Consider the following 72,089-nt stretch of genomic DNA (forward strand, 5'->3'; position numbering starts at 1 on the left):
TGCAAAAGTAATCGAGACATCCTGGATACCCTTCCCTCAGCTTCCACCAAATGGTAACCTTTTATAGCAGCAGTACCAGACCAGGAGATGGACATTGAGTTGACTCTTTGGATTTTACATGGAAACTTTTTGCAGAAACAACTTGCTTTTCCCTTGTGTGTACTGCTAGTGATGTTAAAGTGACTTGGAGGGATAAAGCATTTTCTGATCTGGAAATCAATATGGAATCAAAGCTTCTGGTCATGTTACACTTCAATCATCCTGAAAACATAGAATCCTATGGAAAGGAATATGTTGATGTACATAGCTGGGTTATAATCAGACTTTTAAAATATTAGAGGAACGAGATGAACTCTGTCACCCACATGGCCTGTGGTTAGGTAATAAACCAAGAGATGAAACAGCAAAAGGGGACCATGAAGACAAAAGTGCTTAGAGTGCATGAAAGTCACAAGCCTGCCCAACATCCGCTAGATGCTAAAGATCTTTTGTAGCCCATCTTCCCACTTTACGTAGAGGGAAGCTGAGGCTGAGAGAAAGGAAAGGACGTGTCCTAAGTTATCCAGCCAGTGATGATTAAACCTGGACCCTGGATCCTCCCATCTCAGTTCTGAACCATTTCTATATCAGGAATGAATCAGAAACCATGATGCTTCTTTTTGGTCCTTCTCATGTTTTTCTAACTGGGATTAGGTAAGTGTGTCCATCTAAGAGGCATTTGATTGGCTTTTGTATTTTGGTATTCAAGCTGTCACAGTTAATGTCTTTGTGCCTTTTTAAATAATGTACAAGTGAGAAATGCAATGATTCTGGGTGGTTCTTTCCTGGAGGACAGGTTCTTTCCTTTTATATTAAATACAACCCTTTATGTGAAAGGGTCTTGAGAAGGTTAAAAAGTGCTTATGGACCTGAAAGGGGTTATTATGGAGAAAGCAATTATGAGGCTGGGTGGTTAGAACTGAAAAGTGAAAACAATTTCCTTTAAAAACTGCCAGCAGACATCCTGGAACACCGATCTGAGTAATCTACCTTTTGGTTTTAAATTTGTCAGAAGCGCCCTTACTCAGCCCCTCTCACCAGGAGCAGTGGCGGCTGGGCCTGATCACTTGAGGCCTCTCTCTGCCATCTCTCTCTCTTCCAACAGGCAGAGGTCTCCACCAGGTTGGCCCCCAGACCCGGGCCATTTCATCCTCCCATCCCTTCCTTCTGGGCTGCCAGTGTTATTTATTTTTAATGCCTTTGATTCATTTCCCTCTTGTTTTGACCGAGCAAACAGCACACATCTGCTGCCACCAGGAGGTGTCAATAGTTCATACTGCTCAATTTGTATGCCCCAAACCCACTGAAGGACTGCTTTCTTTGCCATGCCTGTATCTCAAGTTTCAATTTCAAAGTATTATGCTGCATTCTTGGCATTAAAGATTCATAGGTTGAATTAAAGATTTATTTTTTAAGGGGGGGGGTACATTATTATAAGGCAAATCACGTTCTTTTCATTTTAGACATATTGGCTATTACGATTTCATCTTTTTTGCTAAAAGCTCAATTACATCAATATCGCTCGAGACCCTCCAAACACTGAGCAAAAAGCCAGGCTTCTCAGCAGCCAAGTGCTTGTTGCCTTGGAAGGATTAACTTTTCTAAGAATGAATCCCATCCATCCGATGCAGAGTTAGCTCCCTAATAAAAAGCTGATGGAGTTACACCTCTGCTTAAAATCTCTGCTGGCTTCCTGTTGCTTACAGAATGAAGTTTAAGCTCCTTCTGTCTTACAAAGCCTTGCACAGACTGGGCCCAACCTGCCTTTCACAATTTCTGGGGCACACACTGCTCTTCTTCACACTGAAGAAGACCAGACCCTGCCAAAATGGCTCATCTTGACTGTAGGAGGGCCCCCTCACCCTGCAACCTTACTTCAAGACTTTGGTTCACTGATACCCAAGTATCTCTCACCCTAGGGCAGAATGCTAACACAGGAGTCCATGTGCCTCCACAGTTCAACTTCCTGGGCTATATTGTAGAATATCTATATGTCCATTCCTCCCCCCAGACTGAATTCCCAAAGATAGGAATTGAGGCTTTTTACTGCCTGTAACCCCAGGGTTCAACAGAGGGCCAAGCATACTCCATAAAGATTAGTAAGTGAATAAATAAATGAAAGAGTTAAATGTATGGATTTAGCAGCCCAAGAACTCACAGGCATCTTGATCAACAGAACATGACAACAAAATCAATGACAGCCTCAGCATTTCGGGTTTTATATTCAGTATGTATAGAGAAAACAAGTATATACAGGGAACAGTCAAATTTCCTACCTTTACTAAGGCTTCTGAGACAGGCTTTGACTACAGTAAGTGCACAGAAAATTATCCAAGTGGTCCCAGGCTTTTGTGGAGACCGGAGCTTTTGAAATGGGCGTGTTGAGTAGAGGGCAGGCGTTTGGACAAGGAGAAAAATGCCTTGAAATGGGTGACAACCACATGGACTTGTAGGTGAGCAAGAAAAGGGCCATTCTTAGCCGGAAAGTGTAGCAGACTTTCCGTTGTTAAGGATGATGTAAGTGGCAAGGACAGGGAACTCTGGGGAGGGGGTAGGCATGATAGAAGCAGGAATTTCTAGAAAAAGTCAACCATGACTTTCCTGACTTAGAAGCAAGGAGAGTGGCTCCTTTGAAGGATGAAGGCACCTTTTTTCAGGGGCTCAATTCTGATGGAAGTTTCAAAGTGCTGTTTTGAACCATGAGACGAAAGGACAAGGATTAAATGTGTGGAAAGTGGACAGCTATTCCCTAGTGCTGCTGGTCCCTTTCCCCCCTCTGCTCACTCCCCAGAGGGGAAGGAGCCACCTGCCTGGTTGGCCTGAGCGTGGCTTGGCTGCTCCTGGCTCTCTCAGGTCTGTCTGTCTGGAAGGGGCGTTTCCTCATGCTCCTGCTTCGACAGGACAAGTTGTCTGGGGCCTGGCGTCTCCTTTCTGGAGACAGGTTGGAAAACCATTTCTATTTGTCTGAACTCATGAGATTTCTCAGATGGGAGATGGTGACCCTATCTGCCATTGACCTAGGGCAGGTCAACGTTCCTTTACAAACGGGCAGTCCTAAGACCTTGTCTCGAAGGAGAGAGTGAGAGGCAAGATGTGAAAACCCAATCACTGAGCCACTGATTCCAACCACATTTTCGAATCGAGTGATGTGATGTGACGTGACATGGAAGTCACTCAGTCGTATCTGACTCTCTGAGACCCCAGTCCATGGAATTCTCCAGGCCAGAATACTGGAGTGGGTAGTGAATTGAGTGAGGCCAGCAATAAAGATGACGTTTTGATCTTCATCTATCTGATGCGTATAGATATTTCCTGATTAATTCTGAAATTTGGAGGGAAAGGATTTCATTTGCCACTTTAAAAACCCAACACCTTGCTTATATTCTTTTAGCTCTGAATTAAGTGATGGGCTCCTGGACCACTCACTGCAGGAACCCAGGGAAAGAGCTGTTTCTTCAGCTGACACTCCAATATAGGGCTTCTGCCTCGTTTGATCTGAAGTGGGATATCCATTTACCGTTTGGGGGGAGGATCCTAAGTTTCACAGTAGCTGGAGGTATCAGCCAATCCAAAGGGTGACAACAACCACCCTACCAGAATGAAACATACAACCTTTGTGAACTGCAAGCTGAACCAAATCCAACTGCTTATCATACTCAATCTGAAATAAGCAAAGTTTTACTAAAAAAGCAATAAGGCACACCTTGAAGACATTGCAGGTTTGGTTCCAAGCCACAGCAATAAATTAAATATGACAATAAAGTGAGTCACACGAATTTTTTGGTTTCCCAGTGCCTGTAAAAGTTACCTTTACATTTTACGGCCATATATTAAGTATGTGATAGTGTTATGTATAAAAACAAAGTGATTGTTGTTTAGTCACTCACTCACGTCCAACTCTTTGCAACCCCATGGACTGACTGTAGCCCACCAGGCTCCTCTGTCCATGGAATTCTCCCGGCAAGAATACTGGGGTGGGTTGCCATTTCCTTCTCCAGGAGAACGTCCCAACCCAGGGATTAAACACGTGTCTCCTGCATTGGCAGGCAGATTCTTTACCACTGAGCAAGGTAAATACCTTATTTAAAAACACTATTGCTAACCATTCTCTGAGCCTTGAGGAAGTTGTAATCTTTTTGCAGTAGTAACATCAAAGATCACTGATCACCATAACAAGTATGATAATAATGAAAAAGTTTGAAATATTGTGAGAATTAGCAAAATGTGACTCAGAGATCACAAATGAGCAAATGCTGTTGGAAAAATGGTACCAATAGTCTTGCTCGATGCAAGGTTGCCACAAACCGTCAATTTGTAAAAAACATAGTATCTGCAAATGTCAATAAAAGGAAGTGCAATAAAACAAGATGTCTGCAGAAAGATACTAAAGGATCATTCAGACAGAACTGAACTAGCTATTTCCTTAAAAAAATCAAAAGACCTCACCTACTGCATCAGAAGAAAATCAAAGCTTTAAAGCATTTTCTGAATTGAACTGATAATTCATTCTGTTCAAGTATCGAATGTCTATCCGGTAATTTTTTTTCTCAGCATAGAAAAATATTCAGCAAACTCAGCCATGGGTGTTGCTTCCCTCTCATCCTTTTAATTTCCCTCTGTTAAGTTACCTTCCCTTTTGGTTACCACTTTTCAATTGTTTCATCTTTTGTAGTATATATGCATGTGTATTTAATTGCACTGAGCAACTTTAGCTGTATGCAAGAAATTCTAGTAAATTCTGGTCTCATTTTTATTGTCTTACAAATATTTTCTAATTTTTCTTGTTATGGTTTCTTAGATACACTCACCATTTAAATGTGGACATTTAATTTCCAAATATGTGGGATTTTAAGTATCTTTAATGTCCGTCTAGTCAAGTCTATGGTTTTTCCAGTGGTCATGTATGGATGTGAGAGTTGGACTGTGAAGAAAGCTGAGTGCCGAAGAATTGATGCTTTTGAACTGTGGTGTTGGAGAAGACTCTTGAGAGTCCCTTGGACTGCAAGGAGATCCAGCCAGTCCATTCTAAAGGAGATGAGCCCCTGGGTGTTCTTTGGAAGGACTGATGCTAAAGCTGAAACTTCAGTACTTTGGCCACCTCATGTGAAGAGTTGAGTCACTGGAAAAGACTCTGATGCTGGGAGGGATTGGGGGCAGGAGGAAAAGGGGACGACCGAGGATGAGATGGCTGGATGGCATCACCGACTCAATGGACGTGAGTTTGAGTGAACTCTGGGAGTTGGTGATGGACAGGGAGGCCTGGTGTGCTGCAATTCATGGGATCGCAAAAAGTCGGACACAACTGAGCAACCGAGCTAGACTGAACTGAATGTTAATTTCTTCATCTGATACTGACTTCTTATTTAAATGCTTTCTTCTCTGCAGTCACCCTCTGTGTTTTCTTTAGTCTAGCTTTACTGAGGCTTTCTGTGGCTAAGTTGAAGTTGGTGAATGTCACATTGTACTTGAAAATATATGAGTTATTTTCAAATACCTTTTGATATTGGTTTCTAACATAATTCCACAGTGATAAGAGAACAGACTCGGTATGATTTCAGTACCTTTAGACCATAAATTTTTGCATCTTGTTTCATGTTCCTGGATGTGTTCCAGTGTCTTTTAGTTTACAGTCTATGGGAACTTTCATAGAATTAGTATCCTAGTGTTGTGTTGAGTTGGTTTATAGTGCTTTTCAGGTCCACTATATCCTTCTACTTCTCTGTATATTCGTTCTATTAATTTTTGAGAGTTTGATATTGAAACTCCAGAAAAAATCTTAATTTATCTACTTAAAAAAGAACAAATAGCATATAAGCATGAATGACCAATAAAAGTAGTCAAAAGACTTTATCTATGTTGGTACGATATTTCATGTTTTCTCAAAGAAGAAATTGTGAAATTCATGGCTGAAGCACATATAATGATGGAATTTCCTCTTCTAAGACACCTTACAGGATTTTTGAAGGGTTATCTTTTAATAGATTGTAAGTAAATGAAACCTGTTCCATTGCTCTCCAGGTAGTTCGCCGCTGGGGCTTCTAGTCTTGGCTTGTACACTTCTTAGTAGAGTGGTATTTATATAAGAGGGTTGGAGAGCTGTATGCCGGTTTGATTGTTTATTAGCTGATTCATTCATTCATTCCTTCCACGAATATCCAGTGACCCCCTCTGTGATAGTCCCACAGAATAAATAAGTCATAGCTCTCCTTTGAGTTCCCAGATTAATAGCGACAATAGGAACATCAGTGGATAAATCATAGAATAAGGGTTACGGAGAGGTAACAAGGAACTGTGAGAACTCTTTATGTTTCTGATTAATGGTGATGCTCGTTTCTTTTATCCCTAGATGAAACATCTATTTCCAGAGAATTCTAGTTCAAGGAAGTAAGCTGATCAACTCTATTCAGTGGCAGTCTGACATTTGGGAGGTACTTTGAAACCTCCCAAGGACTTCTGAACAGTGTCCAGCTACACAACTGTTGCTAGGCTGGGCTATGGTTAGAAATGACATGAAACAATAGTCTAGGCCGACTGCATAGATACACTTATTTGGGGCCAGGCACTTTTCAAAGCACTTTAATTCATTGCACCTAATCACCCTGTGAGGTTGGTTCTTTTGTAATCCCTGTTCATAAATGATGCGTCCAAGCCACGGAGAAGGTGAACAGTACCTCTGAGCACACAATGTATAGAGTGTTGAGCATATACTTTTATTTACTCAGTGGAATGTAACCTTGAGAGCTTCTCTTGAGTTAGCTTCCTGCCGTAGGTTCCCTCTCTATCTCCTTCTCTCATAAAAATCATGTGCAAGGGACTTCCCTGGCAGTCCAGTTGTTAAGACTTTACCTTCCAGTGTAGGGGGGTTGTGTGTTCAATCCCTGGTGGGGGGTGGTTAGATCCCACATGTCTCGTGGCCAAAAAAAAAAAAAAAAGGCAAAACATAAAACAGAAGCAATATTGTAATAAATTCAATAAAGACTTTAAAATGGTCCACATTAAAAAAATAATCTTTTAAAAACGTGCAAAATTTAAAAGCAACAACAACAACAAAAAAACAAAATAAATGGGCTTCTTGAGTTTCAGGGTTCTAAGTTTAATAGAAGCTTTCTGTTTTCTCAAAACTTGCACTTTTTATCTTCTATGAATACTCTCATTTGGGTCTAAAACACAGCCTATATTTTTAAAAGAGCAACAACTTGAAATCTAATAGATAAAAATTTATAACAAGTATTATATAAAAGTAATAATCAAATCTTTCTTGCAATGTGACAAACTAAATTTGAAACAAAATCAGTAAAGTTTAGGCCCCTGAATTCATTTAAGAAATACACACATAAAATAACTGGAAAATCATAGGTTATTCAAGGAAGACCTTAAGAACAAGGCCTTCCCTTGCTTATCAAAGATAAAAGAAAAAAGATTTATTGAACCCTAGTGAAATAAAGATTTGAGCATTCATTCTGCCTGAGGGACTGTTTCTTAGTTTCATGCCTAAAATTCTCTCAACAGAGACAGTCCTTTGAATTAAAATGTTATCTGCAGAAAGCCCCCAAACTCCACATGTTACCTAACAGGAGAGAAAACTTCTTATAACATATTAGCATCTTGTGATAAATTATAACAGCTTAATTTGTCAAATTAACCAACTACAACCTTAGAAAGCATTCAGCAGAGATAAAAAAGAATAGGACTCAGCAAAAGTGAATTTTAATTGATGGTGAGTCATTATGGCCTCTCATGGATTTTTGAAAATACTTTCTTATTGATTTGTGAGAACTGTTTATATATTAGTGAAAATCTGCTGTTTTTGCCCCTTAGCATTCCTTTTCCCTTCTTCTGATAGCAGAGCCACTCTGTATTAGGAAGAATGCATTCCAGGTAGTTCGTGTGGCACTGATCTACCCCTTTCTCTACCACAAGGGCAGCACATGATCCATGCCTGGCCAGAAACTTCAGTGGGTAACACACTAGAATCTCAGAACAAGAGAGAGACAGGAGCAAAAGAGAAGGAAACTTTCCTTCAGCCACAGGGGTTATTCAGTGTTGGACCTGTGACCCAAACTGGGTCAAAATCCTTCTAAAACCTTCTCTGCTGGAGCAATCGTTAGGCTGGTAGGACAGGAGGGACTGGGCTCTAGGCAGCCCAGGTGGATTCCTCATGATGGAAGCCTCAGGCTACTCCATCCCTGGGCTCTCCAGTTACGGAAACTAGCAAATCCCCTTGTGTGTTTCAGCAAGTCTGAGCAGGACTCTTCAGTTGAGAGCAACCATACAAAATCACACATTGAAGATATTAACATTTGGTCTGCCACCTATGCAGTGTTTTCCCCAATTGTTTGTTTTTTAATTTTGCTTAAGGAGAGTTCTGTCATATGGCAGTTTTTTGTTTTTAAGGGGTCATTCTTTTCCCTCTTCAGTGTCTAGCTTTGATGATATACTTCAAACAGCCTCCTTAAATTCCTTCTCTAACCAAAATTAACAAATAGTTATCTTTTTTTTTTTTCCTGGTACTTTTCTGGTTTTGTCTGTACATTTAATCTTTAATCTATCACAAATTTTTATTGTAAGATGTGTAATAGGTAATTCATTTTAACATGACAGTAGAGAGTCATTTGTCCTAACCTTATTGGGTGAACAATCCAATTTTTTTCTAGTTATTTCAATTTACCTTTACTTTGTCCCAATTCATAGTCATGCTTTGGTTTTTGTCTTGGCTCTCTATTGTCTTCCAACAAGGCACCCCTCTTCCTGTACCAGTTCTGCACCTACATAAATTAATGGATTCTTGGGGAATTCTCTAGCAGTCCAATGGTTAGGGCTCTTCATTTCCACTCTGAGGGGTCACGGGTTTGATCCCTGGTTGGGAAGTTAAGATCTTACATGCCTTGTAGCCTGGCCAAAAAAAAACCCAAACAGATTATTATACCTGCTATAAGAAAGTTCATTCTTCTACTGGCTATTCTTACACATTTTATTCCATATTAGTATTAGAATCTTTTTTCTTCCAAAGTTCATAAAAACTTTGCTGTAATTTGCTTGGGTCTGGATATGTGTATGAACTTACAGAGAAGCAATATCTGTATTATTTTGAGTCCATCCATGTGAAGATGTGCTGAGTTTGCTGTGCTTAGTCACCCAGTTGTGTCCAGCTCTTTGCGACCCCAGGACTGTAGCCCACCAGGGCTCCTCTGCAATGGGGATTCTTCAGGCAAGAATGCTGCAGTGGGTTGCCATGCCCTCCTTCAGGGGATCTTCCCAACCCAGGGATGAAACCCAAGTCTCCTGCACTGCAGGCGGATTCTTTACTGTCTGAGCCACCAGGGAAACCCTCAAATTATTAAAGTGATTTTTATCTTCATCAGTAGAGTTTAATAACTTTGCTTACATTGGTCCTGGGCATTTTGTATTTTTGTTAATCTTTAAAACAATATTGTTTGAGTGATTATGTTTTTTAAATTGTGTTTACTATTATATAGGAATACCAGACCACCTAACCTGCCTCTTGAGAAATCTGTATGCAGGTCTGGAAGCAACAGTTAGAGTGGACATGGAACAATAGACTGGTTCCAAATAGGAAAAGGAGTGCATCAAGGCTGTATATTGTCACCCTGCTTATTTAACTTCTATGCAGAGTACATCATGAGAAACCCTGGACTGGAAGAAACACAAGCTGGAATCAAGATTGCCGGGAGAAATATCAACAACCTCAGATATGCAGATGACACCACCCTTCTGGCAGAAAGTGAAGAGGAGCTAAAAAGCCTCTTGATGAAAGTGACAGAGGTGAATGAAAAAGTTGGCTTAAAGCTCAACATTCAGAAAACGAAGATCATGACATCTGGTCCCATCACTTCATGGCAAATAGATGGGGAAACAGTAGAAACAGTGTCAGACTTTATTGTTTTGGGCTCCAAAATCACTGCAGATGGTGACTGCAGCCATGAAATTAAAAGACGCTTACTCCTTGGAAGAAAAGTTATGACCAACCTAGATAGTATATTCAAAAGCAGAGACATTACTTTGCCGACTAAGGTCCGTCTAGTCGAGGCTATGGTTTTTCCAGTGATCATGTATGGATGTGAGAGTTGGACTGTGAAGAAGGCTGAGAGCCGAAGAATTGATGCTTTTGAACTGTGGTGTTGAAGAAGACTCTTGAGAGTCCCTTGGACTGCAAGGAAATCCAACCAGTCCATTCTGAAGGAGATCAGCCCTGGGATTTCTTTGGAAGGAATGATGCTAAAGCTGAAGCTCCAGTACTTTGGCCACCTCATGCGAAGAGTTGACTCATTGGAAAAGATTCTGATGCTGGGAGAGATTGGGGGCAGGAGGAGAAGGGGACGACAGAGGATGAGATGGCTGGATGGCATCACTGACTCGATGGACGTGAGTCTGAGTGAACTCTGGGAGATGGTGATGGACAGGGAGGCCTGGTGTGCTGCGATTCATGGGGTCGTGAGGAGTCGGACACGACTGAGCGACTGAACTGAACTGAACTGATTGGCTTTATAATTAGGATGGTAAACCCTCTTGATTCCAATAATTCTCTATATTTCTTAGATTTTCAGGTGCACAGTTCCAATAACTGTAAATAACAGTATTTTAGGCCACCTCCTTTCTCATACAGAAATGTTATATTTTATTTTCACTGTTTATTTTATGAGCACTTGTAGAATCTTGTTAAAATATTATCACCTATAATAGGACATGTAGATCTAGCTTCCAATTATAATGTTAGGTTCTCATGGGTTTCAGTACTAAGATATTGACTTACTGGTTTGAGATCGTATATATGATAAATTGTTATACCTAGGTTAAAAGGGTATTCTATTCCAATATTACTAATTTTTTTTTCTTTTTTGCCTTTTATTTGTTTTTCGTTGAGGTAGAAGAGATACAAGTGAGGGAGAAAAACACACAAAAACACCCAGTCATCAGAAAAAATATTAACTAAAACCATAATGGTATGGTGTACAGTGATTACTGTACATCCACAAAATTTTTAAATGCTGAGAATACCAGATGTTAATGCCAATGTGAAGTGATCAGAGTTTGACATCTGTGGTAGACATTTTAAATCATTATAGCCGTTTGAAAGACACTGAAATTTTTGGAAAGCTAAACGTACATTTACTCTATGACCTAGTAATTCGATGCCTAGTTATATACTTAAACAGAAGCACTTGTGATTTATTGTCTTTTTAATAGTAGCCATTCTAATAGGTGTGAGGTGGTATTTCATTGTGATTTTGATTTGCATTTCTTTGATGATTATTGATGCTGAACACCTGTACCCGTTGGCCATCTGTACGTTTCTTTTTTTGGGGGAAAAAAAAAATTTCAATTCAGGCCCTTTTCCCAGTTTTTAATTGTTTTTTTTTTTTTAATGCTGAGTTCTATGAATGCTTTGTATATTTTGGATATTTATCCCTTATCAGATGTATTGTTTGCAAATATATTCTCCCACTTGGTAGGCTGCCTTTGTGTTTTATTGGGTTTCCCTTCACTGTCCGGTGCTTTTCAGTTTGACACAGCACCCTTGGCTTATTTTTGCTTTTGCCTCCCTTGAGTGAGAAGACCTACCCCAAACTAGTTCTTCTAAGTGTGCACTGTCTGCTTTCCTCTAGAAGTTTTATGGTTTCAGGTCTTACAGTTAAGTCTTGAAGCCATTTTGAGTTTACGTTTGTATATGGTATGATAAAGTACACCAGTTTGACTTCATGCATGTAACCGTCCCGGTTTCACAATACTATTAATTGAAGAGGCTGTGTTTTCCCCATTGTATAGTCTTGCCTCTTTTGTTGTAAATTAGCTGGCCATATAAGTATGAATTCATTTCCGGGCTCTCTTTTCTGTTCCGTTGATCTATGTGTCTGATTTCATGCCAGTACCATACTGTTTCGACTACTGTGTCTTTGTAGTATAAGGAATAAGGAAGTATGATGCCTCCAGCTTTGTGCTTTGTTCTTCTTTCTCAAGATTGTTTTAGCTATTCAGGGTCTCTTTTGTTTCCACACAAATTTCAGAATTATTTGTGCTAGTTTTGTGAAAACTGCCATTGGTATTTTGATAGGGATTGTATTGAATCTGCGGATTGCCTTGGGTAGTATAGTCATTTTAACCACATGTCAACGTGTATTCTTTTAGTCCATAAGCACATAATATCTTTCCATTTGCTCGTGTTGTCTTTAATTTCTTTCATCAAAGTTGTAATTTCGAAGTACAAACCTTTTATCTCCTTGCTTAGATTTATTCCTAGGTATTTTATTCTTTTTGATGCAATTATTAGATTATTTTCTTAACATCTCTTTCTGATAGTTTGTTCTTAGTGTATGGAAATGCAACAGGTTTCTGTGTATCTTGTATCCTGAAAATGTACTGAGCTTATTTATTAGTTCTAATAGTTGTTTGGTGATGTCTTTAGGATTTTCTATACAGATGGCCTTTGAACAAATGTGAGTTTGAACTGCACAAGGCCACGTGGATTTTTTTTTCAATAAATGTACACAAATCTATGTGCAAGAGTTGTATTGAAGTGGATAGCCTGTTCCTACACAGGCATCGATGACATTTAATATAAAATTAATAATGTGCTAGTTTTCTTACTGTTTTATATCTTTTCTTTCAAAGGATTACCTTCCTGTACAATATGCTTCTCTCTCACAATTGGAGAAACTGCCTATCAGTCTATCATCCCAGGTAAGTGTTGTTTGTTTTTTAAAATAAGGTAACAATATTTCCAATACTGTATTATGAATATGACTGTAATACTGTGTACCATAAACCTTTTGTAACAATTCATTCATTAATATATAGATCAGGCTTATTGTTTGCTGTTTAGTTGCTAAGTCATGTTCGACTCTTTGCGAGCCTGCCAGGCTCCTTTGTCCATGGGATTTTCCAGGCAAGAACACTGGCATGGGTTGCTGTTTTCTTCACCAGGAGATCTTCCCGACCCAGGGATCAAACCCTCATCTCCTGCTTGACAGGCAGATTCTTTACCATTGAGCAACCTGGGAAACCCCATATGTTAGGCAACCATGAAGCGAGGTTACACAAGACCAGCATAAAGCAGTCATGTTGCTGCTTCCTTGTTATCAGTGCAGAAATTGTTATACCTGAAAATAAATATGCATTTGTCTTTTCCCTTTCTATGGTATTAGTAATATGTGTAATATTTACTGTGTCATATAAGCCAGTATTTATGTCATATAAGCCAGTATTGTTGTGGGCTGACAGTTCATCTTGTAAATGAATGACATAAACTTAACAGTACTGAAAAATTCAGTACTGTACTATTAGTGGGATTCTCCAGGCAAGAATACGGGGGTGGGTTGCGATGCCCTCCTCCAGGGAATTTTCCCAACCCAGGGATTACACCCAGTTCTCTCAGTTCTCTTGCATTGTCAGGCAGATTCTTTACCACTAGCGCCCCCTGGGAAACCCATATATTTTCACTTCCTTATGCTTTTCTTGGTGGCACTAATGGTAAAGAACCTGCTTGCCAATTCAAGAGATGTAAGAGACCCAGGTTTGATCTCTGAGTCACGAAGATCCCCTGAAGAAGGGAATGGCAACCCACTCCAGTATTTTTACCTGGAGAATTTCATGGACAGAGGAGCCTGGAGGGTTACAGTCCATAGGGTCGCAAAGAATCAGATACCACTGAAGCGACTTGGCATGCACTCACAAATGATTTTCATAATAGCATTTTCTCTGCTGCTGCTAAGTCACTTCAGTTGTGTCCAACTCTGTGTGACCCCATAGACTGCAGCCCACCAGGCTTCCCCGTAGCTTACTTAATTGTAAGAATATAGTGTATATACATATAAAATGCTAAATATGTGCTAATTGACTTTATGTTATTGGTAAGGCTTCTAGTCATCAGTAGGTTATTGATAGTTAAGTTTTTGGAGAGTCAAAGGTTATACACAGATTTTCAACTATGAGGAGAATTGGCTTCCCAGCCCTTGTGTTGTTCAGGGGTCAGCTATTTGTAGTATCATGTATTCTCCCAAAACTGGCAATTTTGCATCCTTCTTGCCAATTCGAATTCTTTCTATTTCTTGTCTGATTGCTGTGGCAATCCAAATTTCCTCTAATACCTCACTTTTGCAGCTTACAGAGTTCTAACTTCCCACCAGGGCAAAAACTAGCTCTACTATTATCCCTTTTGATCCTCGTCTTCCCTGACCCCTGGATTCACGTGTTCCTAAGTCTATCCCGGCCTCAGCACAACACACTTCTTAAATCAACTTGGAATTTTAGTTAAACACCTATTTTATCCTATATTTCTTGAGATTATCTACAGAGGGGGAAAAAAAAGAGAGAAAGTGATATTTAAAAAGTAGAGTGGAAGCAAAATTATTAAAGCTGGTGGTCTGATTTTTAATTTCAGGTTTAACATCCCCTGCAAAACATACACACATATAATCTTTGGTCAAAAAACCAAAACAAGTGGCATAATAATGATAAGGATTTTTGTTTGTTTGTTCAATTTTTAAAATTTTATTATTGGGTTATGATTGCTTTACAATGTTGTGTTGTACAACAAAATGAATCAGCTATACACGTCCATTTCCCCTTCTTCTTGGCCCTCCCTCCCACCTCCTCATCCCGCCCCTCTAGTTTATCACAAAGCACTGAGCTGAGCTCCTTGTGCTACACGGCAGCTTCCCACTAGCTATCTATTAGAAGAAGGTACAATTATAATTTTTTTTAATGCAAGTATGGTAAATTTAATGCTACAGACTCGAGTGGAAGCCCTCTTACAGCCTTACCAACTCAGTGTAAAGTCTTCTGAAATCAGCCTTCTTAATTTCATTTTGTCCCATTTACTTTGTTTTTCTTCCTTCTCAGAATTATTAAGTTTCTGGTCACTTTGCCCCAGATGGCCTCTTAGCTTCATGATAAATATTGTCAAGTCACGTGACACTGAATATATTGTTACAAATTTTGTAATCTGCAGGTAATCTCAGATCCTAACTGTAACAGGGTTCTGTATAGACCTAAAGTTACAATTTTTGAAACTGGAAACCTATCACTTTGAGTCACAAACATTGCTGAATACAAGGATGGTGTATGGAATTGGTGTCGAAAAAGAACTTTTCCCTTTTTTTTCAGGGAAGTCCAATTTAAAGGCTGTTGTCAGTCACCAGTGTACGTAGGACATACGCGCACCCATTGTTCTTGGCAAAAGTACTGCACCCACAGGGTAACAAAAATGGAGACACTTCTTCTTGAGGGGCCGAGGGCTCTACTTGGTGGTATATGTGGTGTGTTTGAACAGCACTGTGCCCCTTGGGAGTTATAAACCTCTTTTCTCATGAAATCTGGATTTAGACTGATACTTGCCTGAAAAATCACTTTGTTTTTTCCCTTCCTGGGAGATGTGCCTATGATCTAACCCAAACATTTCTCATGAGAGATTACAAATTTTGAGGATGACCCAGTTTCCCATTCATCGTCAGGCCAAGAGATTGTGACAAGATACTGTATGGGTTTGACACAGGACTACCCACATTAGACTCTTAGGGTCCCATGGTGGTTTAGTCACTAAGTTGTGTCTGACTCTTGCGACCCCATGGACTGTAGCCTGCCAGGCTCCTCTGTTCATGGGATTCTCCAGGTAAGAATACTGGAGTGGGTTGCCATTTCCTTCTCCAAGGGATCTTCCTGATGCAGGAATCGAACCTGGGTCTCCTGCATTGCAGGCAGATTCTTTACCGACTGAGCTACAAGGGAAGCCCAGGGTCCCATATATGGTGTCATTTAAGACCAAATGACTTTGAGTCTGGAAACAGTCCTCTGGACTTCTGGGTTTGTCTTGTCCAGGCCATGAGAATTTAGTGTTGTGCTAATGAAGGAGCATGGCTCTTTTCCAGGAAGGGAAGAGGTTCTGTTAGTAATCAGGCTAGAGCAGGGACGAAGGATGGTCTTAAACTTGAGGAAAGACATCTTCCTCTCTCTGAGGCCAAATTGAGTCTGGGATCTAAGGAAAGAGTTGTCTTAGAGGTGGCAGGGATAGAAACAAATAGCTTAGCCCAGTGGAGCTAGACCAGTAACCAAGATGAAGCCCTAAGTGAGGTCAGGGCTGTGCATTCAAGATGAGACATCTGTAGGGTGAACAAAAATTATTATAATAATTTTTTGGTCCAGATTCACCCAAAACTGACACAATTTTCAAACTAAAATTTCTGGAGAACTCCTTTAAAGAAAAAATTTTGAAGTTTTCATTGGAGTATAGTTGCTATTCAATGTTGTGTTACTTTCTACTGCACAGGAAGTGTATCAGCTATCTATCTATCTATCTATCTATCTATATATATATATATATGTATATACATTTCCACTCTCTTTTGGATTTGCTTCCCATTGAGGTCACCACAGAGCATTGAGTGGAGTTCCCTGCGCTATACAGTAGGTTCTCATTAGTTATCTGGCTTACCGTTCTTGTTCAGTCTCTAAGTGTGTCCGACGCTGCACTCCCATGAACTGCCACATGCCAGGCTTCCCCGTCCTTCACTGTCTCCCAGAGCTTGCTCAAACTCATGGCCATTGAGTCGGTGATGCTATCCAACCATCTCATACATGGCATAAATAGAGTATATATATATCAATCCCAATCTCCTAATTCATCCCCGTTTCCTGGGCAAATTAGGATGCTTGGCTGACCTAGCTGTTAACCAAATGTTCCCCTTTGTGTTGTACTATCGATACCCCCAAGACTTCAGTAAAAACTGGTTGGAGGTCCAAGCTGTGCTCTGGGGACCCATTATTGCCCCTCCCTTTGGAGGGGCACACATCCATGTGTGAGGAGAGAGCAGTGGCTACCTGCCTTAAACGTGACTCCTCAAATGTGGTAAGAAGCAGTCAGTGGAGACGTTGAGCATTAACCTGGACTGGTTAGAGGAACACGTAAGTGGTCTTCACAGGTCCCAAGAGAAAGATGGGAGAGGTGACAGTGATAGGATAAAGGCTGGACTTCCTGTCAGGGCATAAACTATTATTTGAGTATTGAAGGGAAGTCTTGACCTTGAAGCTGGTAAACTTGGGGACATCTGGGTTACATATATTTCTAGACATCTTCCTGTATTGTATGGAAAAACACATGCCAACCTCAGAATTGATTTTTCCATTCATTTCCTTGGTACCAAATATATAAGTGACATTTTTCATTCCTAATGCCAGGTGTTCCAATATAGAATTCCCTATGCATTAAGCTCTTCTTCAGTGGAAAAAATGAGATAGTAGTCTTAAGACCCACCCCCAGCACTTCCTAGTTGTAGGACCTTAGAAAAATTTCTCAAGTCTTCAAAACATCACTTTCTCCATGTCTTTTAGGATTACCTAGAATTTCAGGATTAAATTCTAGTCTTTCAGGATTACCTAGAATTAAGTGAGAAAATTTCTAACAAGCAGGGTCACCACATTAAGAAATCTGTGGACCCTTGCCACATTGCCTTTGTTGGCACCTTCCTCCATAAAATAGGGTTAAAAAAACAAATTATTATCATAATAATTTTAAATTTTATTATATGAATCAACAATATATTAATATATTTAATTTATTGTATGAATTGATAATATGTTAATATATTATATTCATTATAATAATTAAAATTTTATTATATGAATTAACAACATATTGATGTATAAATACATTTTAATTTTATTATGACTCGATAATACATTAATATAATTATATTATTATTATATTCATTGTTTTCATCTGATTTTAAAAGACATTAAAACATCCCTGCTGCCCTAGGCACTGTGCCTGTTGTGGCCTGCTAGTCAGCCCTGATGTCGAGTGCCTGGATGAGCTTCCAGTAGGTCCTCCACAATTTTTATCCCCTTTCTCTCCCATGGCACGTCAAAAGAAAAAAATTTTTTTTTTTTTTTTTTTTTTTTTTCAAAAACTTCAAGTGGCAAATTAAAATTCAAGAAATCAAGTCAAAAGAAAATGTTCCCCAAGCCAGTGGATATCTGTAACAGCAGGTTTCACTTATAGTGAATATCACTTTACTGCTTTTAACAAACTTCAAAGAAAATGTTGTAAGGCCATTCATTCTACATGTCTGTTTCACATCAGTCACAATTATATCCCAGCTTCACTTCTCTCCCCTTGTTATACCTCATAAATTGTGTAACCAGAATGTATGTGTAGTATATGGATTACATTAGGAATTGTCAGAAGTAGCCTGATAGTAAGCATTTGCAGTCACCCTCACTTCTGGCTTCTCTGAACCGCTCTGAAGGTATGTTTAATACACTGCACCCACAGTAACAGGGGACAAAAACACAGATCCGGGAAGGGGACCCAACATTCTTAGCAGCCCTTCCAGAGAACTGAAATTGCCACTGCGATGTTTAAACAATAGCCCTGCAGTTCTGTGACAGAGGTGTCCGCTTACCTGTTGAACTGTCATACAGAAATAAAAATGAAAATTTCCACTGAGAGTGAAACCTTGCTTGTGGTAGGCAGGGACAACTTGGGTTTCCAAAGCAGGTTCATTCAGACCGGCAGTGAATGGTGAGCTATCCTTTAAGAAACGCTCTCTGCCAAGTGCCTGTCCACGCAGGAAATGTCTCTAAGCTTTGAGCTTGATCGTCTTCTGCTCTTCTCACTATGGGTAGGACCCCTGGTGTCATCTGCCATCCTTCGCATAAGGAAACAACTACAGAGATGAAATGGCAAGCTGGGGCCTCTCTGGCAACCATTTGGACAGCAGCAAGAGAAATTCACCTTTTCTCCAGCCTCCCCACCTCCCATCATGGGTCTTTTCTCCTCACATTGTAAAGAACCAAGGAAGTGACTCATCTGTGCCCCGCAACTTTTTCTGTTTGAAAGATGCAGTTAAAGAAAAAAGTTATATGGTCACAGAATATAGATTCCTTGTTCTAAATGAAAGAGCTTTAATAGATTTATATTTATCACTCCTGTTGCATTTATAAGATCATTGAAATTCAAGACTGTATCATTTGTCTTGCACTGTTAGGGAGGGAGCTGCTTCCCACATGTGGCTTTTCTTGATAACCCAAGCTTTCTACCCTTTGAAGCACCAGCACTTGTTAAAACTGAATCTTTTTTTTTTTTTTTTTCCTTGATAGAAAAATGTCCAAAATGTTACACATGTCTCCCAGGCTTTTAAAACAGACTTCCCTGAAACATAATTTAGCCTTTGTTGAGGGTCATCCTTCGGTGTTATGCTAATGCCTGAGAGTCATGATGGTGAAAGGACTCTGAAATCAGACAGGCTGGGTTCACATGAAATTCCGATTCTGCAGTACTGACCATGAAACCCTGGGGGCAATTACAGATCTCTAAGTGCTGCCATAGAGGTGGGTTAAAACCTGCCATTTCTAAGAGATGCTGAGAGTGTAAATGACCTGCTACACATTCGAAAGTGTTCAGTATGATGCTCAGGAGATAGTAAGCATTAAAAAAAAATCATTGTAAAAACTAAATTGTACGATAAAATTTTAAAAGTGAATAAGCAAAATAAAAATGTAGTGAAACTGTAATAAACTGAAAAAGCAGTGTCGTGATACAGAGATGACTTCAAAGGCCTCGTAGAGTAAGCATCATTCATTCCACCTATCCAAAATGGTCCCAGATCTGCTCTGTGATGACCTAGGTGGGTGGGATGGGGAGTGGTGGGAGGGAGGTCCGAGAGGGAGAGGATATATGTATATGTATAGCTGAGTCACTTCATTGTACAGCAGAGACTATCGCAATATTGTAAAGCAATGATATTCCAATTTTTAAAAAACTGAAAAAAAATTAATTAAAATAAATACAAAGCTAAAAAAAAAAGTGCCCCCAGATTATAATGCTTTTTGAGTTCCTTATCTTCTTATCACAATTTTCTTTTCTTTTTTATCACCCAGTAGTTCTCCCTTCTTGCTGTGCCTACCAGTGCATACCTCCGGTAATATTGCCTCTAATATTTTCCTTCAAACATCCTGTGAGATGGAAAACCATATAAACAAGTTGGGGAGAAGTGTTTTAAAGTAAGAGCAAATGAGTTCAAAGGCATGACTTTAGACAGTTTTTATTTTCTGGGGGATTGAGGATAGATGAAAAACAACTACAACTTTTAATTCATTATGTTAGTCAGGATGGGCTAGGTTTTGCTGCAGAAACAAAAGACTCCAAAATCTCAGGGGCAGTAATATAGCACAAGTTTGTTTCTCATTCATTCTCATGAGCTCTCCTCAGCATGGCCGTCAGGGACCCAGGTGGGCAGAGGCTCCGTCTCAACACATGCTTCCAGGGTGCCCCCGTAGGGGAAGAGGAAGTGGTGAATTGGTCAGGAGGTCTTATAAATTCTGTAGGAAATAACATATGTCTTTATGCTTACATTTCACTGGCGAACACAAAAGAACATAGCCACACTTAACTTCTAGAGGGCAGATAAATGCAGTTCTATCATGGGTTGGCAACTGGCCATTATCTCATGCATTGCTTTGGTTTTACTTATTTTAGGTAATAATAATCCAAGGTCGTGAGTGTGTTACTATGTTCCATGTGCTGAACTAGGTGATTTCCATGTATGAACTATTAATATTTTCTATCATGAAGAATTAAAACTCAAATGGATAGTTAGGTTGCCTATCCATAGTTATAAAGATAGTAATTACATGATTAAACTGATGCTCAAATTAAGTGTGTCTGACACCAAACCTCATGTTCTTAACCAACTTTTTCTGAATCTCAAATACATTCCAGATCACTGAGGTTAATCAATAACATTGAAATAAGTGACTTACTGTTTTGTCGGTGCAATTTATCCGCTAAAGAATGGTCAGAACTTGCGTGTTCATTTTCTTTTCTTCATTGCCTTTCCATCAGAGAGACTGCTTTCAATTTAACAAACATATTCTTTACAATGTGTTTAGCTGTGGAACATGCCATGAGGGATCCCAGGGCAAGGTATAATAAACACCACAGTTCTTGACTTCTGAGATTCTATAATCTTTTAAGGGAAATATGGAATAAAAGAAAGCAATTAAAAGGGAATAGAAAACATAAGATAGTTACATACAAATAAGAGAGAGCTGAACAATGCAATTAGGTATTATGTGCTACAAACAGCTCTATTTGCTGTTGTCAATATTGAATTATACAAAGGAAGGTCTTTAAGAACTGGCAGGATTTGGACAACAGAGACATGAATCCTAAAACAAGTCAGATGATGTGTGTAAAAAAGAGAGACTGGCCTGATGGAAATGAAAAATATGCATTGGGAAGTAGAGAGGGAGCTAAGCTGGCTGAAACGTAGAGGTATGTTATAAGGGACCATGAATATCACGGAAAATCCTGAGCATCTCCCAGAGGCAGAGAGGGGGAAAGGCTTGTTTCTAAATGGTTTTTAAACTGTAGAACATTTCAGAGAACGTTGACATTTCCTTTACCCCCAACCTTAGCCCCTCCTGGTCACCATCATCTCTTCTCTTTCCCAACAGGAAGCTACTGTCATGTTTTGGTGGGTAGTATTCAAGTTCATAATTTTATACTTTTCTTTTGCTTGTGTGCAAATTATGCATTCTATTTCTATTCTGGCATGTCTACCCTTACATCCATGCGTGCATGAATGCTGAGTCGCTTCAGTCAGGTCAGACTCCTTGTGACCTTATGGACCATAGCTCGCCAGGCTCCTCTATCCATGGGATTCTCCAGGCATGAGTGGAGATTCTCCAGGCATACTGGAGGGGCCAGGGGATCTTCCTGAGCCAGGGATCAAATCTGGGTCTCTTGTGTCTCCTACCATGGCAGACAGGTTCCATTACCCCACTAGAGCCATGTGAGGAGCCCCACCCTTACATTCCTATTCACACTTAACATCTAGTTAATCAGTATCACTTGAAAGAGGGTGAAAGTGTTAGTCACTCAGTCATGTCCAACTCTTTGCAACTTCATAGCCTGTAATAGCCCACCAGGCTCCTCCATCCATGGAATTCTCCAGACAAGAATATTGGAGTGGGTAGCCATTCCCTTCTCCAGGGGATCTTCCCGAACCAGGGATGAAACCTGGATCGCTTGCATTGCAGGCAGATTTTTTTTTTTACCGTCTGAGCTTCCACGCATGTGTGCAAAGTCTCTTCAGTCATGTCTGAATCTTTGTGACACTATGGACCGTACTCCACCAGGCTCCTCTGTCCATGGGATTCTCCAGGCAAGAATCCTGGAGTCGGCTGCCATGCCCTCCTCCAGGGGATCTTCCTGACCCAGGGATTGAACACGTATCTCTTACATCTCCAGCGTTGGCAGGCAGGTTCTTTACCACTAACGCCACCTGGGAACCCCACCTGAGCCTCCAGGGAAGCCTGATCAATATCACTGATCTCCTTCTAAATAGTATATGTTTTAATTCTGATTTGCTCTCCCATGTTCCATGATTTTATTACTTAGAAATTTATTTTCCCTTATTTTTAAACACTCATAAAGTAGCCATTTCAATTTATACTATTAAGTGTTTGTTTAGGTACTTATCCATTTAAAAAATATTTCCTGCATCCCATTTCTTCTTTGCAAGGTAATTTACTTCCTAGCCAAAGGAAATATTCATGTACAGCATGCCAAATACTGCTGGCCAAAACAGTCATCTGTATCTGGAATTTACTTTATTCTACTTTCACTCTGGAAAGATAGTTTTTCTGTCAGTAATTTAAATGCATTATTCCTGTGCATTTGTAGCTACATTTATAACACAACAGCTGTGTTCTGCTAGTTATTCTTGCTTTGAATATTATGCCCCCAGTCTAATTGTCATTCATTTCTAGGTAATTTATTTTTTCTCTCTAGTAAGTTTTAAGGTTGATACTTTGCAGTTGAACTTCTGTATTTAAGAATGGGTTTGTTTTTAATTAACTGCATAAGAACTGGTGTGCTTCTTTAAAGACTCCTGTCTTAGATAATGGAAATTATTGACTACTATTTATTTGCTTCTAACTCTTTCTTTTTTTTTTTCCACTTGGAACTCTTAATAGACATAGGTAGAACCTTATCATTTGATCAATTTTCATATTTTTCATTTCTTTATCTTGTATGTTGTATTCTGGATAATTTCCCGTAATGTGTCTTCCAATTCACTTAACCTCTCAGCAGCCCTCTCTGCCTTACAGTCCAACTGGTCTATGAGATTTTCATTTCAATTAGTATATTTTTTCCTTTTTAGAATGTCTTTTCCAAATCTGCTCATTTTCAAATAGTTTTATTCTTGATTTGTGACTACTATTCTTTTTTCCATGACTTGAAATGATTTTGTTTTTATTTATTTTAAAGCCTTTTTTTTTAGGGTCATGGATTTTGGATAGCTTAGCTGGTGGGTTCTGGTTTGGGCTTTCTTGTGAAGTTGCAGTTTAAGAATCTAGGGAATCAGCAAGAATTTCATTATCTGTGGCTGGACTCCTGCCTCCAAAATGATCCTCTCATATGGCTAGCCAATCAGGGCTGGCTTTTAGCCAGAGGTCTCTATTCCTTTGAGCCTTTGAATGCCCTCAGGACAAGGTATAGGGCTTAGTGCAAAGTAAGTGATCCAAGAGGGCAAAGCCACAGTGTTTTTATTACCTCCCCTTGAAAGTCACATGATCTCCACCACCTTCCATTTGAGAGAAACGAGTTATGACGCCTGGCCCACATTCAAGGGGAGTGTAAGAAGACCTGTCAAAGATTGAACTTATTTTAAACCATGAGAGCAGGCAAAGAGACTCGAGCAAAGAATACCAGTGCCTATGGAAGTCAGGCAGGCTGAGGCCGTGTGGGACAAGGGAAATGGGTGAACCCCAAAAATGCCTTCTTCAGGAACAAATGAAGATAAGGCCCATCCATTTTCCAGTCAGTTTTCATTCCAATCCCAAAGAAAGGCAATGCCAAAGAATGTTCAAACTACCACACAATCGCACTCAGCTCACACGCTAGCAAAGTAATGCTCAAAATTCTCCAAGCCAGGCTTCAACAGTACGTGATCCGTGAACTTCCAGATGTTCAAGCTGGATTTAGAAAAGGCAGAGGAACCAGAGATCAAATTGGCAACACCCACTGGATCATCGAAAAAGCAACAGGATTTCAGAAAAACATCTATTTCTGCTTTAGTGACTACGCCAAAGCCTTTGACTGTGTAGACCACAACAAACTGTGGAAAATTCTTAAAAAGATGAGAAAACCAGACCACCTTATCTGCCTTCTGAGAAATCTGTATGCAGGTCAAAAAGCAGCAGTTAGAACTGGACATGGAACAACAGGCTTGTTCCAAATTGGGAAAGGAGTACATCAGGGCTGGGTGCTGTCACTATGCTTGTTTAACTTATAGGCAGAGTATATCAGGCGAAATGCTGGGCTGGAGGAAGCACAAGCTGGAATCAAGATAGCCAGGATAAATATCAATAACCTCAGATATGCAGATGACACCACCCTTATGGCAGAAAGTGAAGAAAAACTAAAGAGCCTCTTGATAAAAGTGAAAGAGGAGAGTGAAAAAGTTGGCTTAAAACTCAACATTCAGAAAATTAAGATAATGGCATACGGTCCCATCACTTCATGGCAAATAGATGGGGAAACAATGGAAACAGTGTCAGACTTTATTTTTTTGGCTCCAAAATCACTGCAGATGCTGACTTCAGCCATGAAATTAAAAGATGCATGCTCCTTGGAAGAAAAGCTATGACCAACCTAGACAGCATTTTAAAAAGCAGGGACATTACTTTGCCAACAAAACTCCGTCTAGTCAGAGCTATGGTTTTTCCAGTAGTCATGTATGGATGTGAGAGTTGGACCATAAAGAAAGCTGAGCGCTGAAGAATTGATGCTTTTGAACTGTGGTGCTGGAGAAGACTCTTGAGAGTCCCTTGGACTGCAAGGAGATCCAACCAGTCAACCCTAAAGGAAATCAGTCCTGAATATTCATTGGGAGGACAGATGCTGAAGCTGAAACTCCAATACTTTGGCCACCTGATGTGAACAACTGACTCATTGGAAAAGACCCTGATGCTGGGAAAGATTGAAGGCAAAAGGAAAAGGGAACCACAGAGGATGAAATGGTTGGATGGCATCACCAAATCAATGGACATGAGTTTGAGCAAGCTCTGGAAGTTGGTGATGGACAGGGAAGCCTGGAGTGCTGCAGTCCATGGGGTTGCAAAGAGTTGGACACGACTGTGCTACTGAACTGAACTGAACCCATTTTCCAGGCTTGGGGAAATAGATTTGGCTGATAGAAGGAGTTACAAAGTGACATCTTTGCCAAGGATGTAGACTCAGAGAGGGGTGAAGATTTGAGATATTATAAGTGCCAATCTGCCACAACCACTAAGAAAAAACAGTACCAATTAGATTATGATACTCCATTAATTATCAACTGTATCCCACTTTGGGGAACACAAGTATGAGAGAAAAGTACATCTTAGAATCAGCAAATATAGTAGTTGCACAAAATATTTCATATTTTTACCTATATGGTTGTTGCAAAAGCAAACACCTATAACTATTATCTTCCATCTTATATAGAGGTCATTAAAAATTAAGGGACTTTACTGGTGGTCCAGTGGTTAAGACTCCACCTTCCAACAGAGGGGGGCTGAGTTCAATCCCTGTGGGGTGTGACCGAAAAAAGTTTTTAATTAAACATAGGCAATCATTAATATGGAGGTTTTGATCATTAACTCTCTCTGCATCTCAGTTTTCACATCTGAAATTTAGATAAGGTACTGCTTTGATTTTCCTACAGATCAAAAATGAATTCAAAATAACTTCAAAATTAATATGTTATCTATCAAGTTGTAAGGTGCTATGAATGGACAGAAGCAGCTATAAAACTTACAGGCAGCATGAAAGAAGGTGATCATTTTCTTCTTGAAAGCTCAGGAAAAAGTGACTAATTCCTCATGCTGCTAGTCAAACTGGAATGATTCCTACATTTTAAAGAAATTTCACTGCTTAAAAGCAAAAGGGGGGAAAATGGGAGGTGGTGACTGGAAGCTGAGGATGGTCCCATACACAGATCCTTCCCATAAATAAATTAAAGAAAAGCCCAAGTTGGTCATTTTCTAGCTGGCGCAATAATTCCAGGTGCAGGAGAGATACATATCTCATTGGCTGAGTGAGCATGCCTGGTCATTGTTCACACATGGCTGTTTCCTAATGTTTTCTGCACGGCCAAAACAGAGAACTTGGGGCTCTCAGCCAGAAAAACCCAGGCTGCCACTTGGGGAGCTTGAAAGCTCCCAATATAAAGAAGTGACATACACCTGAGCAGGTCTGATATATATTCCTTTCTGCAGAGGGCAGTGGAATGCATTCCCGGGCCATTCATCATCTTGCTAAAATTAGATCCTGCTTAGAAGGAATGATATATTACTGATTACATAATAAAGATAGCTATATTTCTCATGAGAAACAGAAGGGAGCGGTATAGTTAGGCAGAGGGCAAATATATCCTTGATATGAAAAATGGATTCATTAAGTATTTAATCTTTATACCATTCCTGTGAAATAAATGCACACATACATCATACGTGTGTTAAAGTGAGTTGATAATTAATATTGTTACACTTGAGAAAAATCCTAGCTCTCCATCCAGAAGTCATGTCGTGAGTCGGAGAACGCAGGCCGAGGCATGCCCTCTGCTGACCTCTGAATGGGACGGCATGGCTGTGCTCTGAAAGCCAAGGGAATCATCTCATTTGTGCATCGAGGGTGGGTCATGGCTTTGCATCAAGATTTCACCTCATTTCGGTGAAGGCCAGTGGGAGTCACAGGCCCCCCAGATGGCTCAGTGGTGAAGAATCTGCCTACCAATGCAGGACACAGGTTCTGTCCCTGGGCTGGGAAGATCCCCTGGAGAAGGAAAAGGCAACCCACTCCAGTATTCTTTCCTGGAGAATCCCATGGACAGAGGAGCCTGGTGGGCTACAGTCCATAGGGTTGCACAGAGTCAGACATGATTTAGCAACAGAGCATGCACGCCCACAGTGGGAGTCACTGGGGCTCTCCTCAAGTAGCTGGATCTTCCGTTCTTAAGGGTCATGGAGAGGCAGCTGTAAAGATCCCATGTACTAAGGGCCTCTGTTAATTGAGTACAGACTTCGTGCTCTCCTCTTCACAAATAAACCTTCTCCCTCCACATCCCATCTCATTCTATTTCCCTCCTCCAAGAGCCTTGCCAGAAAGGGCAAACCTCACAGTTTGTAAAACCTGGAGCCACAGTGGAGGAATTTCCAGATATCCTGGTGATGATATTCCAACTTAAAACAAACGTGAGTGCATTTGGTTTGAGTTAAACAAACATGCAGATTTGTAGCACCTTGGGTGTCAAAGATCAATGAAACTCTGAGTAAAATGAAAGAAGAAAATAATTCTAAGAATTAATAGCTTGGAATAGTAGATTGATCTAACTAAACCAAAAAGATAATGTTAGATAAACACTAACAGGCTATGAAAGGTTAAAATCCATTACTTGTATGCTTATAGTACAGGAAAACTTATAGGTTTCAAGTCAGATGGACTTGAGTTCTTTTCCTGACTCTGTCATTTCCTAGTAGGTGATTTTTTAAATTTTTTTCTTTCTTGTTGAATTTTTTATTTTATTGACCACATGGCATGGGGGATCTTAGTTTCCTGATCAGGGAATCAAACCCACGCCCCCCTGCAGTGGAAGTGCAGAGTCCTAACCACTGTACTGACCCCATAGTTAGGTGATTTTTAAACAAGTAGTTTAAGCTCTTTGGAGCTCTTCTTCCTTATCAATAATATAAAAATCAAAATCCTCTAGTCACACTGTTCTGAAGACTGACTGCATGTACAGCATCTGGCAAGGCACCTGGTATAGAGTAGGAAATCAACAAACATTATTTCCCTGCCATTCTCCATCCCCTTGAGCGCACCCACCATAGATGAGCCCAGAAAAGGAATGCCAGAAACCTTTTCCCTCTCCTTCTGCTTTACCAGGCTGGAGATGAGTAAAAGTTCTAGAGAGTTAACAGGAGCACCTTCACGAGGAAAATCTTGGCAGCAGTAAGGATAGGCTAGGCTCTGCTGCAGTAACAACCACCAAGGCTCTGTGGCTTAACATAGTGAAGACTGATGTCTCTTTCATTCTGTCTGTCCACTGTGGGTCAGCAGGTGGCTGTGCTTAATTTAGTCACCCAGGGACTCAAAGATTCTACCATTTTTCGATGCCACCATCTCAACACAAGGTTGACAATTCATCATCAGAGGAAAAGAGAAAACATCAAAAATACAGTGGTGGCTCTTCATGGCTTCCACAAGGAAGTGATGTATGACCCTTCCTCTCATGTCTCAAAGGGGCAGGGAGGTACAATCTGCCTGAGTGTGTGCATGAAGGAGAGGAGATTCACAGGGTTGAGGCCCCTACACCAGAAGCAAAAAGATGAACTGAGCATGCTTCATACAACCAAGTCCACAGAGGCTTCCAAGAACCCCACCGTGGTTGCTGTAGACCCGACTACCCCGCTCCTTTCCTGGGAGGAGGCGGCTTTGCATGGCGGGCCCCCCAGTCTTTGCCAAGATCTCATCTGAGCCCATTCTCTCCCCTGGTTCCTGCTGTGAGCAGCACTCTGAAGTTGCCATTGTTAACTTGTCTAAATAATTCATACACCTTTCTCAACTCACATCCAAGTTGCCAAACTTTCGGATGCTTCACGGCAACGTGATCACAATTGTCATTTTGTCACCTTATTTTCACCTCAGATTGAATCAAATTCCCCATAGAGCTGATGTTCACACAATTTTTGCTTCTTTCTGAGAAATGCTCAATCAATATCTCCCTTATTTGCTTTCCATCTGTGGTTGGCTGACTGCATTAATGGCCTGCCTTTTTCACCCCTCCCTCCCTGTGTCCCGGCCCCTTGCACATGGCTTTACACAGCCTCTAGCTCAGAGAGTGGGGTTTATTTCTCCCAAGAATTCAAAGGCAATGTTGAGGGGCCGTGTTCAAGGAGATTTCCCTGTTGGGGAATTTGGCAGCAGCTGAGTTTGCCAGGCTAGACTGAATCAGGAAGGAGCCCCCACTGTGGTTCTGGGTAGTTCATCTTTGACGCCAGACCCCAGCTGGCAGCTTGGACATGGGGTATAAGGCCACCATGAATCAGTAGTCAGCAGTAGCTAAGCAAAGAGTAGGCAGAAACAGAGGAGGCGGCAGAGGTTTGGGCTGAGGGTCCAGGAGAACAGCTAGAGACCAAACAGGAAATCGGAAAAGGGGAACTCCCTGGTAGTCCAGCGGTTAGGACTCTGTGCTTTCATTGCGGACAGCCCAGGTTTAATCCCTGGTGGGGTAACTAAGACCTAAGACTCCACAAGCCCCGCAGCATTAAAAAGAAAAAAAAAAAATCACCAAAATCGAAACAGGAAAGAGTGGAGAGCCCTGGTGGCGTTGGACCAGGCTCACTGGACATTGCTGAAGACAGCAAGACCAGTTTCAGAAACCATCCACAGGTAAGAGGAGGATCCTAAGTTCTTTCCAGGTTTGGTCAGAGCTGGATAGAATCAAGCGCCTCTACCTGGCAGGCGTGGGAGAGGCAGGGCTGACAGTGGCTACCCTGGTCACTCACTTATCTCAAGAATGGACTATAGCAGCCTGCTAATCCAGGGTTCTCATTCCTGGCTACAGATCAGATTGCCTGGCACAGTTTAAAAAACACTAGTGCCCGGGACTTCCCTGGCAGTCCAGTGGTTAAGAATCTGTGTTCCAAAGCAGGGGCTGCAGGTTCGATCCCTGATCAGGGAGCTAAGATTTCACATGCCTCGTGGCCAAAAAGAAAAAAAAACACCATAAAGTAGAAGTGTTATTATAACAAATTCAATAAAGACTTTAAAAAAAATCACCAGTGCCTGGGCTCACCCTCCCAGGTCCTGATTTTACTGGTCCTGGTTGGTAGGATAGATCATTGTTAATAATGTACAGCCAGGGTCAAGAACCACTTACTCATTCTTGTCTGTCCCCCAACCCTCCCTCCCAGGGCAGACCTCCACATCTGTCTTTCTAAACCACAGTTTAGTTAGACACCCTACCTGCAATTCTTAAAGAAAAAAAATTAATATTCACACACACACATACACAAGGATGAGAAAAACTTTTTGAGTAAATTTTTAATCTACTGATCATGCACAGAAGTTATTTAGATTTAGAACCTGTAAAGTAACCAAATACAGACATTTTCCCCTAGCCATATATTTGCATGCCCTCCAAAGTAACGGCCTGACTCTAAAAAGATAAGCAATGTATTGTAAGCCTTCAGAGTACTTCTTATTAAAGAGATTCCTTAGCAACTTAAAAATGACAAAATATTAACTTATCAATAACTATCATATACATGTATTCTCATCAAACAGTGGAATTCTAGAGGTTTTGAATTATTTACCTGTGTATTTTCAGCTGTGTTGGGTCTTCATTGCTGCTCACGGGCTTTCTCTAGTTGTGGTGAGTGGGGGCTGCTCTGCATTGAGGTGGGTGGGCTTCCCATTGCAGTGGTTCTCTTGATGCAGAGCGTGGGCTCTAGGGCGTGCGGGCTTCAGTACTTGCAGCCCCCGGGCTCTAGAGCACTGGTCCAGTAGTTGCGGCGCACGGGCTTCGCTTCCCCGCGGCATGTGGCATCTTCCTGGACCAGGAATCGAATCCATGTTCCCCTGCACGGGCAGGAAGATTCTCAACCATTCTTGGACCGCCAGTGAAGTCCAGTTCTAGGGTTTTTACTAAAGCATCTTACATGCTAAAGAGAAAATAAAAGAGAATGCCAGGATACACTGATGGGGGAGTTTCTTTGGGACTTGGGGTCAAGGCAGGGCCTCTTGGAGAAAGTGCCATTTGATCTCAGGCCCAAGTGAAGAGAAGGTAGTAGTTATGGGACCATCTGGGGAAGAAGGCTTTGCAGGCAGAGGGAATCATCAGTGAGAAAAGCTGGCAGAGGTTTCCGCCTTGGTGATCAGTGAAGAAAGGCCATGGTGCAGCCTCTTCAGATGACAGACAGCACTTTATCATCCCAAATATGGAGCACCCCAACCAGCTGAAGGGCAGAAAACAGACACCACAAAATACATGAGGAACAGGAGCCAAATACAGTTTCAAAGTGCCATGAACAAGCACAGCTGGTGTTACAGGCAGTGTGCTGGGGACGATATTATGCGCTTTTGCATAACATTTATCAAGAACAGAGAATGGCATGGCCCTGCTCGGTTTTCCCTAGGAGTGATACAAAATAATCTTTTATTAATCTTATTTTAAATTTGTTACTATTGTACATGATCTCAGAAGACCAAGTGGAGAACATTTGAAATAAATCAAAGGAATAAATGAATATGAAAGAAAAGACAATTATATGCTGCAATAAAAATTTCTGCCCATTCTGTTACACTGTAAAGCATTTTGTAAATGTAAATATTGTACATAAATGTTAAATAAATCTATTAATATGAACTTCCTCTGGGTTTTTAAAAATAAGAATCTCAGTAGGCAAAGAGTTAGCATTTCATATTGAAAAGTTCCCTCAGGCCCACATTTTCCAGCTTCTAACAGTTACCACAAGGAAGCCATTATCCCAGTAGAGACAATGAGAGTGATGCTCAAAAGCCTTGAGTTGGGGGCAGACAGACCCAGGCTCAAATTCCTACATTGCCATTTAATAATTGCGTGACCTCGAACAAGGTAAGGTATCTCTCCAAGCCCTTATATTGAAATGTCTAAAATGTAATGATTCTTTTTATTGAAAGTTGTTATTGTTGGAACAAAAGGAGGTTCTGTTGAGAATAGGGCACAGTGGCCATGGCATCTTCAGGTTCCCGGTTACTCCCATCATCATCTCATCAGAGGGTGTGGGTGTGTGCAGGGAGCTCACGCTCACACACTTAGAAAAACACAGGACAGGCTCAGGATAGAAGAAAACTGTGGCATGGCTGCTCCCCTCCCTTTGGAAGACTTGTAATGGCCAACAAGCCCGCTGTAGCTTTATCCGCCCATCCTCTCTGACAGTTGAGAATCCAGGACTGATGAGCTCAGTTTGTTGCCAACTGGTTGTCTGTGCATCTAGCCTAACCAGTTTGACTTCTCCTTCTTGATTTAGGAATTTGATAATAATCTTAAGAAGGGTTTCTGGAGAGAATCTTTCCTGCAACAAATTGTTACCTGGAAACTCATAAAGGATACCACCCATCCATACAAATAGAAATTCAACTATGTGGCAATTAGTTACTTTGGAGGACTACAGAGATTAATGTTATTTGTGATGGAGAAAGATATTCCACTTTAGGCATACTTCCTATGCTGCCAGCAGGGGTATGAACATATTTTTTCCTCTTTTCCATTCAAAACAAAGACAATGAGTGCATTAATTAGAAGCTGTAGGATTTATTCTAGGTAACAACTCAGAATATAAATTGAGAGAGGGAAAGGGAAAAGACTATAATCAGGAGTCATCCATCACTACCTCATCTGTTGGTGAGGTTACATTCCAGGATTCCAGCTGTCTGTCCTGAGTTTACTCTGCTTCACAGCTTTGGACCCTCTGTAGAGTGACTCATCAAAATGACCATGCCCTTGTGCTTCACCAGAAGAACCATGGCCTCCTCTGGACCAAAGGGTGGACGGTTTCCTTACTGACATCATTAAACACTAGGTGTATCCGGATGACAAATTTTGTTCTCTGTAGGACAAAAAAGGCACAGAAGGTTAGCTGCTGTTCCATGTGTGCATGCTCAGTCTCTCAGTCGTGTCCGACTCTGTGACCTCATGGCCTGCAGCCCACCAGGCTTCTCTGTCTATGGGATTCTCCAGGCAAGAATACTGGAGTTAGTTGCCATGTCCTTCTCCAGGGGATCTTCCCGACCTAGGGATCAAACCCATGTCTCCTGCATCCCTATATTGCAGGCAGATTTTGATTACTAAATGACCTTATAAACACAAATTCTTAAAGGTCTAGCATGGGTACGTGGTGGTGATTTAGTCACTCAGTCACATTCAACTCTTGCAACCCCCACTGCCTGTAGCCCACCAGGCTCCTCTGCTCATAGGATTTCCCAGGCAAGAATACTGGAGTGGGTTGCCATTTCCTTCTCCAAGGGACCTTCCCAACCCAGGGATTGAACCCAGGGATTGCAACAGATTCTTTACTGACTAAACCACCAGGGAGCATGGGTGCAAGCACACTTAATATCCAAAATACTACATGAGTTATGTAGAATAAACAAGCTGTTTAGTTTCATGGAAGAAAAAAATTTAATGACCCCAGAGTGAGAACTCAGGTTTAAATCTGAGGTTGATCACTGAGCAGCTGTGTGACCTTGGACGTGGTCATTTCACTTTTCAGAATAAATTTACTCATCTATAAAATGGGAATGATAATATTTATTTCAGGTTCCTCCTAGCACTGTGGTGGAAATTAAAACAGAAAGTGTATGTGAAAGCACTTTGAAAACTGCCAGAGGAGCTGCCGTGTAAATGGTATCATTATTACCAATTTCTAGAAATTATTGAACACCATATCCTTAGACCATATCGGCAAGTAGACACCTGACAAATGAGAACTCATTACTGTGTCATATCCCATTGTCTCTGGCTGTTTTCATCCTCAGCTGATAGGGTGGGCCTGTGGGCCCTGTTAGCATAAATCCTTGGTAGAGGGCATTTCTCTAAAGGTAGAAAGAATTTCTAGATCCTGTCCCACTGCACCTCTGCGTCCTTCCACATACTCATACCACCAAACATACATCACTCAAAATTCCTAAAGCAAGATAAGAGAAACTAGGAAATATATAAGCTCCTCTGTTTTAGGTTTCCCCACTGTTGTCAAGATTCTTTACAGATCCAAATGGCCACAGCCTCAACTCCCGACATCCTTGTAGAACAATAACTGTTTATTTACCATGTGTTGAGCACTAGCTGTAGTGGGTCACAGTGCAGAGTATCTTTTTTAATCCTCACAAAAAGCATATGGAATACTGTTACTGCTCCCAGTTGAAAGATTGGGAAGTTGGGACTTGAAGAGGTTAAGCAACCCTCCTGAGGGTCATATGCTAGCTCCTAAGTGGCACAGATAGGACTAGACTCAGGTCTGCTTGGCTTCAAAGCACATGGTCTGATGGCTACGTTATCAAGTTTCTCCTAAAACACTGTTCTGTTGTTATTGCTAGTTTTGTGTAGAACCTACCATTGGGAGAAGTGGTTACTGAGCACTTAGACTTCTTCAACGTCAAACTAGAGACTGTCAAATGATTCATTTTTTCACCTAACAGGTTCCAACCAACAAATACCTACTGTCTGCTAGGTATTGCGCTGGGGAGGGACGGGTCTGACACTGTGAATGAATCCTGTCCCTTAATCCTAAAAGAGATTTGGTGTAAGGATAATAGATCAATGACAACTTTTTCTCTAAGGTGTGTTGACATGTACTGCATTAGGAAAATCCCTTCAAATTATAATACAAACTCGTGAGGATTTTCTTCATCATCTATAAAAAAAGAAAGTCACCCTAGATTTCTTTAATTTCATGCATTCAATCCATGAAACAGTAAAAATTTGCTAGGTTTTTATTAGGAGGTAGTCACTGTGGTAGCCAACCTAAAGACAATATTATATCTATGAACCCTTTGTTTACTCACTGCCATTCCAGAAATACCAGAGAACATCTGATGTTAACACATGTTCATTCCTAGTTATGTAACTTGACAGGGAAAGAAGGTAGAAGTGATAAAAGTACATATATCTATAAAGCTTTGTGTGTGTGTATGTGTGTGTATATATATATATATATATACACACACACACATATATCTCCATAATTCACTATGACCAAGAATTTGAGACTCTTCCCACTTTAAACTTTCACAAAGATGTTTTGAGCTTATAAACAATCCTCTTAATTTGCTCTGTGGGGACTTCCCTGGTTGTCTAGTGGTTAAGAATCCACCTTCCAATGCAGGGGACATGGGTTCGATCCCTAATCAGCAAAATAAGATTGCACATGCTGTGGGGTATCTAAGCCCTCATGCCACAGCTACTGAGCCCACATACACTGGAGTGTGTGTGTAGCAACTAGAGAATTAACGTGCTGCCACAGAGATTCCCTGTACTGCAACTAAGACCAACACAGCCAAATAAATAAACACATGATTTTTTTACATTTGCTCTGTGGAAGAAATGTTCATAAACAGTACAATAGCTAAAATTAGGCTGCAAAAAAAAAAAAAAAGAAAGAAAAAGGAGGTAAAGGGAGAAATGAAAGGCAACACAGGTAAGCCAGAAGCTAAGTAAATTCTTAAATAACTATCAGGGTTTTTAATGAGCTTTTCATGGTTTCTGAGCACCCAGATCAAATCAAGCTTTCATTTTTCTGAATGATGGTTCCACTTTGTACATTAAGCTTATTTTCAGATTTGTGGGGGGCCTTCTCTTGGAGAGATGTAAGCTCCCTGAAGGAAATGGCCTGGCTGTATTTCTTTATACCTCCACAGTGAACAAAACAATTCTGGGCACATAACAGACACTGAATATGTACTTGCTGATTAACAGGTTAAGATTCTTGGAAAGTTAACAGTAGTACATGAAAGACTGCAGAGAACAAAATCAGAGAAATTCCCTAAAAGCCACCATCTTCCCATCCGTTGGAAGCAGTTAGAATACGGTGGTTAAGAAGCCAATTTCTGTCATTTCCTATTTATGAATTTTTGGGAAAATTACTTAATCTTGTGTGCCTCAGTTTATCTTCACCTATAAAAATTTAAAAAAAAACCAGACTGTCTCTATTATAAAGCTGTTATGAGAATAAAATTTAGTTAATATAATAGCATTTATAACACTAGCATATGATAAATGTATAATAAATGTTAGCTATCATTATTTGTGATACTTTTCTCTTATTTTTGAGATTGCAGAAGTGATTTAAAATGAGGAAGATGATATAACAGATTGACTTACTTCAAAGATAATAGGAAATTTAGGTCTTTGCCACCACTAAGTTTACCTTAAATAATGAAATTCACAGTTGACTTCAGGTAAAGAATGGCAGACTGCCCATGTGCACCTACTTTCACTCCCTCCCAAGACCACTAAAATGGCAGAAAACAATCTTATTTGTTGGGCTGCACTGGGTCTTAGTTGCCACATGTGGGCTTAGTTGCTCCAAGGCATGTGGGATCTTAGTTCCACAACCAGGGATTGAACCCAAGCCCTCTGCATTGCAAGGTGGATTCTTAACCCCTGGACCACTAGAGAAGTCCCAGGAAACAATCTTTTAAAGTGATAAACCCATAGGGATTTGGAGAATAGGAGAGGATAAAACAGCAATGAAGTTTCTTCAGTCAGACCCTCACATCTATGGAAACTGGGTTTATACCAGTTCTGACATGGATTGCAGAACAGTGGGGAAGGATGGAGAGTGGCTGGAAGAACACAACAGAGCATCCAAGAGATGGGAAACAATAACAAAAGATCTAACCTATGTATAATTGGCATCCCGGGAAGAAAAAATAAGGAGGAATAATACTCAAGAATATTCCAAAATGAATAACAGATACCAAACAACTCAAAGAACACCCAGCAGAATTAACACTCCCCTCCCCAAGACACGCCCACACCATATGCATATTACATAGAAACTGCTGAAAACCAGAGACAAAGGAGATTATGAAGGCAGCCAGTAGAGAAAAAGACACACAGCGTATAGAGGGATGAAAATTAAAGAGCTAGACTTCTCCAGAAACTGTACAAGGGATGAGGTCTCTGTAGCTGAACAACAGAAAAAACCTGTTAAGTCAGAATGCTATACCCAGCAAAAATGTCTTTCAAAAAGGAACAGGAAATAAAGCCTTTCCTGAACCAAAACCATAAAACAAATATGAGCAAATTCATTACCAGTAGATCAATGTTATAAGTAATGTTAAAGAAAGATCTTCAGACAGAAGCAGATAAGAGCAGACAGAAATCTGAATCCTCGCAAAGAAATGAAGAGCACTGGAAATGGAATAACGAAAGGTAAACAAAGTCCAAATTTAATTTTTTACTGCTTTTGGTTGCTCTGAAAGATAACTACCTAAAGCAAAAAGGAGTAATACTGTGTATTTATAGCACATGTAAGAGTAAATATGTGGCAAAACAGAACAAGAGATGAGAGAAGAAATTGGGGATATAGTGTCCTTATGGCAGACAGGAAGTGGGATATAATGTGAATTAGACTGATTAAATAAGATGTAGATGGTAAACCTTAAAGTATTCAATTTTAAAAAAGAGTTGTACGTGATAATTCAGTAGTAGAAATACCACTGAATCACAGAAAATGCTCAATTAATTAAAAAGGAGGCAAAATGAAAGGAAACAAAAGACAAAATGGAACAAATAGGAAACAGCTGGTTAGAGGGTAGATTTTAATTCAATCATATTGATAATCACATTAAATGTAAGTTATACTAATTCAAAGATAGACTGTTATATTACATAAAAAGCAAGATTCAACTATATGCTGGCTACAAGAATACCACTTTAAATATAAAGATATAAATAGATTAAAAGAATGAAAAAAGATATTCCATGCAGACACTACTCAAAACAAAGCTTAAAGTAGCTTTATTAATATCAAAACAAGATTGGACAAGAAATATTACCAGTGATATAGAGACTTATTACATGATGAAAAAGGATTCAATTCTCCAAGAAGACAGAAACATTAATGACTTTACGCCTATAATTTCAACAACTTAGAACAAGTGGACAAATCCCTCAAAAAGCACATCTTACCAAAATTAGCACAAGAAGAAATAGAAAAAATCAAAGAGCTTTATATTCATTTTTGAAATTGAATTCATAATTAAAAACCTTTCAACAAAGAAAGCCTCAGGTCCAGATGGCTTTGCTCACAAATTCTATCAAAGGTTTAAGGACAAAACTAATACCGTGTTATATAAACTCTTTGAGAAAATAGAAGGAAATGCTTTTCAAGTAGTTTAATGAGGCCAACATAACCCTGTTATTAAAACCTGACAAAGACATTACGAGAAAAAAAAAATTATAGACCAATATCTTACATGAATAAATATACAAAGTCCTCAATAAAATATTAACAAATCAAATTCAGTGTTATATGAAAAGGACAAATGTTATTAATAAATGGAGCTTATGCCGGGATTAAAGGTTGGTTTTATATTATGAAATCAATAGTTGTAATTCATCACATTAACAGAATCAAAGAAGAAAAATCTCAGTTGATGCAAAAACATTTTTGACAAAATGTCATACTCATTCATGAGAAGAAACTCAGAACACGAGGAAAAGAAAGGAATTTCATCAACTTGATAATAGGCATATATGAAAAAACAACAGTTGATGTCATACTTAATGGTGAAATATTGAATGCTTCTTAGTTCAGGAACAAGATACCCAATGTCTCCACATCTATTCAACAATATACTGGAAACCCTATCTAGCACAACAATGTAAGAAAAAAATAAAACTATAAAAATTAAAAAGAAACAAAAGTCTTTTTTTTTTTTGCAGTTGACATGATTGTATATAGAAAACATTCTAAGGAATCTACCCCCCCCGAAACAACTAGAACTGAAAAGTGAATTTAGTCACAAGAATTAAGGTTAATATACAAAATTTATATTTCAAAAGTTACCAGCAAATTATTAGAAAATGAAATTAAAAAGCAATTCATTTACCTTTGTAGGAAAGGCATAAAATACTCAAAGATAAACTTAAGAAAATATAGATAAGACTTAAATTCTTAAAACTGCTACATACTGTAGAAAGTTATTAAATAAAACTTAAAGCATATAACATGTTTAGGGATGGGAAAAATCAATACTGCTAAAGTATCAATTCACCCCTAACTGATCTATAAATTCAGTACAGTCCCAATCAAAATTCCATGAGGCTTGTAGTAGAAATTAACAAGTTGATTATATATGTACATGAAAATGCAAAAGCTAAAAAATAGTAAAAATAACCTGAGAAAGAAAAACAAATTTTGAAAACTTGTACTTTTAAATTGTACTGAAAACTACAATAATTAAGATGCTGTTATTTGTATAAGGAAGATAAAAAATGTCAGTGAAGCAGAATAAAGTCCTGAAATACACACACACACACACACACACACACACACACATCCTATGTGGAAAGGAAAGTTTTCGCAACAAATGATGCTAGAACAATTGTATACTCATATTTAAAAAAGAAAGAACCTCGACCTCTACATCACACCATACACAAAAATTATATTTAGATAGGAAAGGAATCCTTCATGTAAAATCTGAAACTAGAAAGCTTCAGTGTTTTCTAAAAGAAAACATAGAAGAATATTTGCATGATCTCGTGGTTGGCAAAGAGCTCTTTGATAAGATACAAAAAGCACAAATCATACAAAAAAATCATAAGATGGACATAACCAAAATTTAAAATTTCTCCTCATCAAGTAATACCATTGAGAATATGAAAAGAGAAAATACAGGCTGGGAGAGAGATTTGCAAAGTCAATTTCTGACAAAGAGCTTGTTATCTAGAATGTATAAAACTTCCATGAATCGATAATAAAAACATCCCCAAAGTGGAAACAAATGAGCGTCCATAAAGAAAATTGATAAACAGTAGTATTTTCATACAATGGAACACTACTTGGTAGTTAAAAGGAATAAATTTCTGCATGAATCTCAAACATATCATTTTGAGCAAAAGAAGTCAGGACCAAAAGAGTACATAATATCTAATGCCTTACAGAGAGTTCCAGAGCAGGTAGGTCTAATCTACAGTGAAAGAAATAAGAAGGGCGATTGCTTTACAGATCTAAAAAGGGTGATTGCAAAGATCTATAAGGGAACTTCTGGGGGTCTTGCAAATGCTCTGCAGTTTGGTGCACAGCTATGTCAGTATATTCTTTCATTAAAATATATATAGTGATGTACAGGAAGGCCTGATGTGCTGCAGTCCATGGGGCCACAAAGAGCTGGGCACGACTGAGCGACTGAACTGAACTGAAAATATATTGAATGGTACATTGAAAATCTGTGCATTCATTGTATATGAATTATACCTTGGTTTTTAAAAAGAGTAATCAAAGAAAATCCACCTTCATGGTAAAGGGAAGAAGCAAGTGACATTTATGTAACATCCAAAAACTGGTAAAGCAAAACAACCTATTTCTCCCTGTGACATTATTTTCCAATTAATCTGCTGTAAGAATTGAGAGTGGTTGCCTCTGGTGGGCAGGGTAGGGGGCTGGGGAGAAGGCTTAATTTTTTTTTAACTTTTTAATCACAAAACCAGGAACTACTTGACCCTTCAAAAATCTGTATATATATACCTTCAGTAAAAATAGAGAATAACAACAACAAAAAATCATACCCATTTGCAAGTTGGTGATATTAGCTTCCATAGAGAATTACTGACATTCGTTTTCAAGAGGAAATTATTTCTGATGGGTGAATCTGGCAGAACTTCAGGCTGTTAAGACCAGGAGACTTGAGTGAGTCCATTTGCTGCTGGTGTTCATGTGGGCCACCTTGTTACCAGTCAAGCAGAAAAGACAGCAGGGAACTCAACACATCCAGGGTGATAATACACTGGAAAGGGGGGCATTAAATTAGAGGAAGTGAGCAGAACTGTGACAGAAACCCAGTCTGTACTCCCTAATTACAGAGCCCCACTTTCACCAAACTGACACCAATGTTAAGTCAAATTAAATATTGTCTAATTAACCAGCATATACAAGAATTCAAGCCCAGTGACTAGGTAGGATTCAGCCCGATCAAGGAAACATGAGTACTTGTAAAGTCTCAGTCACTCCCCCCACCCCACCCCCATCTGCCATCTCCACCAACTGCTACAAGATTTGTCCATTTTGTTTTCACGCATCTCCACTTTTCAGGGCTCTGCTTGTAATATTTACAGAAAAAGGCAATGCTGGTAAACAGTTTCACACAATGAGGTGTGAGAGTTGATAGGGTCCTATTCAAGCTCTGAACTCTCCTGATGAGCTGCCAAAAGTTGTTATGAATGGCCCGGCTGACAGGGTGATGACTGATAAAGGAAAAAACAAACAGCTCTGGTAATTCATGAAAACACACAGCGCTGAGACAACTCAAAGTGGCGAGTGACAGTTAAGATAATGGAATTTTGGAAGCTTTTCTTAAAGGGATCCTCAGGATACAATTATTCTGTTAATAGATTCTTCCTTAATATAGCTGGATCTTCAACTTTTTTTCCGCTGAAAGATATTTATTATGATCGCTGGCAGAGAGGTGCTGGTCTGGGCTTTTATACTATGATCAGTTTTTCATATAATTTCCTCTTTCCAGAGCAGGATGAATTTTAGCTGAAGCCTGTGCCTGCCATTTAAAGAAATAAAATATCCTATTTCCATTTCTATTACGAGAAACATTTCAAAGCATTCTTCCCTCATTTCTTTCATTTATAAACCATTTGCCACAAACCTTTGATTAGAAAATAAATATTGGTTTACACACTCAACTGCTAATATTTTAAAAGACAACAATTTAAATGTGGTTGAAGTCAATTTCCAATTCACATAGCCTATTTGGGGTTCATTTCCTTAAATCAGGCGTGACCAAGCAAGAAAGTATCAATTTGTCACTGTTTTGCCTTTGTACCCAATGTTTTTTCATGAAGCGCATTGTGGTTTCTGTAACAATGGCCTATTTCTCAATTAATGTTTTAGAAAGCAGGAATATAAAGATATATATAAAGCATGTGTATATGTACATAGGATACTGCAATGAGTAAGGGCAATGTGTTCACAAAAGTTGTATTTTAGAGCCCAGCTACTGAGAGGTCTGGGAACAAGCAGCTTGTTAAAAATGCTGAATCTCAGTCCTGCCCAAACCGCTGTCCCCCTGCCCCCACAGAACCACATAATTTGCATTTAAACAAGATCCCCAAGTGATTCATATGCACATAAGGTTTTAGGGATCTCTCTAATTTAGATGATTGAGTTTTTACCTTAATAGCTGAGCTTCCCTGATAGCTCAGTCGGTAAAGAATCTGTCTGCAGTATAGGAGACCTTAGTTTGATTCCTGGGTTGAGAAGATCCCCTGGAGAAGAGAAAGGCTACTCACTCCAGTATCCTGGCCTAGAGAGTTCCATGGACTATTTAGTCCATGGAGTCACAAAGAATCAGATGCCATTTTCACTTTTCACCTTAATAGTTTAAGTTTTAGAGGGGAGAAAGCTTATAGACAAGAGGATCCATATTTTCCAAAAAGTTTAAAACTATGTCATAAATTCTTTAAAGCTCACTCCAAATCATTTAATATCTTCATTCAAAGCGCTTACTTTCTTTTCCTCCCCTTGAAGAAGTCTTAGAGCATCCTTGAACTCACCAGGCCTTCTAAGGGAGATTCATCCTTTTCATGAATCATGTTCCTTTACCCCAAACACTGATAGAGTTGTCCAGCACATTCCTGAAGGACAGGCATGGTGGAAGGGTAGAGCCTGGATATTAAAAATCCAGAACCTATTGTTAGATTTAAAAAATTGAATCGCTGTAGTGAACCATATTACTTTCATAACTAATAAAAACATTTTTAAAACATTTAAAAAAATCATATTTTGATTGTAATGTTGACTGTTCTGCTAATACAAGACAGAGTTGAGTATTTTACAGGAGAGATGACAGAATCCTTGGAAAGGCCTAGACAATAGAAGTGGCTTTCACTCACCTGCTAAAGTCTGCAAAAGTCCACCACTGGACTCATATTCCTTTCATTTTGTAGCTGATGGTATTTGTGGCATCTTCTTTAGACTTGGAGGGATCTTGAGATGTGATCCAACTCAACAAATTTCCTGGGTGTTGAGAAATTTAAAAACATGTAAACATTTAGGATGGACTGAAATACTGTAAACAAAGACAAAGGGTAAACTGGAGGAAATATTTGCCTTGAGGGCTCACTTCCTCAATTGAAAAGGGGTCTATATAATTCAGGTGGAGAAAGATATACCCGTGGAAAAGTGGACGAAGGATATGAATAGGCAGTTCCCACTCAGAAGTGAAAAATACAAACAGGGAACAAATGCATGAAATGGTGCTCAATGATATTGACAGGTAAAGACAAATCAAAGCAACTGTGGGAGAATGGATCTTACCTATCGTGCTGGCAAAAATGAAAATACTTGATAACATCAAAGAGGTGCATTCATCCACTGCAGATGAGACTGTATTGGTCTGACTGTTTATAAGGGCGCTTTGGTGGTATTGATCCAAATTCTGAATACATATAAATTCTAACCCAGCTACTCTACTGCCAGGAATTTAATCTAGAAGAAGAATCCTTGCAAAAGTACCTTAGGTGAGACGGATGAGGCCCTGCAGCACAGCATGACTTGCGGCATTAGATGTCTGGTAGCATCTACAAGGAGCATCACTCCAGAGGGCTGGCACCCGTGGCAGTGCGACCCAGCAGAAGAAGACTACAGTAGCCACATGGTGGAGTGACTGCAGAGCCGTTTTGCAACGGGATTACCTGGAAGTTGGCTTGCAGGAAGTCCTGATCATCTCTTATGGTCTTTCTGAACTCCCCAGAAAATTGGTGCTGCAACGGCTCAGCGTGTCACCTGGCTCCAAGGAAACCACCCAGGTATGTCCAATGTGTGTTAAAAGCAGGTGCTGTTGATCTGATTCTCAGAGCTGTGTCACACTGATGACACACAGCCAATGAGTTAAATCCCTTTTGACACGTTAGACCAGCCTCTGACATGTTACTGATGTAAAATGACATAATGTGTTGAAAATGGTAATATTTAAAACTATGATAATATATAGATCCAAATAACCAGCAAGTAATATCACTTTTAAATATTAAAATGGAATGATAGTAATCACTTGGTCCCATTCTGAAAATGCATCTTTCTCGGAATGATGATAATCACATAATAATAGCAACTAACATCTACTTAATCCCTGCTATTTACAGACATATGTTATGCGGATTATCTCACATCCTCTTCACAACAGCCCTCTCAGGTAGGTATGATTAATAACCCAATTTTGTAAACTAGAAAACCAAAGGCCAGAGAAGTGAAGTAACCTGCCAGAGGTCACACAGCTGCTAAGTGGCAGAAGCTCCTTTAGCAACATGGCTACATACGCCTTCTTTTAAAGGAATCCAGAAATTTCAATGGGCCTTTTCAAACCCACTTCAAAACCTAGATGATATCTCTGACACACACACTGAAAAAGAAATACACAGCATGTAAATGGTATGCTTGGCTTGCTACATGGAAGTCATCAGGCCAGTGACTCAGCTTTTATGAACCACTGTTTCTTTATCTCTACAATGGACATAATGACAGTACCTTTATTACAAAAATTGTGGTGAGAATTCAACACTGTTAGGAGCTGAATGTGTCTCCCTTTCCCTCATTCCAAATTTATATATTGAAGCCCTAATCTCTAGGAACGGTTTGGAGATAGAGCCTTTAAAGAAGTGATTAAGTTATAAAATGAGGCCATTTAGGGGGCCCCCTAGTTAATCCATTCTAACTAACGAGGGTCCTTATAAGGAGAGGAGATGAGGGCAAGAGTCACACGGATGCTTACATACAGAGGACAGGCCACGTGAGGACACAGCAAGAAGGTGGCCATCTGCAGGCCCAGGAGAAACCAGACTCACCAACACCTTGATCTTAGACTCCCAGTCTCCAGAAGTATGAAAAAATAAATTCCTATTCTTGAAGCTACTCAATGTGGTATTTTGTTATAGCAGCCCTGAAAAATATTTCAAATGTATTTAGAATAACTACCATAATATTCAGCTCAGTAAATGGTTTTAGTATTAGTTCAGTTGTGAATACACACACACACACATACACTGTCACACACACACTCACAGCCTTTGTTTTGACTTAAGGGGCATGTATCCTAAGGTACGTAATCTGAAAAATGCCTCTGGTCCAAACAATAGACTTTCCATGAGACGTTTAATTAAAAGACTAAGGATTTCCCTGGTGGTCCAGTGGTTAAGAATCTGCCTGACAATGCAGGGGACACAGGTTCAATCCCTGGTCCCAGAAGATTCCACATGCCATGGGACAACTAAGCCTGCATGTGGCAAATACTGCAGCCTGTGTGCCCTAGAGCCCATGCTTCCCAATAAGAGAAGCCCCTGCAATTAGAAGGCCACGCACTGCACCTAGAGAGTAGACCCCACTCATCACAGTTAGGGAAAGCCTGCGCACAGTAGCGAAGACCCAGCACAGACAAAAATAAATGAAATCATAAAAAGAGAAATGGTTTAAAAATTAAAAGACTGAATATAGTTCACTTCTCAAACTAATGAAGTCTAGTTAACACTGATTAAAAGTCAGTTATAATATGGCATCCTATTATGATGTTAAAACTGTATGTGACTTGGAAAGTTCCTTTTTTTGCCTGGTAGCTACACGAAGCGTAGTTAAGTCTAGGCTGAAAACTGATGCCATTTGGAGAGTAATACACAAAAGTCATGACAGAAAGAGTGAGAATATCCCAACATAAACCAGTGTAGACTCCCAGAAAACATAGAATTCTGACATTTCCTTGAATGAAGCTACCTAGATCAGAGCTGGTCTATAAATGTGTCCTGAAGCACCAGTTCCAATCACTTGCCTTAAACTTGTCTTAAGGAAGGTTCTAACAACACATCTGGGCTCGGGGAAGAGTGCCGGGTGGATTAGGACTGGCTGTTTGAACAAGGGGAGAAAGAGTTACTATTCTGGATCTGGAAATTAGATGATGGATCCTTCTGACTCCTTAAGTTTACGGCCTATCAGATCCAGGCTATTATGCATATTGAACACATCTCAATTCTGTAAATCAGCAGTTCTGAATTCACTAAAAAGTAAATGTTTTCCTTTATACATCTATTTCTTGAGACATTTAAGCTTTGTTACTTAAGAACACAAGGAGAACACTGCCTCGGGCCAACAAAGACCATCAACCTAATCACTGTGCAGGTTTCCCAAGCCGACAAATCCATACAATCAGAAGAGGAAGAGAGTTTTTCTCCAGAAGTCACCATGGTAGCCTTTGAGGCTGTCGCCAACAAATAGGCAGGCGGTTCACACATTTGCATCAATCTCTAGCTAGTTACTGTTTAAGTTAACTCCTTGTGATTGCATGTTATCATGGAGGAGGCCAGGTCGTGGGATGTGTCACCCACTGAACTGTCCCCTGGAATGTGAGAGGGGACATATCGGCCCCACGCCTGAACCTCACTTGTTTCTACACAGAGGACCGAAACTCCCACTGTAAGCGTGAGTCAAGGCTGATACAGTAGCTAGCCAACCCCGTCTCCTCAATGGAGAAAGTTATTCCTAATGATTAACAATTAGCATTTGCATCCAAAGCACCAAGCCCAGCTGTCTAAAGTAAGGTGCTAAGAGGTCTAAGAATCTGGGTTTCAGCCCCAAATGGGCCAATTAGCTTCACGCAGAGAAACCTCCAGCTCCACTCCAACTATAGTCTGCCCTGTGAGTTAGGGGGAGGAAAGAGACAGAAGCCCAGAGGGACAGGGAGACTGACTATAGTCAGGTTCAGCACCAAAGGGCAGGTGCTGCTGAGAGAACCCGGCCCCCTTTCTCCCCAAGATCATCACAACAGATGTGTAGTCCACACTCAATACATATCACTGCAGAAGGATAAGAGAAGATGCTTGATGTTCTAAGTTAGTCATTGCATCCCAAACATGTGATGCCTATGGCATCTCACACAATTCCTTATGCACAGGGATGTGCAATAAGTATCTGTTGACTGGCTACATTTCAAAATAAAAATCAGCCTTTTACCTTCATTTGATAGAACAAAGTATGCTCACATCTCTATTAAATCTGTTGAAGGAAGCTGGCTCATGAAGCAACTTATTGTACTGTGTTAAGGATTCTGCCCAAAGTTTGTAAATTAAAAAAGAATTATTACATTACTTTAAAATTTCACTCAAAATATGAAGTAGAACAAAATAAGAATTATGTTGGTTTATCTTCAATGGCGAAAGCAATCTAGAAGACTTTAAAGGCTTTTTCAACTTTAAGAAATACCAACAGGCAAAAATAAATTTTTTTCAAAAATTCTGCAGGCAGACTGCTGTTAAGATGATGCCATAATTTGGAAACTCATTGTGCTTAATCCCGATAGTAAATTAGTTAATAACTTTTTAAAAGAATAATACTTTTCAGAGAGAAAGAGAGATATTCTTTTCATGACAATCTGTTGGTAGCTAAATTGTCAGAAGTCACTATAAAGTAAAACATCAACAAACAAACAAAGAGATGACTCCAGTCAGGGGGTGTCCAGCTTATATTTATTCTAGCTTCATTTATACTCTCCAGCTATGCACAGTGACAGTTTGTAAATGACACATTTCTTATGCCATTCTGGAAGCAGTGCCTCCATAGGCTGGCTTCACTTGCCACCAGTAGAATTGCCATACTGTGGAAAACATTCTAAATGACTGCTTTTTTTCCTGAGAGATGCAAAAACATGAGCTTTCATGGATAGCGAGGGATCCCTTAACTGATTCAGTATACTTCGCACATCTGTGATAGGAACCTTCCCAATTGAAGATTTAGTTATGCTTTAAAAAAAAAAAAAAAAAAAAAAACAATAAAAAGTTGCTTCTAAAAGAATGCAATCTCTCATTCAAATATCGGGGTTTCTAGCACCTTATCTGAAGAAACCCCTGTAAATCCTCTGCCCTTTCATTGTCTCCTGAGAGGCTTTAATAACCAGGAAGCACAAAGATGGAACTTGAATTCAGGCAGCATAAGTGGTAACCTTCTCCCCCACTCCCTGTTCTCTACAACCCTGTGGAATGCTTTTTGAAGTCAGAAGGAGCTCCCTAGGAGGTGAGGGCTGACTTTGGCTGCCAGCAAACAGAAATGTTCAGCTACTTAACACGGGGCCACATGTGGCAGCTACAAAAACACCATCAGAATGTGAAACCTACTTGCTTCAGTGGTAATCCCCTTACCCTCAAATCTTTGCAAACCTAGGGAACCCTGGGAGTAGGTAAACTTGGGGAGGAAGAGTGGAGAGAAATAGCCTGTCATTTTAGTCCAAAATTTGTACTGTTGGGTGAATCTTGGAACATATCCTGCTGTGCTTTTTTTCGCACATTGCCCTTTGAGTCTGCAGTCTTGGGCTGCGAGAGTGTTGTGTTTAACATATAAAGCCTGAGGTGGCACAAGGGTTTTGGAAAACTGACTAATAGGTGTTTTATGTTAATTATAAGTCAGAAGAAAGGCGATGTCAGAGTAGGTTCCCAAGGTGCCCTTCTCAGGCTAAGCACTGTATTTACTTAAGTTACATCAGACTATAGCTTCCTTTACCCTGTGGACAGAGGGCTGTGTGCACTTGCCCAAAACGATCTGGGGCCCACTTTTGTGCCCTTCTGTAGGTGCCTTGGTGAGCTACAGAGTCTGGTCCTGCTATTTCCTATGAGGCATCAGTGCTAAATGCAGTGCTCACCCTGCAAATGATGGGTGAGCAGAAGTGTCAGGCATACGTTTTCTCCTCAGTGCCAACGGGAGCTAGACCAAATAGATGACCTTTGGGATCTTTTCTTCCTCTAAGAAGATCACATTCACCAAATGTGATCTTTTCTTCCTCTAAGATGTCATGACTCCAGCCAGTGATTCTGTGATGCTTAAGTGTAGAGGGAGGAAAACATCACAGAAACCGGTAGAACACGATGACACCAACTGAAGGAGCTTTGGCATCAGACAAAGCCAGGTCCAAGTCCCACTTCCCTCATTCATGAATCCCATGGACTGGAGCAAGCAATTCATCTTCCCTGAGTCACAGTTTCTTCATTTATACAAACAGGAATAACAGAGATAATTTACCCCCTGGTGGGAATTAAATGAGATCTTATATAAGGAAATGGCAACCCACTCCAGTATTCTTGCCTGGGAAATCCCAGGGACAAAGGAGCCTGGCGGGCTACAGTCCATGGGGTCACAAAAGAGTCGGACACGACTTAGTGACCAGACGACATCAAAATGTTGCACATGCAGTATGGTGCCCAGCACGTAGGAAGGGCTCAATAAATGTGAGCTCTCATTATTAACATGATGAATCAACTCCCAACCCCAGATCACTGATCTACACACTCTTCTCCAGAAAGGACAGAGCTTAAGTCATCACAGCTGGAACACAGATGTGAGAGAGTGAGGAGCAGACATAATCTTCCTCTCCGCATGGATCCAGCTTCACTCCTTCGTAAAGCAGTATGTGGTCCCAGATCTGGCACTTGAAAGGCAACATGGGTGCCTCTGATGGCAGCTTCCTCCAGGCCAGGCAGAAGGAAAACGGTGTACTTCCTGCAGTCTAGAACAACCTATCTCTGCTGTGTTTATTTACTCAGCAAATATGTATCATGCAGGTGCCAGGATTTGCGTTAAGAGTGATAAAAGATAGAGCTTTCAGCCTAGAGAGGCCAAAAGACAATACAAGAGGGAGAAAATGGAGACACCCCCAAGAGGGGTCTCTGATGAGGTGACAGTAAAGCTGAGACCTGAAGGAAGAGATAAGGGTTCCATTCCAGGCAAAGAGGACGCAAGTATGTAAGGAGAAAAGAAGGAAGACATGACTGCACGAAAGATACCAAAATCATCTTCAAAGACATCAAAACAATTTCGAAAGCAGAGAGTGTGGAGAAGTGATAAGCTGGCTTTAAAGAGAAAAGGAAACTAGAATCTAAATTCTGCAAAGGGGAGCAAAACTGCGAATGAAGCCGATGGCACCTAAAGGCTCAGGAATGGGAGGAAACAGGTATGGTGGAGTGTGGGGGCTGAGGGTTAAGGTGGAGATAGGCTCAAATTCTGTGCACAGCAGTAAGACTCCCAGATCTTCTCTCCTCTCCTATGTATCCTGGCAACAGTCAGGGGCAGGAGACATTAAATTAAAGGGTCCAGCCTCAGAGATTCCATGCAGAGAGAAGAGCTGTTCAAGACACGGGGCTTAAAAAAGCCACATACTTTTTAAAGCATACTCCCTGGGGCCTTCCTCCTCCTTGCTTCCAGAAAGTGTGAAAATGTCAGTCGTTCAGTTGTGTCCGACTCTCAGTGACCCCATGGACTGTGACCTGCCAAGCTCCTCTGTCTGTGGAATTCTTCAGGCAAGAATACTGGAGTGGGTAGCCATTCCCTTCTCCAGGGGATCCTCTTGACCCAGAGAGCGAAGCCCAGTCTCCTATATCTCCTGTACTGCAGGCAGATTCTTTACCCACTGAGCCATCAGGGAAGCCCAAGTCAGCCACTAAATCAGACCTCCCAAAGAGGAGATTGGTAGGTTCACCTCTCAAGACCCAAGTCTAAAGAAAGGGAGACTTTCAAGAAGTTCAAGTGTTCCTCAGAGTCAAGAATGGCTTGCCCCTTGATCCTCCAATTCATTCACCAAAAAGCTTCACAAAGGTACACACAGCTTCCCATCAGCTTTTGAGTACCTTTCTCTTAAATATTACAGTTAATGACCACAAAGACATTTGAGGAGATCCTCCAACAGAACGAAAAAGACCTACACATATCAAAAAATGGGATCTGGAGGAAGCTGAGACCATGTGGAGCACCAAAGGAAATAGTGCTGAAAATCAAGTTATTAACAACCTCAGAAAAATAAGAGAAGGTATTGTATCAATGAGACAAGAATATGCAGTTAAAGAACAAGAGCAATCAGGGTATAAGATAGAGCTCTTAGAAAAGTGTTACACCTCCAGTAAAGACATTTTCACATGAAAATATTTTACTTCCTTCCATACTTCTGTAGAAAGCTGTGAAAGGATCTGCTCCATGAAAATGAGGAGCAAGAAGGAAGAAGACATACAGCAAGAAAACACAGACTCTAACACAGGACAGCAGAAATATAAGTTTCAGGATGACAACCAGGTGGCAAAGCAAGAAAGCAATCAATGCAAACCGGAGAAGGAGGGAAAGAAAATTTCCAGAGAGGGTTCCCTAGAAAAGAAAAACCAAATAACCAAAAGAGAATTGATAAATTATTATCTGGTAGATCTAACTGTTTAGAAACTGCTGATAGTGAATAATGGATGGAGCAAATGGAAATTAATCAAATATGGAAACAAGTCCATTATTAGCATCAAGGGAAAAAAGTGTAAATGATTAGGGAAGTTTAGTTACACTATTTTGCCCAGCAGTAAAAAAGCAAATTTAACCAAAAATTATGTTGGGAGAATAAAGTTTTAGAGCAATAGGAATGGTAAACTACCAAAACCATATATTCATGTCACGAGTGGAAGTCACTAAAGCACTCCTTTAACTGATAAGCAAAGCAGAAATCATATGATTTAGAAATGTGAAGGCAAATAATGGAAGAAACAGCTAGAGATTTCTCAAGGGTTATCCCTGAGGAGTAGAATGAAGTGAAGAAGAGCAAGGTGAAGACCTCCTGTTTTCTTTTAGTGTTAGCTCACTGTCACCTAATTCATCATTGTCACCCTGATGAAAATAAGAATTAAGAAGACCGGAATAGATTAACAGAAATTCCAGAGCAAATCACACTGTAAAGAGGTATAGGAATAACTACTATGGAAATGAAGTCGTCCCTCTCAATGGAGCAAACTCAGAGATGACAGGTTTGAAAGACCCAGAGTGAGTGACGGGCAGTCTCTCAATATCACTGAAAGGCCCACCTGGAGAACAACAGATTCTGTTAGCAGGACAAGGACTCCGGGGAGGCAGGTGAGGCCCTAGAGTGCAAAATTCAGGAAAGCACACACTCTCAGCATCCTGCGAGGTCTGCCTGACTTTGAAGTCACTGACCGTGATCACCTCAATTTTGCACCCCCTGGGTCTCCCTTGGCCTACTCTAGTGCCAGCCTTTCCCCACACTCACTCACCCTCACTCACAGGTACAGTGGGTTACAGCAGCAGGGTGTGCTACTGAGAATTGCTCACCAAATGGAGGGAGAAGTGTGCCTAGAGAAGGCTCACTGTTGAGGTCTGGAGCTGAGGGAGAAGCAAGAAAAATGAGAAATAACTCCAGACTCAAAAAATAAAATAAACAAGGAGCACCACACTGGGGAAAAGATTTCCTTTAGTAATCTAAGGGAACAAAGACAGAAATTTTGTATCAATTAAATACACAATCCACCATGAAGATACAGTACAAACAAATCTTTATGAAACAACACAGCCTCAAAATATATAAACACATTATTGGAGATACAGGAGAAGTTTTAAAACTACAAGCTCTAGGGCACTGACAGGTTAAGATACGTGGAAAATAAGAATGTAGAGTATTTGAAAAGCATAATTAACAAAGTTGATTTAATAAGTAAACTTAAAGATACTTTTCCTATAGAGAGAAGGCATTTTTCTTTAAATATGCAGAATGTTTACAAAAGTTAACTACAAAGGAAATCTCAACATACGACCCAAAGGGCAAATGATACAGGCTTTATTCTCAAGCTATTATGAAAAAAAAGTAACCTAAAATAAACAATATATGGATAGCTCTCTCCTCTTTACCTATGCCCCTCCAAAATACTGCTATAACCATTTATTTTTTAATGCTATTTCAAAACAAATCTTTGGTTAAAAAATAATAAAAGTGTAAAATTATAGGCTATTCAGTTAAGAAAGACAATGAAAGCAATATATGTATAAACTACTGGACACAGTCAAAGCAAAACCCAAAGGAAAATTTATAGCCTAAAAGTATGTATTAAAAACAAAGAGAGAGGAAAAAATAAACACACTCTACATTCAGCCAAAAGACCCAGGAAAAAGTCAATCATATAAACTAAAACAAGTAAAAGGAAGAATTAAGATGAAAGAAAAACAAGTGAAAAAGAGCATATCAATAATATCAAATTTTTTATATACATAGACCAATAAAGTAAAACTGTTGTCTGACAAAGATGAAAAGTGGAGAAAGCAAAGTAAACTACATTTGGATTAAGAAAGTGTACATAGTTAGAAATATGGGGAAGATGTTTTAGGTGAAAATACTATGTATAATAGAACTTCACAATGATAAATTTAAAATCTAATGAAGTAGATCATTTTAAGAATTTTTAAGCTATCTAGAAAAAAAACAAGTATTTACCCCCTCTCCTTTTCTCTAAAACCAAAACAAAGCACATATTCATTCATTCAACAGATATTTATGAGGTGTTATTCTGAGATATCATAAGGAGTGAGGATTAGAAAGATTCATCCCTTCCCCTAAATCGTGCTATAAATTCAATCTATTCCCAACTGAAATCCCAAAGGAATTTCTAAATGAAATTTTACACTGACACAAATGTTTATCTGAAAAAGCGAATGTATGTCATTAAAATATCTTAAAAATTTTTATGTATATATGTTTGTATTATATATATATTTATAATATATATTATTTTTATAATATGAGAGTGTTTGATAGAGATTATTTTTTAATTATAAGATTTTAAACTCACTTTTGTGTTATAATGGTAAAAAGTGTGATGCTGTAGGACTGGACAAGTGAAATATTCCAGAGAATTGGCAATCCAGAGACATATATAGGCAGAATATAGTATTAAACAGTGGTTATCTTTCAAACCATAGAGAGAAAAATGGACAGCTTACAAAAGGAACCTGTGGGTGTTACTAGAAGTAAAAGGTTTGCTCTTTATCTCACACTGCACACCCAAATAAATCCCACTTGAGTGGAAGATCAAAACTGTTAAAAAATTAAAAGTAGTAGGGGAAAACATAGCTGTAATCTTGTGGGTGGTGAAAAACTTCCTTATACCTCAATCCATAAAGCAAAACTTGTAATATTAAAATAAACCAAGGTAAAAATATAAGCAATCGGCTTAGAAAAAATATTTGACGAAGTATAACTAAGAGCCAACAGCCATTAACAATTAAGATCTGTTGTAATTTGCTAAGAAGACACCACTAGAGAAAAATGAGCAAAGACAGAAACAGCCCACTTCTCAGAAGAAGAAATGTAATGGCAATAAACATATGAAACCACATTCAAACTCACTACTAAGTAGAGGTAAATTAGAAGGAAAAACAAAGCATTTCTGAAGGAAAAACAAAGCATTTCTGCAGGCACACTGGTTCGGTTAAGAACTCAGACTGGTGTGCCAGACCTCCTGGGTTTGACCCCAGGCTCTGCTATTACTTGCCTGTGGCCGTTGGCAAGCAACTTAACCTCTCTTGTGCCTCAGCTTTCCTATATGTAAGATGGAGATTACAATACATCTTAGCTTTTTATTGTAATGATGCAACGGCATAATATATGTAAAGAGCTTTGAATAGTGCCTGGCGCAGAGTAATCATGCAATAAATGCTAGTTCAATATCGTTTTATGACATCTGCTCAAAGATGTACACACATCTGCTGCAGACACACATATACACGCATACACTCAGGCACACTCGGAAGTTCACTGCCACACTATCTGCCATAGTGAAAAACGAGAGGTCACTTCAAATTACATCAACAGGCAATAGCTAAGCGAATCTTATGCCTCTAAAATATGGAATGGCAATTAGCTAGGAAAAAGAATAAGGAAGATTTGGGCACCATTATAGGAAAGTATCCGTGATGATTAAGTGGGGAAAAAAAAGTATGTTCTTTAAATAAATACGCTATATGTAATTTGTATAAATAACATCTGTTTGTGCACATGTATAATATTATGGAAAATATTATGGATGCTTGATATGTTATCAAACTGTTAGCAAAGGTGATCACCAGTGAGAGAGGGAAGACTAGGGGAGAGGGTGAAAGGGAGAGTTTATCAAATACATATCTACATTTTTCTTTTCTCTCTCTTTAAAAAAAAAAAAAACCTTTACATCTAAACATTACAAAAAGTAAATAGAAATCATGATCAGTTAGAATAAATTCTTGAAAACAACTGTCTCAGACAATGGTAAGCAAAAGAAGATGGTGAAACCAAAATTCTTGCAACTTTTTCTTTTTTTTTTCAAGAAAAGACAGAATGTGATTGGCAAAGGAATTAGGCGAGTTATGCTTCAAAGAATGTCAGTTTAGCTATGGTTTTTCAAATACTTTGAACATGGGCTAAACATGTCAAAGTCATACATCTTTCACGGACAGGGATTCTATAATAAATAGTCTCCATTAATTGTTTCCATTGTCCATAATATTTTGTAAGTTTTACATCCCCAGGAAAATAATGTTTGCCAAATTCAAACCAGGGACCTTCAATATTACTTAGATGACATAAACAAATTAAAATGAGACCGACCTAAGCCAGTTGTGTTTATCAACCTGATCCCCTCTGAAAAGGAGAAATGAAGTCAAATACCCTTTAATACTATTTATTAGTGGAGTAATATAATACATTTTGACAAGTTGAACGGTTGTAACAGGCGGCCGTTGAAGTCTCTACAGGGCCTGTTTAGAATGAAAACAGGAGTGAGAGACAGCTCTATAACTGGGTTTCAAGAACAGCTCAGCCATCAACTATATCCTAACCAAGTACTTTTATCCAGTTAATTTACGGAGGGAATCCCTTAGGGTCTCTAGCCGTCTACCACTGTAGCTCATTAGAGTCTAATATCCAACTTTTCTCATTGTAACACTGAAAGCATTTATGCTTAAAATGTAATTAAACTTAAAACAAACAAGATCTTTATTCCCTGACAGTCCTGCTATTTTTAAACTGACAAAGGCATGAACTTATATAGGATTATTTAGAAAGCACTATACATTTCAGCCACTTACAGCCAAGACATTTGCCCAACTGTTCATCCTGCATGCAATTAGAAATCTAAATAGTTGGGTAACGGGTTTCTATTGGGAATTAAACTTGCAGATCTCTTACAAACGAGTAATGTGGTAAGACTTGCTGTCCAATGAGGTGTCTTATTGAAATATCCCAGGCCGTTTCACTTGTCACAGCTGTCGTTTCAGCCGCTTGCACTCACAGTGTATAGCTTTCATTACGAAAATAGAAATTTGTGTCCTAAGTGCTGTTACATTACTAATGCTAAATATTTAATTCCCTGGGGTTCCAATTATGGTTGAGCACTGGCAACACTGATTCTACTTTTTAATAACAACTGTAAAAGCAATTTGAGCATTTTTCAATTAATTAAATACATAGTGAACGAGTAACCTCTTGTCATTTTGCCCTCTAGGACCCAAGCTAATTGGTGTAGAATAAAATGTTTTGAAAATTAACCGATATCCCGGTCTGCACAGTTATACCATTAAATTACAGTTCGCAAAATGAAGTTTGTCTTTTAATAGTTATGCTCAATATAGTCTGCAGATGTTAGAAGGTACCTGTGTTTTATATACTTAACTGTGCCTCTAATTAGAGCAGAGTTGAAAGCTGAGTGTCATTCCTCTAAACACCAGTCAATATCAATAATATTTTGCATTGTTCACAGATAAATGCAACAAATTTCAACACAGGACAGTTTCCCAGCTTTCAGGAAGGATATTTTCCCAATTCACCTTAAACATTTATAAAAGTTGGCCCTGAAGAATTCCTATCGTTAATTACATTCACAGGAGAAAAGTTCAAAACTAGATTTTTAGATTTCTTCACAAGTTACAAGTCTAACATCTGGGAAAGTCCTTCCTCGTTAAACACTTTGTTGAAGTTTCTCCTTCTGCCATAGAATGGTGTCGTAAATAAACTCTAAATTGGTTTTTCAGCTTTAAAAGGATGGTGAGGATGAATCATAAAAGCAGATGCCGTTTTACCCACATTTTAAAATGAATCTTTTTCTGAAGTGCAATGAAACCTGATTAAAGAGACCATCTTCTTGTAGAAAAACGTCTCTGACAGGTGTTCCTCCAGCTCTGAGTCTTGATTGGCCGTAATCTAAAATCCATGCTCAGAAAGTGAATGCCTTTTCGGCAGCTGTCTTTCTAACGGAGATGATCCCCTAAACAGGTTTCACTGAATTAGGGATCTCCGCAAAAGCATTATGGTTCATGGAGGAAGACACAGAAAGTGAAATGAATCACTCTGGGAGAGGAGGAAAAAAATTAGAGAAAATTGAATCATTTCCATACCAATTTTTAGGATTTAAATCTTTATTATTTCTAGGATGTTAGTAACATCTTTGGGAAGTGAATTTTAATTATAGGATTAACTTGATAGCACCAGTCTGTGAATATAAATACATCAGCCTGAATTTCTGATTTTTAAAAAACTAAGCTGGATAATGAGAACATTTTAGAATTTGGGGATTAGGTTGACTTCTCAGGAAGCATTCTATACTCCATCAGCAAATATACACACACACACACACACACACACACAAATGAAGACAAAAATACAAATTTGTGAAAGGTTTATTTAAATATTGTTCTATTTGGAATGTAACATCTTAATAGACCTTCAAAATCATTGGTTTACCATAACCTATCATTAACAATTCTTAAAGCACAATAGAGTTTGCAAATGACAAATTAAATCCAGTTACGCAAATTATTCTTGTCAAAGACTTATTTTTTTCCAGCTCTGAAACAGTTATATTTTGAAATTTGAAAGTAAAAAATAAGGGAAACTTTTGATTTGGATACAAGTGGCACAGATATGATTGTTTGTATTAAGAAATGGATCAGAATATATTCCAAAACACCTTAGGCACCTAATATTGAAAGATAATAATTTCATTAACTGACCACTACTTTAGTGATGTTTTGAGGCCAAAACACCACTGAACAAGACAGTATTTAGTTCTTTAAAAACACTGGACAGTTATCTTCAGTAACAACGAATGCCACTATATTTAGTTGTAGGGTCCCCAAATTCCTGTACACAACTAACCAGTCACTCCTTGAAGCCTAAGTGGGCTAATAACTAAGGCCACTCTATTTAGATCTGGGGTCCCCAGATTACTGTACATGACTGACCAGTCGATCCTCGGATCTCCTGCTCCAGCAGCAGCAGGGGGACAGCTAGTTGAAGAAGACAGACTTCTCCCTCAGGATCACACACCGCTCAGGTTCTCCTCTCATGGTAGAAGCTCTGACATTTCACATTCTTGGAGCGGTGGGCAGCCCGCGCTGCACGGTGACAACTAACATGTCTGCACACTGTAAACTAAGAGGTTTCAGCTCTTACTCATCAGTACGATAACTTGGGATCTCACGGGGCAAACCCACAGGTCTGGGAGGCAGAGCTCCCGGGCTCAGTCTCAAGAATGCTAAACAGACCTTGGACATGTCGCTGGACACCTCTGCACTTCTGGTCTACTAGCTCTGACATGGGGGACAGTGTAACCCCTGGGCTGTTCTCAGGGTCCAACGAGGAAGCACAGTGAAACGCTGGAGATGCTGCTAAGCACCACAGAAATGCTGGACAACCAAGTTTCTTGTCTAATATTCACCTGACAGCATCTTTAACAAAGCATTTTTCATTTGTTTCTGTGCAAAGAAACTATTGTAAAAATATATGCAGTAGCTCCATAATAGTGTGCATCAAAAATTAGAATCATTAAGGGCTCTGCAGTTTCTTTTAAGACGTATTTATTTCTTTGGGATGTGGCGGGTCTTCGTTGCTGCACGTGGGATTTCTCTAGTTGGGGAGAGTGGGTGCTGCTCCTCACTGCGATTGTGCGGGCTTCTCGTTGTGATTGCTTCTCTCGCTGGAGAAGCACAGACTCTAGCTGTGCGGCCTTCAGTGGTTGCAGCACGTGGGCTCGGTAGTTGCGGTGCCCATGCTTAGCTGCTCCATGGCAGGTGGGATCTTCCCAGACCAGGGGCCCAACCAGTGTCCCTTGCATTGCAAGGCAGGTTCTTAACCACTGGACCAACCCCCAGGGAAGCCCCAGCTCTGCAGTTTTGACAATATGTTTTTTTTAGAAAAGCATTTTTTAGATGTGTTAACTTTAGTCCCAATAAGTTACAAGCTAAAAGATCATATGTTCAGCATTTTATTTTTTTAAAAAAAGGAAAAAGAAGCAATAGGATAAAGAAGAGAAGCAGAATTTGCAGGATAGTATCATGATGTAGGCATCATTGAATAAACTATGAATATACGATGAGGCCTGCTTTAAATCTGATTTGCGTTTCTAAGGAATATTCAACTAACTGCTTTGTTTCCCAGACACAAGGCCCAGAGCTCCTCTAGCCTGGCTGGAATCAGCTTCTGGTTGCAGAGCTTTGCTAAGCAGAGAAGCGTGTTGAGGGGAGGATTACAGCAGCTCTCACTGACTAGAACAAGGACAACCAACACATTAATAACTAAGAGTTTTCAGGGAGATAAGGGTTGGTGGCAAGTCAATACCCAACTGCAGCATCTGGCCTGTTAATGGGTTCTGGGAAGTCCTTTCTCAGGCAATCCCCGCATATGCTCGTGAGTTTCATCGCCTAGTTTTCAAGCCCACAGAAGCATAAATGCAGCAAACTGAAAGGCAGAGGGAAGGCTGGCGGGGGTGGGGGTGTGGGGTGGGGGCGCGGGTGGCGGCAGCGAGAGACACAGCTGACAGCCGTTGGAGAAAGAAGGCTGGTTTCAGAAATGCCCGTGAGAATTAGAAACAAACAGCTACAAAAACGAAGAACAGAACGGAACCACCACGTCCTTTAATGAAAGCTGAGTGATGCAGTGCAATTCCAACTGAAAACCAGGAGTAATTATCCAAGTTCGCGGACTTGATATCTCGTTGTCAACATAAGAGGGAAAGGTATGATCCATTTTTAAAAGGTTTCCATCACAAATAGTTAATGTCCATTCTTCAAACTTGGCTATCTTGAATAGCCCACTCCCCGAGGGTTCCAGATTATCGTGGTTTTTACTGCAGTTAGATAGTTTTATGGTTAATGTACTGCGGTATAAATGAATATAGCTTAGCCTAAGTGTCTCCACTGAAAATATGTATGTCATAAAATGACAAATAAAATAGGTCAATAACCAAACCCACAGTAAATAATTCAAGCACTAAAGTACATAACATTAGAATAAACTAAAATGAGCCTTCTTCAACGCTGACTATAAATATATTCACCATGGCTGTTCAAAATGAAAAACAAAAATGTCCTAAGATAAATGGGGAGAAAAGAGAGAAGAAATTGCTCATTTGTACCCTTTGGATGAAATCTAAATAATCACACATTGTGTTCATGAGAAGAGGCTGTAGGAAAATGAATCTAGGCTATGCATCTGGGTAAGGGTCTAGTAATATTCTACACCACTCATTTATTTCACATCATAATGACCTATTAGGTGCTCAACAGATCACTGTTTATCTGAAATATAATTTACAAGTGGTCTGGCTGACACATAAATAAAAGCAGAGAGATATTGGGAGTATCATCAACTTTTCTTGGAGGTGTTTAGACCTCTAAGACATATGCAAAGGGAAAGAGTTGGAGACTGTAAAGGAGACCACTCCACTGCAGGCTGTAAAGCACACGTTGATTCTGACTGCATCTGGAGGCAAAACCTACTGGGGGAAGAATGTCCCAGTCTCAGAGTAGGAGACTGTGGCTAATCTATTGTTGTTGTTCATTCGCTAAGTTGTGTCTGACTCTTTGCAACCCCATGGACTGCAGCACGCCCTTCTCCAAACAGGAACAGGAGATGATGAAGACAAGGCCAGAGTTTCCCTTCATGGCTTCCCTGGTACAAGCCTTGCTACTAGGTCATCTCTTCAGTCAGGAGACAAAAGATGCCCTGATCTGTGGCTTTGGGGAGATAGGGTAGCAGGGTGAACTCTATGGAGCCTCTTGAGAACAGAGTGTAGCAACAAAGACCATCATACCATTAGCAAGCCTCCTCTACTCGCTTCCCTGAGGCTAATGATGTCAGGGTTTTAATAACCCCACTGTTTTCGGTTTTAATTTACATGGCTATTTGGTTTGAGTATTTTATAGAGTTTATGGCCGTTTGAGCCATTTGAGGCAGGTGTACTTGCCTTTAATGTCTACTGGCTTAACTGATGCATTGCTATACCTGTCTATTTTATTATTCCAAAGACAGGATATCAGTAAGCTGTGCAGTTTTTCCCATAGACCGAGAATTCTAGACAGTATGCTAGGTCATGGACATGGGTATCCCCCCTCTAGCCTTACCCAGTTTATGAAAAGCTCAACCCTACTTTCCAGGTCCAAATTCCACACGGCCCAGCAAAACACAGGCAGAGCACCAAAGATATTACCAAATCACTTTATGGTAACGTTTTAGCTCTCGTATCATTCACAGTAAGCATCTCATGTGTCTGTCTCTTTAAGACACCTGGGTTAAGGATTAATTTTACAAACAATTACACATGTTCAGTGTATGCCATTGCATCTTTCACTTCACCAATAAAGGACATTTCAGGCCGCTGCAGTTGATTGGCAAGTGGGGGCGGATTACTCATTGTTTATGCTATTCTGAAGGGAAAAAATTCAGGAATTTAGAAACTATAAAGGTAAACTTAGTGAGGCCTCAAAAGGCTATTTAGAGACAGGGCAAAAGAAAGAGGACATTTTCCTTCCTTTGAGCAGCGTTTGGCAAACTGTAGCCCATGGGCTAAATCCAGCCTGCAGCCTGTTTTCATAAATGTTATTGGAACACTTTTGTAAAAGTGTCATTGGAACTCAGCCACACCCACTTGTCTATGGCTGCTTTTGCGTTGCAGTGACAAAATAGTTGCAACAGACATTGTCTAGCCCACAAAGCCAAAAATATCCATTATCTGGCTCCTTCGAGAAAAACTTTGCCAAGTCCTGCTTTAGAGGCTCTCTCTGTGAGGACGATGGGAACCCCAGGGAGCTGCCTCCATCCTGGAAAGTTAGTTCCCCACCCCTGACCTTGAGTGCCTCTTCTCTGGTCTCCCGCAGCCCTGAGGCATCCAGATGCTGGTTTCAGGGTCATGTAGTAATTGCTCCTACCTAATGGCCTGAAACACATCCCTCTTTCCAGTTGTGAGATACCCAATGAAGACACAAGGACATGAGGTTATCAGAAGTGTGGCTGAATCTGAAAGTTTCCCTTCTAGCTCCACACTTAAAACTGACTGAGCTCCTGGGTCTCCTTCATCTGTACATTTGACATCAAATGCAGGAAAATCCCCCAGAGGATGATGTTAAAGGATATATGGGATTTCACCAGAAAAGAGTGAGTGGAAGGAAGGCCTTCCAAACAGAAGAGGCCACAGATGCACAGTTGTTGCCTGCGACGATGGAGGTGTATGATGGAAATGGTAGTGTACGCTGTGATGTAGTCTAGGAAAACCAGCCTCTGGAGAGAAGGGTGCACGGGCTGGAGTGGTAGAAATGATGCCAGACGGGTCCTCTGGTCAGGTGGTAAGCAGCCTTGTGAATGGGGCTGAGAAGTTGGTGTCTGCAAAGCATTTAGGCAAGGGGGTGACATGGTCTGATCTCTGTGTTAGGAAGATCACTCCGACAGCTCGGGTAAGGTAGGTGGGGGGTGGAAGCAATCTTTGCCCTCCCAGAGGCTGCTGTTTCCTCCCCATCACATCCACTCTGAAAAGCCCTAACCACCCTTTTCTTTGTACTCCAGTTTGATCTTCTTCCCCAGGGATCTCAGAGCACCTTCTAGACAACTGCAAAAGTGGTATAATTCCCATCCCAATCACTGTTTTCTTGACTGCCTCCCACTCCTATGCTTCTCCACTTGTCTGGAGTAAAGGGCCAACTGCTTATTGCCATTTTGTTTCGATCCTATTTTCTAATCTTCTGCAGACCAATATTTTTATAAAATATAAAATTGTGTATTTGGATATCACAGCAATTTCAAATAACTATTCAGGTTTCTAAACGCTTTCTTTTCTTTTTGGTGTTTATCTCATCACAGGCTGGTAAGTATTTGTGGACTTCTGGTTTCTGGTCCAACATGTAAAGAGCTTAGATGTCAACAACTCCAATATAAAACAAGTAAAATACTGAACAAACTGAAAAATCAACAATCCTGCAAGAGCCATAGGAGAAGTGAGGTTACAGGGCAAACGTTTGCCCCCAAAATTGGAGAGAGAGACAGGTGAATACAGAAAACCATAACAGAGCAAAAACCCACAAGCAGAAACCTCCATGAGAGCAAAAGTGGGGTAGGAGAACCTGAATTATAATTGACAGATGCCAGAGGCTCAGTGTAGACAACTCTGAGAAGCAACAGGGAGACCCAGGGGGACCCAGTCAATGAGAGTTCCCCCAAACTTTTATGAGTTTTACCTCCAGAAGCTCAACCAGATTCTCACAGTGAATATCCAGAAAGAAAAAAAAAAAAAAAGTTGAGTTTCTATAAGGGGGAGGGGAAAAGGAATTATTTTAAAATGTTCCAATCCTCAGGGAAAACTATTTTAATAGAGCCTAACCTGCTAGGGTTTTACCAGAGCCTAACTGACCTGAGGGAAAAGAAATACCCATTTCCAGCAGGCTCAAGCCTTCCACAGGGAAGAAGGGAGATATGTAACTCCAGCCCACTCTAGCCACCCTGTCCTAGCTAAAGAAGAAGAAGACCAAGAAGGATTGTGAAGTTCAGGCAAGAGGCACAGGCTCATTAAGTCAGAGACCTAATCTCATTCACTGCTGGTGGGAATGCAAAACAATACAGCCACTTTTACAAGACAGTTTGGCAGCTTCTTATATGTCTAAATACTCTTACATATGGCCCAACAATAGCACTCCATGGTATTTACCCAGAGGAGTTAAACATTTATATCCATATAAAAACCTACACATAGATGTTTACAGCTCCTTTATTCATAATTGCCAAAACTTGGAAGCAACCAAGATGTGCTTCATTAGGTAAATGGATAAATTCTGGTACATACAGAAAATGAAATATTATTCAGCACTAAATAGAAATAAGTTGTAAAGCCATGATAAGACAAAGAGAAACGTTAAGTGCATGTTATTAACTGAAAAAAGCCAATCTGAAAAGCCTAAATACTTGGTGATTCTAACACTATGACATTATGGAAAAGGCACAACTATGGAGACAGTGAAAAGATCAGTGGCTGTCAGGGGTTGGTGGAGAGGAGATGACTAACAGGCAAAGCACAGAGGCTGCTTAGGGCAGTGAAACTATTCTGTATGATACTTCAGTGGTGGATCCACATCGTTACACATTTGTCCAGATCCACAGAATGTAAAACACCAACAGTGAACCTTAACGTAAACTATGGACAGTGGGTGATGGTGTCAATACAGGTTCATCAACTGTAACAAATGCACTACTCTGGAGGGGAGTGTTGACACTTGTGAGCAAACAAGCCACAACTCTTTCTCAGCCACTCAGGAATATCTAGGAGCTACTATCCACCTATGTTCCAGTCCCCTGCTTCGAATAACAATCCCACCAGCCCCAGCTCAACAGGTAGAAGAAAGTCAAGGCAGCCTGAATCCTTTCTTTTTCTTCCTGCTGTGAATGTGGCAGTGCCCTCTGGAGGTATACATGTTCATTCCTATGGGATCCGAGAGTCATAAGTTGTCCTCCCAATATATGTCAATGACAGTAAACAGATACAGACAGAAAGATCATAGAGAGCTACCTTTGGAATTTACAGTCCTCCAGCTAGACTATTAACTCTGTGAGGGAAGGGCCATGCCCAGTGTGGTCCCTACTCAATGGCCAGCACTGTCCAGTACCCTGTACCCAATACCCAGTACATGCTCAGTAAGGACTTGTGGGTGAATGTTGAAACTAATGTGATCCAGATAATGTTACTTACCAATCACTTAAGCATATATTGTAATCCAAACTCACCAAGCTTCTAAAAACAAAACTATTCTCCAGTCCTTTTTTCCTGGAAGTGTTTTGCCCCTCCCTCTCTATCTTTAAATCCTTCTGCACAATTGAAATTTAGTGCTCACTGCAGATAAGAGATTGCAGCCATAAAATTAAAAGACGCTTACTCCTTGGAAGGAAAGTTATGACCAACCTAGATACCATATTCAAAAGCAGAGACATTACTTTGCCAACAAAGGTCCGTCTAGTCAAGGCTATGGTTTTTCCAGTAGTCATGTATGGATGTGAGAGTTGGACTGTGAAGAAAGCTGAGCGCCGAAAAATTGATGCTTTTGAACTGGTGTTGGAGAAGACTCTTGAGAGTCCCTTGGACTGCAAGGAGATCCAACCAGTCCATTCTAAAGGAGATTGGTCCTGGTTGTTCTTTGGAAGGAATGATGCTAAAGCTGAAACTCCAATACTTTGGCCACCTCATGGGAAGAGTTGACTCATTGGAAAAGACTCTGACGCTGGGAGGGATTGGGGGCAGGAGGAGAAGGGGACGACAGAGGATGAGATGGCTGGATGGCATCACCGACTCGATGGACGTGAGTTTGAGTGAACTCCAGGAGTTGGTGATGGACAGGGAGGCCTGGCGTGCTGCAATTCATGGGGTCGCAAAGAGTTGGACGCGACTGAACTGAACTGAACTGAATCCTTCAAGCTGTTTAGGGGACAGCTATCGCCAGAACAGTCTTTCCCTTTCCTTCCTTTATATCCTTCCGAACCACATCTTTTTTCAAAAACAAATGTTGCCCAGTAATATTGAACAGTTCATCTCAGACTTGCTTTCCATGGGATCATTACAGCTGTATCATATGAGGAAAAAACATTTAATAATGAAAGAGAACACTTTAAAAAAAAAAGAAAGAAAAAAATCTGCCTTTCAGAAATCAGGAAATCTCATTTTCAGAGAAAAGAAAATAGACTGATATGAAAGAATAGATTGTGTTCTCTGGCTGCTTCAAGATTGTGAGTTCCAACCCCCTGGATATTCTACTAGTACCTCAAAACCAACTGATGTGCCCACACTGTCTTTTCTCCATTAGACCTTCTTCTCCTAGGTCCCCCGTCTCGAAACACCACCACCATGACCTAACTGCTGCAGCCTTCAGGACATCCTCACTGACATGCTTTTCCTTTGTCTGCATTTGCAACCCTTCAGTCACATGTCCTTTTATTTCTAGCATCTTAACATCTCACATAAATCCACTGACATCCCTCCTTCCCCTGGCCATTTTCTCAGCTCCTGCAACTGATCTCATCCCTGGACAACTACTTGCAAAACCACTGAGTCTCTTATCATCCAGAGACTCTTGTGTCACTACTGAAAGTTTTACCTCCACAATGCAGAGCTGATCTGGTGAAAGGAAGATGAAGTCCAAGCTGCTCTGTCTGGCATATAAACTGCTCTTCCAGCCTGGCCCCTCCTTACTCTCATTTCTTTCCCATCTCTGCACACATATCTTCTGCTTCCTTCGAGCTCCTCACTGACTCCCAAAGGCACCAGGCTTTCCCTTCCTTCAGGACTCAACCTCAATGCCCCCTTCCTACAGGAAGCCTTCCTTGACTTTACCCTCCCTCTGTCAGGCTTGCCTGGGGACTCTGCCCCTGTGGTCCCACAGCACCTGGCCTTTCCCTCTCACCATGCTGAGCTGAAATGGTCTGTTTATGCCTCTATGGCCATGGCAGGTGCTAAGCTCCAAGCTCCACAAAGACAAACACTGCATGCTGTTCACCGTCTCAACTCCAGGCCTGAGTCCAATGCCCACTTTTTTGAATTCAGGGAACATGTATTCAGATTTGATTCCCTGAATTTATCACAATGTTAAAACCCAGCAGGTATGCATAAATAGTAATGAATACATGGAACATTCTTTTGGTTAAAATCAAGTTCTGAGATTAACATGCTTTACCCTGTTACTTGTACCCATACTGGGTGCCAAAACCTTTGGATGGCACGTGCAGATGATGAGTTAGACATTTATTTCTGACGTCTGTAAAACAAAATATTATGAAGAAGAGGGTTGTGATACAAGCATCTGAAGACTGAATTTCCAGAATTGGGGACAAGCATCTTCAAGTTGGCAGCATCTGCTTTGGAGTCAAAAGATCCTTATTACCACTGAGGCATTTCATCTTCCCAGGACTCAGCTTCTTCATGTGAAAAACACGTCTTCTCTAGCTTCAAAAGCCTGCAAGTGGGAGCTGCCTGCTATTTTTATGCATTGAGTTTGAAAGGTGTTCTGAATAAAAAGACTTCTGGAAAAAAAATTAAATAGTCTGCTAATGTGTCTTGCAATTGACACTTCAGTATATTCATACATAAAGCTTAAAGATGGCAGGTAGGCTAAGGTAATTTAGCAATGTAAGTTGTTCTAGAAACACTTTGTGGATAAAATATACATAAACAATTATAGACAAAATTATAAAGTGCTCGGTATTTTAAAAGAATATACAGAGAATATAGCAATCACAGCAGAGTCAGGAAGTCTAGTGGTAACCAACCTATGATTTGCAGTATTTGTAAAAAAATTTTTTTAACTATCTAAAATAGCACCGTTTTTTCCCTCTCTCTTTTTTTTTTTTTTCCTTAAACTGCTAGATAAACACTATTACAAGATGATTCCACAATACTGGGTCATTACGTATATTCGGAAATTTTAAGTCGCCCACCTCATGTTGCACTTTCACAAGACCCAATTCATCTTGGCCTCCTCATTGGCAATGGTATATAGTTAAGGGTACTGGAATCTATATTATTACATGTAAAGCCCTGAGTGTCTTAATTTGGATGTCTTTTATAACCACTTTGATCAAATCTGTGATTTACATAAACTTATAGAACTCTAATAGTCCCTTAGGTGGCTTCCTTTTTCCAAGTTCCTGACATAAAGGGCCCAGTCATATTAGAGAGTCCTGATTTAGCCTTCTAAAATTGGATGTATATTTAGAAAAGACTCTCAGCTCTCTTCCTAACTTGACTGCTTGAAAAAAATGCACAGAAATACTTGTATTTTCTTAGGGTGCCCCAGAGAGTTTCTTAGTAGAGCCATCAGCTCTATGTACCGTCTTACAAACATGTTCTTTATGTAACTTTTATCTACATGTGATCTTGCAGTTTTAATTTTGGAGCTCTTCCAAAAGAATTTAAAGTTCTTTTATTTTAAGCTTAAAAGAAATAAAACACTTCAAAGTATTATAGTCTTATAGGTTATACATTTAAGACATTAGAAAGGTACAAAATATTTTATCCCTTATCAAACATAAAGGGAAGAAAATAATATTTTGGTTTTCACAAACTGAGCTTCATAACAAAAACAAACTTCTAAGCCCTGGTTTTAGGAGGAAGAGTATCCATTTGTTTTTTTCTCTCAAATACACATAATTCAAATATTACTCTTAAAGAAAGCCTGCCACATTTCTGGTGGGTTACTAAAACATAGGAAGCTATTAAGTATACTTTGGGGTAGTCACAAACCATTTTAATACCACGGGAAATTCTAGCCAGACCAGACTGCACCCCACTTTCAACGAAATGAACTGCAGCTTCTTTCTTTCTCTTCCTAATGTCTTTTTTTCTCCATATCACGGATATGCTCCATCCCAGCTGAAGCCCACCATTTTCTGTGAGGCCTGTTCCAGCAGCTTCAGCTTTCCTAGCCTCTCTCCTAAATTCTGAAGGTTCTGGATTTCTAGTAACACATAATCATGTTGGTCTCTGTCTCAGTTTCTATCTACTTCTCCCCTGTCCCCATCCCCCAATCTAAGAATCAAGAGAACCACTCTAAGGGGTCAGGGTCTGTGTAGCTCTTCCTTATCATTAGGGTCCCAGTGCCTAGAAGTGCTAGACAGAGGTACTTCCCTCGCTGCTTCATGCTGAGTGACCACTGATATTTATAGATTCCATGTGTCCACAATATCTTTTGTCCAGGTCATTTTCAAGGGCAAGGGCTATTTTATTGTCTTATGTCATTTATATCACCGTGGTCATGGCCATAATGGGTTAAAGATGAAGTTATATTTAGAAGTACTGCAAGACTGGGGTCTGCTCGGCCTAAGGTGAGGTCCCTAAGGCCTCACTTGAAAAAATTGAAGATTTATAATATTGACTTTTGTTAGAAGGATTATTGTAACCCCTTAATGACATCCAAAGTTTTCTAAAAAGAAATGGAGCAACATCTTCATTAAGAGTGCTAAAGTCAATATATACGGTAGAAAATAAAAATAAAATTATCCTTAACAATTCTTTCAGTGGGCTTCTCCCAAAATATAGCATAGATGGTTTTGTATGTGCCTCATCACGTCTCAGTAAGTATACCAGCATAATTTCTACCAGAGTTGGAAACAAAGCCATTCTTCCACTAAGCATCGCATAAAGTAGCTGCATTTTAGGGGCCAGGTACCAGAAAAGATGGCTTTCCTAGGTGGCTCTAGTAGTAAAATACCCACCTGCCAATGCAGGAGACTCAGAAGACACAGGTTTGATTCCTGGGTCAGGAAGATCCCCCGGAAAAGGAAATGGCAGCTCACTCCAGTATTCTTGCCTAGAAAATCCCATAGACCAAGGAGCCTGGCAGGCTATAGTCCACAGGGTTGCAAGAGTCAGACACAATTGAGCATGCCTGCACTAGAAAAGATACTTTCTGTTTCTCATTTCCTTCTTTTTCTTCCGACATGCATATAGTTGAATTAGATGGACATGAAATGCAACACAGCTGAACACAAATTATAAAGATAATGAATTTATTCTACAAATAAAATCTGCAGGCACCATGGCAGTGACAAAAGTTAAAGTCTACAAATTGAAAAACTATTACAATATACCCTTGAATGTCAAGTCTCTATTAACACTCGGAAAATTTCCCCAAGTAACCTGTCAGCTTTGCAGCACTTTTCTATAGTGTATGTCTACCTTTATTCCTTTACACAGAAATTGCTTACACCCCACCCCCGCCAAAAAAAGTCAGTTTTTTCTCAAAAGTATTTCTCTAGAAATAAGAACAAAATCTAGTTTGTAGAAAAATTTTTTTTTATATCTAGCTACAAGTTATTTAAAATAGTCTGTATGTTTTGAAATCATAGACAAATCCAGTTAAAGCAAAAATACCACAAAAATGTAGATGTTCTCTTTGTCTCCCCTTCCATACACACAAAATCAATTCTAGTCTTAAAAAGATTCTATGTAATTATCATATGACCCACAATCACACTCCTGGGCATTTATCCCAGGAAAATGAAAACTTATGTTCACATAAAAATCTGTACATGCATGTTTACAGCAGTTTTATTCATAATGGTGAAAAACCAGAAACAAAACTGAAGTCTCAACTGGTACAATGGTTAAACAAACTGTGGGGCAACCATACCATGGGATATTACCCAACCATAAAAAGAACAGAATATTGATACATCCAAGTTGAATCTCCAGAAAATTGTGCTGAGAGAGAAAAGTCAATCCCAAGAGGTTATATACTATGTGATTCCATTTATAGACCATCCTTGAAAAGAAAAAAAATTATAGGAAAGGAGAACAGCCTAGTGATGCTAAAGGAGGAGGAGCAGGAGAGAAGCATGTATGACTATGAAAGGACAGAGTGAGGAGTCCTTCTGGGGATGGAAGCTCTGCATCTGGGCTGTAATGACGCCAGTGTCCAGGTTGTGATACTTTCCCTACTGAGGGGAAACTTACTAACGAAAGGTACAGAGGACTGCTCCATTATTTAGTAAAGCTGCATGTGAAATCTGTAATTATCTCAAAATATAAAGTTTAATTAAAAATAAAAAATATTCTAGCCTAAGAAATTTACTTTGCTGTACGGAGATCTGCACTTAAGAATTTATCATAGGATTTTGTGAAAACTATAGAAGTGGATGAAGCACAAACTGTGTCACGTACAAAACAGTCACTCACCACTACTTTTTCGGGTGTCAGCACATCTGTGCATCTCTCCAGTCCCCTCACTAAGGGCTACCCCTGGTCAGACATACCCCTTGACAGTGTTCACACCGCCGAAGCCAGAGGCCTGCCTGCCACAGAGGAATCCTTCCGTTTTCCTTCAGCCACCACAAAGGCCACAACAAGGAATTTCCCAGTGACAAGGCAACCCCTCATTATTCAGTCTGCCCAAATATAAGAACTCTGTGGAAGACTGGATGTCAACCTTTATAGAAACCAAATACTCAAACACGTAACAAATGCTCTGCCAGTTGAGATGATTTTTCCCTCATACCTGAGTTGAGCTAATAGATGTTTTTAAAAGAAAATGTTTCATTCCAGAGGGACTACTATAGAGAATTAAAATAATATATATGGATACCTTTTAAGTCTTTCTTCTTCCATAAATATAATAGGGTCACATTAGAAAGTGATTTTAAACCTATTCTAATGATATCAGATTGCCAGAAGAATTGCTATAATGGAGAAAATGATTTTTCTCGGGGGGAACCCTCTTTTTCAGGTTTAAACATTCATTTAGTTCAATAAAGTCATTTTAGAAAAAAAGTCAACATATAAAATTGATTTTATTTTTTCTATACTTTGATTAAAACAGCATTCAGTAACACTATAATGCTAAGCATTTCAAATAAAACTGGTGATCAAGAAGGGCATAACCTCCTTCTGCATGACAACTGTGGATTTTAATTGGAAAAATCCTGTAATCTATAAATAAGAATATCCAAAACATATTTAAACCACTTGAGCACTTGATTTTTCCATGTCCTTTGCATCTAGATTGAACAGACCACAGGAAATTTCAAAGACTGATTGCTGAATCTAAAAGAAAACACAAAAAAGTCTATTTAGTTGTCATGATCACTGTCACCATCAGCCCCTAATATCTTCTTATACTTCACCAACCTCACTTAATTTTGCCCAGCTGCTTTATGCTTGGGAGAAAGACAAATCACTAATCAATCATGTACACTAATTAAAAATGCTACCTTTTGGAGGCATTGTAATACCTTAGTAATAGGGGTGAGGATTTCCTCTAACTGCTTACTTTTAAACATTTTTGATAACACATGAGCCAGGATACAGTGAACATTTGCAAATGCTTAATGCTAGAGTCTACATAAAATATCAAATTGCCCCCCCCCCAAAAGTGGCGGTACAATGCTGCAACTGGTTGAGGTCACATGGAAAATAGAATTATATGCTAATTTGTTCCTATATTAAGTTATCATAGAAGGTCAGACCAAACAGAGTAAAATGAATTCTGGAAAAAAATTAACTAAGTAGATTGGTATGTACCGTATCAAAGTAAACTGTTTATCTTAATAGATACAAATGCAAGAAAGGTTTTTCAAATGGGGGTATTTTCTCCTTTTTGAAAAAAATATATGTTTTAACCAACCCCAGGCAATGACTTGCATGATTTAAAAACACTTTACCTAA

General features: G+C 39.8%; 2 long non-coding RNA genes across 2 annotated transcripts in view; both read right to left on the minus strand.

Moving 5' to 3' along the window:
• Window positions 20,087–44,735, minus strand: LOC102183995. Its single transcript, XR_001296758.2, has 7 exons — window positions 42,714–44,735; window positions 42,375–42,486; window positions 40,380–40,597; window positions 32,476–32,691; window positions 30,418–31,059; window positions 20,812–21,017; window positions 20,087–20,370 (listed from the first exon to the last, which is right to left on the minus strand). It is a non-coding gene; the product is annotated as an uncharacterized LOC102183995 (long non-coding RNA).
• The window catches only part of LOC102184183, a 9,479-nt gene continuing 6,809 nt past the window's right edge, over window positions 69,420–72,089 (minus strand). Inside the window, exon 4 of the long non-coding RNA XR_310683.3 lies at window positions 69,420–71,468. This is a non-coding gene — a long non-coding RNA (uncharacterized LOC102184183). The remainder of the gene's footprint in view (window positions 71,469–72,089) is intronic.

This window comes from Capra hircus, chromosome 18 (assembly GCF_001704415.2).
Source record: "Capra hircus breed San Clemente chromosome 18, ASM170441v1, whole genome shotgun sequence".
Taxonomy (NCBI): Eukaryota; Metazoa; Chordata; class Mammalia; order Artiodactyla; family Bovidae; genus Capra; species Capra hircus.